Source organism: Cornus florida, unplaced genomic scaffold, assembly GCF_030987335.1.
Source record: "Cornus florida cultivar Cherokee Brave unplaced genomic scaffold, ASM3098733v1 CherokeeBrave_3.0.0_Hap2_Chr10, whole genome shotgun sequence".
In the NCBI taxonomy this organism is placed as follows: domain Eukaryota; kingdom Viridiplantae; phylum Streptophyta; class Magnoliopsida; order Cornales; family Cornaceae; genus Cornus; species Cornus florida.
The window spans coordinates 54719623-54791711 of record NW_026775580.1 but is presented as its reverse complement, the minus strand read 5'-3'; the positions used below and the strand labels follow the sequence as shown (position 1 = coordinate 54791711).

The following is a 72089-nucleotide window of genomic DNA, read 5'->3' as shown; positions in this document are numbered from 1 at the left end:
AAAATATGATAGAATAAACATGCAAGAAACAAATTTTCAGAATATGTTTGTTGCCAGAAAACCCAAATCTAAACACTAGGAGTCCATGTTTTTTCAACGCCATTGTTGTATTTCAACATAACATCATTCATTGATTGTGTTCAAACTCATCTATATAAGCCACCATTTTCTATCTTAGAACATCCGTCATTTTTTTTTCTTTCTCAAAAACTCCTAAATTCAATTGAGACCTACTATTCTAAATTTTACCACTTTACAAACCTACAACCATAAAACTACCAAAAAATATTCCATTCGAGTCTTTTACTGTGAAAAAAAATTTGTATAGAGAATACTTTTTGGAAAGAAAAAAACATAGGAGGTATACAGAGAGGGATTAAAAAACTGGAGGTAGTTGGGTTCAAAGTCTCATTGTAATGTCCTATGGTTTATGAAAACATTAACATGTAACTTTTAAATGAAAAACAACATACATTCAAATCTGTTAAAGAAAAAAAAAATCCTTTAGAATTTTATTACCGTTAAATTGAAAACACTGAAAGAAATATATTTGAAATTTTATTATTATCCTTTTTCAAACGTAATTTAGAAAGTTATATACTAATTTCTTGAAAAGTCGTATCATGTTTTTTTTATTTATTTCAGACACCATTTATTTAAAAATTTATTACAGTTGTATAGGCTCAGCCTTTTTAGATACATTATTAGTAAAAGTAAACCTACATATGTTGACATACTTTTTTTTTTTTTTTTCCCAAAATGGGTTGACATATGATCAAAGAAAACATTACTGTAACTTTTAGTATTTGTTTTAATTTAAAGTTATATTACTAAAACAATTTTTAGAAAGAAAAGTAGTATTTATAAATATATAAAATATTCACAATATATATATATATATATATATATATATATATATATATATATATATATGATAGTTTGAATAAGCAAAGTGTTAAAAAAATTAAGTAAATAACCCACAATAAACAATCCAGCCATTCACAGAAAACAAAAGGAAACACAAAAAATATATGTGGTTCACCCAAAATCAAGGTTATATCCACAGAGAACAAAAATTTCACTAGATTTTAAAACCATACAAAATAATACAAGAGTACACATAGATATATCACTCACCCATTTGTACCCCAATCACTCATAAAGAAAATCTAATCTCACATCTTTCTCCACACGTGCATGGGTGGAGCTTTTAATGGGCTAACCTGGGCTATAGTCGAGGTCCAATTTTTTTAAAAAAATTTGTACTACTATTCTTATCAGCTCAGTCCATATGTAATCAATTTTTAATACTAATTTTTCTCTTCCTATCAGCCCAATTCAGCCCAATCTATATTACTACTCTTCCTCTTCCTATCTGCCTAATCAATATGTGATATGTAATCAATTTTTACAACTCTTCAACCACTTCCTTTTAACACACAGTGGTATTTTCCCTCGTAGGGTTTGGCCTGTTTGGGGGTCTAATAAGGAAATTGCAGAGACTTGAGAGGGGGTCTAATTTCTCATCTTTTTGAACAAATATAGATAAAAAATCAGTGAAAATAATATATAGAAGAAGAAAAATCTCTCAGAGATCAGGAAACTTTATTTACAGGTGATTTTTAATTTTTTATCCCCTCAAAAACTTGATTTGATATATGATCGAGAACGTCGTTTTTTGGTCAATTTTTTAATATATATAACATATATTTATCATAAGAATTATTTAGTTCATCTTCAAATTTTCTTATTATCTTTAGCCGCCCTACTTTACAATCCTAGCTCCTCCTCTGCACACGTGTTCTTTTAAATATAATAAAAGTAGTCATCTCGTTTGACGGTTATTACCATTTCAAAATACAATGAAAGTTATCATTGTCCTCGTCGTTGATGTTACCAGACTATTTACTGCATTAGCGTTACATCTATTATAACGTGTATAACTTGAGTGGACCCAGCAATCTCCCCCCTCACCCATGAGGAAGAGCAATCACTGACCACACCCGCGGAGTCCAAACCCCTTCCAAGTCCTTGACTCCCCCTTGGCTAGAGTTCATAAGTCTTGACGCACGAGAGGCCTACTTGCAAATCTATAAGCAGACCATTGGCCTTCTGTATACCAGCTACAAATAACCCAAACCAAGTCCAAACTCCACCTTGATTTCCTGATCAATACATATGTACAGCTGAATTAAGTCAACATGATCAAGTGACTTTGAAAGGGGACATTGAAGAAACCCCTTTACAAGCGAGTCAAACATGGAGGAGAGGAGGATTCCTTAATAGTGGGTGGACCCCAACACAAAGTAATAAATTTGGATTTATGAATAAATTGATCCATTTCAAATGTAAACATTTTCAATATAAATTTAGCCAAAGCCTTGTAATAATTATATTGCAAAATATTTGAGTCTTGTGTTAATAAAATTTTGTAGAATTGAACCTAATCTATGTTTCCATATAGATGAAGAAATATTTTTTTAATCACGATTATTACTTTTAGCCTCATGTTAAGAAAATTTTGTAAGAATCTTGATCTGTATTGTGATACAAATTAGATACAATATAGTTTTTAATCTCTAGAGTTGAGTAGGAAAATTTCGGTAAAATAGGAATTTGTTTTTGGTGCTAATTTTAGCAAAATATCTAAGATGATTTAAAAAGTAGTAACCCCCAAGTCATATAGAGCGAGAGCGCAAAAGCGTTTAAGTCTAAATTTTTTGAAAACGAGAACGTCTTGAGATTATTTGTATATTAGGTTTAAATAAAATTATATAAGGTCATGACATTTTTTTTTTTTTGTATTTTATTTATTTATTTTAATCCATATGCAAATATACATTATTATTTATTCCATTAATGATATATGTAATATATAAGCTAACTTTTCTCACTAATAGATGCGTGGTTTATTTGTAATATTCTCCAATTGAGAAGTTTTTTAGTGGTGTATTTTCAAACATGTATTATATATATATATGGTAGTATAGCAATGCCATATAGCTGGGGCACACGTGCAGTTTAGGTAATTAATCTGTATATTGAGTAATAGTGTAAGTAATAAACGCATACATGATAATATAGGTGTTCTATATCACTGGGACTGTAAAAAATTTAGTTGTGTAAAGTGAATTCGTATGAAAATCGCGAATTAGGAAAACAAATTCGTGAATTGCAAAAATTGAATTCATGGAGTTTGTAAGAATTTGCTCTTAAATCGTAAATCCGTGTGCGAAGCTTGAGAGCAGGGCCATTGTGGATGAATTATGTGACTAAGAGCGACCCTAGAGCTATCACTAAAAAATTTGAGAAGTCCAAACATGTGTTGAGTTGTGTTGGATTTTGAGAAATGCTATTGAGTTGGAGTTTTTTATCATTCAAACATTTCTTAAGTTGTTTTTACATTTTGCAATAAAGCATGTAGGATAGATGTGTGAGATTTCTTTTTTTTTTTTTTTTGTAAAATAGAGATTCATTTTTTATGCTAACTTTAGCAAAATATCTAATAAGAACGGTGCAAAAAGGATACTCAAAAGTTCAAAACCCATTAAGAATTAGAGATGGGCTATAACTACAGGCATGCAAATATGTGAACAACTTGAAGTCTCGTCTTTTTTTTTTTTTTTTTTATGAAATTCCTTTAATTACTAGCCCATTTTAAATTGACAATTATATCCTTTAGTTCTGTGGTAAAGTCCATCCAAAGACAGTTGGGACTTACTTCACATAACTTCAAAAAACTTCACATTTCACTCACTCTTGTAACTTGATGTTACACATGAAATTAACGTAAGCGAAAGCGATAAATTTGTTCACAAGGAATGAGTTACTTTGAATTCACAAAGTAGGGTGTCTTGAATTCACAAAACAAGAGATAAATTTAGAGAAATTTGATATTGCATTGAATAATTGAAGAATGATTTTGATCTCTACATTACATATATTTATAATGAAAGGAAACCCTAATTCATAAGGAAACTAATACTAAAAAATAAGCCTAAAAATAAATTTTCTATAAAAATTCTGAAAAAAAAAAAATAGAGAAATAAACCTAATCAAATAAAAATATTAAATATAAAATATGAGCGCAACACGAGTTCGTTTAGATAACAAACAAAAATTCTAAAATATTTGACAAGCTTCTTATAAGACAGAAAATCCCATTTTGAGACCCTAAGCGATTGTATTTTGTCGAAAAACGGGTTACGTCACGGTGTATTGGTGTGTCTTGCTCGTTAGGCCGTTTCTAGTAAAAAAAAACTCTCATGTCGGGTCAAAAATGGACACTTTGAGATCAGCTAAGGGTGACAATTTGTGTTGACATGTTGTGTTAGTTTCGTTAATGGCATATTGTAGACCATTCAAATATCGAGCAACTCACTGCATCTCAGTTTTCCTTATGTCGTTCTGAGACGTCAACTGATTGAATTCCTCTGTATAGGCCTGAACCATTCGACTTCCCTACTTCTGGAATAGAATCTGCTCATAATCTGGTGGCAGGAATCTGCCCCATATCAGACGCTGCATCCTGATACTTCTGGAATATAATCTGCTCATAATCTGGTGGCAGGAATCTGCCCCATATCAGACACTGCATCTTCTGCCAGGAGTGTACTGGTGTCTTCCCTTGCCAGGCGGGAGCAACCTAAAGTTGTTCCAACCACGCAGAAGCTCCTCCCTTAAGCATGTATGCCTCAAGTTTCACACTCTTATCTTCCTAGATATACATGTAATCAAATAATCTCTCAACTTCTGTCAACCAATCCAAGATATCTTCAATATTAAGATTACCGTTAAAACTAGGGAGATCCATCTTCATATGAAACTCCCTAAAATCATGATCTCCTTGATCCCAATATCTTCCAGCCCCTCTATTTCCCCCAACCACCTCTTCAGCATAGTCATCATCATTGAAGTCTTCCTCGTAGGCTGGCTGCTTATGCGATGGGATAGGGCAGCAATTCCAAAAAGGACTAACATGATCTTCATCAACGTTTCGCGCCCTGTTGTTATCGCGATTCTGATTTGGACCCAATGTGAGCCCAGCAAGGGTTGCTTGAATTTCTTGTAATGCCTGTTGGGCTGTATGTCGAAAGTCCTGGAATTCAACCTTCGAAAGAGTCTCTCTCTGTCGTTTATCGTCGCCAGAGAGGTTACCGTCACCACGTTCATTTGCCATTAGACCAGGAAAAGATAAGGTTCTGATATCAACTGACGTAAGCAGAATCGATAAATTTGTTCACAAGGAACGAATTACTTTGAATCCACAAAGTAGGGTATCTTGAATCCACAAAACAAGAGATAAATTCAGATGAATCTGATATTGTATTGAATAATTGAATGAATGATTTTGATATCTACATTACATATATTTATAATGAAAGAAAATCATAAGGAAACTAACTGCAACACGAATCCTTATAGCATAAGGAAACCTAATCACGGAAGGATACTAATACTCGAAAATAAGCCAAAAAATAAAGTTTTTCTAAAATTTCTAAAAAAAATATAGAAAGAAACCTAATCAAATAAAACTACTAAATATAAAATATGAGCACAATCCAAGTTCGTTTAGACAATGAATAAAAATCCCAAAATATTCAACAGGTTACCCAAAGGACAGAAAAATCCCGTTTTGAGGCCCTAGATGATGGTGTTTTGCCCAAAAATGAGTTACGTCATGGCACAGCCGTGGGTCTTGCTCGTTGGGCGATTTCTGGTCAAAAAACTCTCATGTCGGGTCAAAAACAGACACTTCAGGATTAGCTCGAAAAATCTGTTAGCGTGCTTGTTTGGCCCCCTAGTGGTCCAAACGGGCCATAAAAGCTTCGGCAATCAGTTCTACATCAGAAAGACTCTATTTTTCCTTTTATATAGCCAGAACTTTCCACGAAAAATCATGATATTTATAAAGGTAACTGTGATTGGCCTCCACAAATGTACCATATCCCTCCACTTCTTAGTCATATTATATGAAATGTCAAAAGAGCCCTTGTGTCCCTTTCTTAAAAAGACTAATAATCTCTCGATCTTTTCTTTGATTGTTCCTCTAGGTCCATTTAATCTCTCTCTAAAACAAAACTAATTAAACTTGATATCTTCCTATTCTATTTTATTTCCCTATTTAAGTGGAGGGCCCATTTTATATATATATATATATATATAAAATAAAAAAAAACAAGAAGAAGAAGAAGAAGAAGAAGAAAATTAAATGTCACTTAACATTTGATGATACCTATGTAACGGCCTGAACCGGGGGTCCAAATCGTTAACCGTGTCCTAAACCAAACCCGAGGACGCACTAAGGGTAAAATGGTCATTTTATAATATGAGAGGTCAAACCATCCTTAAACTAATCAAATGAGTTTTAAAACAAGTATTTTAGTCATTCCATGATACTCGGTAAGGTTCTTTGGTCATCGATTATGAATTCCCAAAAGTACCATTACTTGGTTCAAGAGAAATTCCGACACTGTCCCACTAAAATGACCATAACTCTGAACATGAATAGAATTTGAAGATGAGGTTGGTCTCATTGAAGAGCTAACTCAAAACCCTTGAAAATGGACTAAAAAATAACCGTATTTGGGTTTGAAATGAAGAAATTATGACCGTCTGAGGTTAAGTGATCAAAGTTGACAAAACTGTGAAGGGCAAAAAGTCCACTGGAGGACTTGAACCTGTTCCCAAAACTTGGACCCAGTTCCACATAGGCAGAATGCCCAAACACGAACCAAAGTACCCCTTGAACCTATTCCATTAAAGCTGAATAGGTTCCAGCAGTCTAGAACCTAAAAAAAAAAAAAGCCCAGACCTGTCCCAAATCATGCAATTAACAGTATGTACAACATAATTAAACTCCCATGCCTTCAATTAAACCAAATACGAGTCCAATACATCGTTTAAAGACTGAATTACACAAATCTCATTTTTATGCAATTTCTAAATAATTACATACAGAAAATGAGGCATCCATGGCCAAAATTACATAGCTTTAACAAAAATGAAATGAAATCCTAACTACATCAATATTTATGGATGTATATCATTCACCGGCTCACCTTCGAATCCCTGAAAAATGTTAATAATAATAGGGTAAGCTCAACAGTTCAGTAGAAAAAGCCTAAAGTACATTCCTAAAAATCCCGTGAGCCGTAACCAAAGAAAGGGAATCAAAGAAAAGGGATCACGGAATTATAAGTCATATCAATCATATATGAATTTTACAAATTCACAAACCATACCATCACACATCAAATACAAATGTTCCCTTCTTCCTTTCCAACCCAACCTCACTAAAACCATCATAACCACCACCTTAATTTATAACACCACCATCTCATTTCCTAACCTTCTCTCCCATACCAAACCTTCATCCTCTCAACTCACTCCATACCAAGAATATGCATATCATACTGTTGGGATTTATATGCCTTGGCATAACGAATTCCTATTTGGATTATAGTGCCATAAGTTCCTGATATATCTGAAATATTTATAATTTATATAATTATAACACCACCATCTCATTTCCTAACCTTCTCTCCCATACCAAACCTTCATCCTCTCAACTCACTCCATACCAAGAATATGCATATCATACTGTTGGGATTTATATGCCTTGGCATAACGAATTCCTATTTGGATTATAGTGCCATAAGTTCCTGATATATCTGAAATATTTATAATTTATATAATTGGTGAATTCAATGTATTATGTTTCGATTTATTATGGAATTGATAGTATCCACTTGATTATAAGAGATATTTATATATGTATGTGATGGTGATCGATACATGAATATAAATAGTAATCATAAATTGTTCATAGTCGGTAATTATGAAACTAAGACTTGAACCGAGTCCATAATAGATTGAGATATATTGCGAGAGCCGTCGTATGCAATTGCTGTCTATCACAGTCATGTCTTTTGACTCTCAAGTATAAGAGAAGTATAGACTCTTTTATTAATTAATAATTACTTTGATTTGTTCGGCGGATACTTCGGGATTTTTAGTCTAACACTTTGGGTAGTTATATAATTAATAGTTAGAGAGTTATATTCTCAATATTTACATCAATGCTACTTGTATTTATTTTGTATTGATTATGGTTGATCACAAATTAAATTCAAAAGCCTTCGTATGTTTTAGACAAAATGTTTTCTATATATTTATTTAGTAAATTATTTTTTTTGTCAAACAAACTTTTATTGTGATCAAGCCGAAAATAATCAAAGGTAACAAAATAATTATATTAATTATGTTGTCTGATTGATGGCTTTATAATCCGATAAATAATTATGCGTAAAGGGTTTAAAGTGCAACATTGACTTAGAAGTTATTTACTATTTAATTGGAGTGCAATTAATTTCTTTTCGTGGAGTAGAAATTAATTTATGAATTAATCGAATTGGGTCCATGGTTTAATGAACCAGACCAATTATTAATTTATAGTAGCCAAGAAAATAGTAAGCCCAAAAGATTCTCACCAATAGCCCAAGTTGATATTGGAGTCCTATTAGAATTGAGATATTTAAATTAGAGATTGAGAAGGATTTATTATTTTCTTTCCTTATCTTTATGTTGTTTATATATATATGGGTCCATGTATATTTTAAGGTATACTTTTGGAAAGACAAAAGGAATATATTTTCTCTCTTTAGTTTTTAGGGTTTACTTTCTTTTCTAAAGGAGGCTACCACAAGCCGTGTCTCCAAGGTCATTCATCGAGCTATATTGGAGATTCCTAAAAGGAATATTATGATCAAGAAGAAGGAAAAATGATCTTGCTAAGGGATTACAATAAGTGAGAACATTCACTTTAAAGGAAAGATTTAAAGGGTTACTCAAACTTTTGATGGAAGTATTCAATCTATTAATTGAATGATACATCGTATTTTATTTTTGCATAAAACTTGTCTATACACATGAATCAAGATCTTTATTTGAAATTCCTTCATAAAGTTTTTAAACTTGCACGTTTCCCAACACATACAACCATTTACCAATGTACAAATCATGATATACACCATAGTCATCTTATTAAGACATCCAAAACATGATGTCAATTACACAAATCATACTTTCACACTTCATCATAAAAAAATAGCATTCTTGGTACAAATAAAAGAAACCATCATATTCTCAACCCAAGTAATTAGATCAATACTATCTCATGTTTAACATCACAAGCAAAAATTTACAAACTAATCATGCTTCACAATATCAAGATTTTCATATAAGAAAATACATAGAAACTCACTAAAATCATAAGAATTCATAATTTAGACTTCCCCTACCTCAATGGAGCAAGCCAAACAAGGCCTTAGCAAGCCCCCCCAAATTTTGAAATTGTCCAAACCCTATTAATATGAGTGCCAAATGAAAGCCCCTTCCAAGCTCTCCAACTTCCCTACTTGCTCATGCTTAAAATCTCACCTTAACTCCCCAAATCAAAGCTTTTTCCATGGAAGACATATAAGTGTGCATATGTATGAATATAGAGAGAGAGATAGAAAAAGTGATGGAGAGAGAGGGGGTGTGTTCTGCCGAAATGAGAGGAAGAAGAAAGTGGTGGGTTTGTTTAGCTTTTGGATCCATGGCCATTAATGTGCCACTTATCACTAAATAGTTGATTTCTAATTTTGTGTAAAGTTACTATCTTACCCTCCTTCAAACCATACATTGCCTCATTTGCCCCATAAATATCTTCCTATATATATAGCCACACATACATGTATATGTATGTGAAATAACTATAATGCCCCTCACTTAAAATGAGAAAATTGGGAAAAGTTCCCAAGTCTGGAAATTGCCCTGACTTCCCAAAAATTCTAAAAATGATACCGTCACTTCTAATTGACTTAAATTTGATTAAAAATAAATAAATAAATTTCCAAAACCCTCGGCTCAATGAATAACCAAAAGGCCCCTTGGGGCCCACTTGGCACGCAAAACGAGGTCATGATTAAAATAATCCAGAAAAATTAAATAAATTCCCGAAAATATAAAATAGGAAAAATCAGTAACATTACAACCTAACTCACAATTATTTGACCAAATTTATCAAATTCTTTAAAGGTTAAGTATGAAGGACCTAATATGAACAAATTCAGAGCAAATGTGAGTTGGGACCAAGTTTGTATACCAAGACAGGCTGGTGCACTGGGCATTCAAGACATACAGTTATGGAACAAGGTAGCAACATTAAGACACTTGTGAAACTTTGTGCTCAAATGAATAAAAAAAGTTTGTGGAAGGGTTATATAGAGAGGTACCTAATCAAGCAGAGGATCATTTGGGAGATTAAAATACCAAATGAGTGCTCATGGTTTTGGAGGAAGTTGTTACATATCAGGCATTTGGCTCAACCCCTGATCAAGCACATAATTAACAATGGAACTTTTACCAATGTCTTTTATGATAACTGGTGTGATACCCCCGGATTTCTAAATGCGGGTTGGTCAGGCCCACACCCGAATATCCGAAGGTACAAAAAATAAACTGACAATAAATGAACACATAATACAAAAAGAATAAATAAAATGCGGAAATGAAAACTAGAATAATAATTAAATCTTCAAAAATAACATTCATTAAATAATGATCTCCTCTAATACCAATGATCCTCCAAAATACAACTTGGGAATCCATATTATGTGGACCCCTAGAAAATCCCAAACTGATATGAAGAATAGTGACAATTGTCTACATCTGAATACTGAAATATAAAGTAAAATCCTATGTAGATAATTCGGAAGAATGATAATGACTGGTCTTTGCTCTGTACACACAAAATCTACACCTCGTACTGACATAGACCTGCAAATAAATAGTGGGTCAGGCCCACAAATAAGTTCTTTCTACTACATCTAGCAAAGACCTAAAGAACGAATACATACTAGTCAACTCATGCAATAGTTACATAGTCTATATATATATATAGATACACACTAAAGACTCTCACTGGACTATAGAGCAAGTTCATCCTGATATTAGGCATCATGTAAGACACATAGGTAGTCATGAACACCGTCTACCAAGGCACACCACATCCTTTATATCCAACTATGCATCTAGGGCAATATAGCCTTCCTAACCATCGATCCTGAGAACTCAAGCTCATATCAAGGTACTTTCATATAGATATAAATTCATATCCTATCAAAATACAATAAAGTAAACAATCCGCTATAGTCTTTCAATGGTATGTCATCCACATGGTTCCATGACCTGACATGAAAAGATGAGACTTAACTTAATAGCTAGTCCATCTATAATATGCCCCCATATCCTGACAATGGTGCATTAATCCGAAACCATATCTTGACAATGGTTCCCACACAATCCAATAAATGATGCAAGTATATATGTATAATGACAATTGTGCAATAATCTAAAACCATGTAGAATGAGCACACTTATTCTCAAAGAAGTCGGCTCCTTCAACAACCGAGTGGACTCAATTGCGACTGAGTCAGCTCGTTCCTGCTACGGGTAGTCTTCTCCATTTTTCAGCCTCTGCAACTCCTTCGAACTCCATTGTTATGGGTCCTAAGCTTATGTTCTAAGTCCCAAACATCTCCAATAATTTATTTAAGACGATTATACATGTTTACAACAAGATTAATCAACAAATCATGCTTTCAATCACAAAATCATACAAAACACTAATACACACATATACATATATTTAGTTTCTATTTTGATCCGATTAAAACATGTAAACAGATTCATTAATCTTCTATAATCATCCTAAAGCTGTCCTAAACATATATTGAACCCGTAGATCAAAGAAGAGGAGTAGAACATAGAACTTGCCTTTAAGGATTTCGGATTGAAGCCCAACTCCTTTTTCTCCGGCCAACTCATCGACGCCGGCAGCCTTAGATGCCATCATCCTCCATTCTGCTACTCCGGTCTAAGCACACATGAACAGCTCTTTACTTTTTCTTAGGGTTTGACCTTCCTTCCTCCTCATGACCTCCATTTTCCTTCTCTCAACTCTCGGCTCTCTATTCCTTTCTAACCTCTGTTTACTCTTTCTCTCTCTCTAAATCTCACATAAAACAATCCCTCAAGTAAACACACACACACACGTATATAAGCTACACTATATAACCATAAACTAATCCTAATCCCAATCTAATTCATGTTCTGACTTAGAGGAAGAGAAAAAGAAATAAAAATAAATGTAGTATTAATAATTCTAACCAAACTTACTCTCTGATACGTAGCATATAAAAATAATAATATCATATATACCATATATATATATAACCAAAACTTTTATGTATTATTAATAAATAGTAATAATACATATCATAGTAATACACAAATATACACATTAATATAATAATAATAATAATAATAATGATAATAATAATATCCTATTATATATATATATATATATATATATATATATATATACGCAATCCATCTATATATACGCAACCAATATTCCATATATATATACGCAACCAATATAAATATATATATATATATATATATATAACCAATGCCCATGGATCGTAATCCTTACCTACCTAGGCTTTCTATTTAAGTAGTCATGAGACCCATTTAGTTGGTCCATTACTACTATCCAAATCCATTCCTTAATGATTAAAATAAAATAAAACGGACAATTAAACATTTGACTAACACATAAATATAAACAATTACACAATTAAGTCACATAGATCATATCACACAAGTACACACAAATAAAACACACAATACACATCAAACAATTAAATCATTTAAGCACATAACACATAAACACATAACCATATATGCACATAGCTACATAACCAAATAAAAATGAAATAAAATAAATAATTAAATCCCAATTATAGCTTTTTGAAAATTATGGGTATTAAACCTGGCTTCCATGTGGGCCTCTTTACTAGGTATGGAGCACTAACTCTTATCATAGGTAGAAATGACTCATCACAAATTTATGAAGGGATCACATCTCCTATCCTATGTAACGACCCGAACTTGTGGATTCCAAACACTGACCGGGTCTCTAAGCGGACCCATAAACACCAATGGTAAAATAGTTATTATGCACCTTACTATGTATTAAAAGTCATAATAAAGTTATACTGGTCGTTTATAACCATAATGGATCGTTAAATATTGGTAACTCTGACTTTGGTTCTGTCGGAGCTCTATGCTCACGAGGGGTAAAATAGTCATTTCAAGTTAAAACTATAAAATGAGATTGATACCAATGGATATGTGGCTCAAAATGCATCAATCTAGACTCAATAACGGCTTAATTTGGGTTAGAAATGACCAAGTTATGATTAATTAAAGTTTAGTCAATTTGAGTGATTTAGACGACCTCAAATTTTTCCAAGTCTGGGAAAATCGGATTGAAATCCGATTGATTGGACCAAGCGCAGATTTTGGAGGGCTTTCAAAATATTCTAAGTATGGAAAAATTCGATTGATCGGATTGAAATCCGATTGATCGGACTGAACCCAAAATGTGGACATGGGCTCCCAAGGGAGCTCTGGTTTGATACTACCTTGTAATTATAGTAATGTACATATTCATACAATTCAAAACTTGTCCTAAAACATCCACATACATAGATACATTGATAAACCAACCTCCATACATCATAATTAGTTCAAATTACATCATTAAACTTCATATCATCCCAAAACTTCAAGGTAGGAATATAGTTGTCATCCACATCACTTACATACCCAAATTATAAAAAATAACATCCCAAAAGAATAAATTTACAACTTTGAGACCCTTGAGTTTATATATACAATACTTTTTTACAAAAATACACGAATTATGGTTACTTTACAAAATAATCGTCATCGCTAAGCATTGATGATTTCGTCGAATACAACTACACTTGTGAGGGAACATCATCAACCACGTCCTTGCCATGACCTAAAAAATGTTAAAGGAATGGGTGAGCGCAAAAGCTCTGTATAAGATGCCTAAGTCACCCACTTTGGACTCCCTTGAGCTACACAACACACAATAGGGCTAAAAGAGAACCGGGATCATTCTTTAGGGAATCCATAGCATTTAAAACACAATCAATCACATCAACGGCCTTTTCACAACTTATCACAATTTTGCATGAAAATGTAATGTAATGTAATGCAATGCATAACCGTTCCCAAACTTGGTCTCTACCGACCTTAACTCACACCAAAAACCGCTAATTGACTTTACCGAGGCGAGATTGATTAGCTATCTCTGGGCTTTAAACCGACGACCATTCGAGGCCTAGTTATCAACGTTACGTGTCCTATAATCGACACGTGCTCCCTCTAGGTCAAAGTTAGTACCAAACTCGCCAAATCTGATCAATTTAACTTTATGATTGTGATGAAGTGAATTCACCTTTTCCCTTCCCGCCATGTCATGCATATGCTTTAATCTCATCAATTTAACTTTAATTTTATTTATATAGCAACAGTGGCATAAACATGGCATATTCTAGAAAACAAACACAGACATTGCATTTTCTATAATGTAATTACAAGCATGCTCATCATACAATTCACTTCATCACAATCATACTATCATTTTGATACAACTAAGCAATATTTCAAATAATCAATAACAAACATTTCATTAGCATAGGAAAGAACTCATCTATACATCATTTTCTAGCATGCTTTTTTAGCACATCATCATACTATCACCATTTTAACTCATAATTTCACATTAAAGAACGAAAATAAGAGAAATCATGGCATACTTGCTCAATAAAAGGCAAAGTTTGGACATTAGAAATACCTACCTCAATTATGCAAGTCAAACAAGCTTTAACGCAAGCCCTAATTCAAAATTCCTTAAACCCCTTTCAATATTGGAGTCAAATGATAGCCATTGCCAAGCTCTTTTACTTTCCCTTCTTGCCCTTCTTTAAATTCTCACCCTAACCCACTCAAATCTAAGCTTGAACAGTGGAGGACATATATGCATATAGATATAGAGAGATAAGGAGAAAGTTTAGAGAGAGAAAGGGGGTTAGCCAAATGGGGAAGAGAAGGGGGTTTGGCCCTTGTCTTCATTTTGTTTCCATGGCTCATATTGTGCAAAGTGTCAAGCTCCTAATGGTTATAACTCTAAGCCAAGTTACTAACATGCCTTACTTAACCCCTGCAATGCCATCGACGTCCTTATTTGTTTAAGTGCCATTGAGACAACGTTTGGATGCGGTCATTATATAAAGTACATTACTCTTTCACCACCACTTTCACCCTTAAAACAAGGTATTCACATAGTGCCGACTAAATAATGTCACACATAAATGTAACTCAATTCAACGTATTATTTATGTTATTATTTGATATTAAATGTATGCGGCAATTACACATAAATGTATTAACATGTTATTATTTGATTTTATGAAAGAACAAATACTTGGTAAAGTTTATATTAATTGCCACACTCGCCACCTTCACCATCAAAAGAAGGTATTGATCACATAGTGCTGAATAACTAATATCACACATAAATTTAACCCAAAAAAATTGGAGATACTAGTCGACACCTAAGGACCAGACGTCGACCGAAAACTCCCAATCAGTCGATGCGTAGACACTTCAAGTCAACTGAGTCCTGTATACATGAAAAAAAAAAAAAAAAAAAAAAAAATCACACTCGCCACCTTCACCATCGAAAGGAGATATTCACATAATGTTGGATAACTAATGTCGCACATAAATCTAGCCCAAAAAATTGAAAATACCGATCGACACCTAAGGACCATACGTCGACCGAAAGCCCCCAACTGATCGACGTGTAGCCACTTCATGTCGACCGAGTCATGTAAACATGGAAAAAAAAAAAAAAAAAGGTTATGACTCTTTTCATTATTTTGCTAAACATCAAGAATTTTTTATGCTGTCTAAAGTTAACAAAAACGACTTTAACCTTGGGATGGAACTCTTTAAATTAACTTATGACAATGATTTTTATAATGCTCTATTTTTCTGTGATAAAATTTAACTTTAAATAATAACATAAATAATATATTGAATTGAGTTATATTTATGTGTGACATTATTTAGCCGGCACTATGTGAATAACTTGTTTTGCGGGTGAAAATGGTGATGAGGGAATAAGCTACTTTGTGTAATTGAAGCATCCAAATGCGGTCTTGATGACACTTAAACAAATAAGGGCGTGGCCAAATATAGGCCAAATAATGTGCACCACATGGGACAGCAACAAAGTGACTCAAGAGGATTTGCTCCCGCCTATGAACCTTTACAACACTATCTCTATTCATTGTGATATCTCCAACTTACCATTGCCGAACCTGTTGTCTGAAGACCTTATCCAACGGACTCCATCACCCACAAAGACATACTCACTCAAGCACACCCTCCTTGCAATCTCTCAACCATTTCCAAATACCCATAAACTAGTATGGTTCAAACAGTTAATCCTAAAACATTCCTTCTTTTTGTGGCTAGCAATCCAAGGAAGACTATCAACACAAGACAAGCCTTCGATGGAGTTCACAATGCAACCTAATGTGTGCGCTCTACGTCTTAGTGCAGCAGATAGTCATGAACATATCTTCAATCAATGTTCATACTCGCAGGGGCGGAGCCAGTGTATGCCCGAGGGGCACGTACCCCCTGACTTGTCCCCACTTGCTATAATACATATACTAAATTTATATATTTTTACATGTGTATATGAAAAAAATCAAATAATGGCCCCCCTCCCCCCCCCCCCCCCCCCCCTAAAATTTTTATTTTCTAAAATTATCTTTTAAATTTTGTATTTCTTCTCTTTTTTACTCTTTAAGTTCATTTAATTTCCTTTTAAAAAAAAAGTCAAATTTTTCTTTTTGAATCAAACTCCAATTATTTTCCCTTTCAAATTCTCTCATTTTTCTTTCCTTTTTATTATTTATTTTTTTGGTTAACTATTTATCTATCTTAAATTACTCATTGATTAACATATTATTTTGAGTAATTTTTCTTCTTTGTCTCTTGATTTATAGAATCTATATTTATATCGTGATTATTGATTTTTTTTTTTTTTTTTTTTACACTATGCCCCCTAAATTTAATTTCTGGCTCTGCCCCTGCATACTGAAATTTATTTGGAATGCTCTGCTGCATAAATGTGGGTTTTACACAAACCCTAATTTATGGCAAGAGTTCCTGATTTGGGCTTCCTCAAATTGGAAGCAAAAATTCATTCAGCAGGATCCTCACTTGGAAGTTCATGCTGGCAAGTTACGCTTATCATGTTTGGAGAGAAAGAAACGACATGATTTTTAGGAATAAATGCTTACCCCCATTACAAACTCCATGCAATTGTCAATTCAGTGATATTGAAACTCTTCTCGATCATGAAGTGTAATTGTCCATACGCAGAATAAAGCAATCTTCCGAGCTCTTTTTACGAACCAGACAACACGAACCCCTTCTTCTCCATCCCCTCATAAACCTGACACCATAACCACCATAGATAAGCTCTCAACCACCTCCAACACCAGTGGCCTTCTTGAACTTCTTGATGTGTTCCCGCCCATGTATATGGGAAGATTGTGGAATTTACCTGGACTTCACCTTGGGCTTTTGATGATGTTGTCATCTGGGGCCTGTTTTCTTTTCTGGGCTTTGGACATTAGCTTGGCTGATTCGGATTTGTACCTTTTGGGCGGAAACACATCAACAAGTTCAATAAGGACCTCTTAGCATTTATTTATTTTTATAACGACTAAGTAAAAAAATTAGGATTAATTACACTGGCAACCTATATACAATTTGCTTTTAGGTAACACTCATAAAAATGTTAGTAACAAGGCTCTGAAACAAAAAAAATCACTGATCTAAATTATAATTATTATTATCAACAGAAGTAAGGAGCTTGATGTTCTATTGGGCTTGCTTGGGTTAGCTCCGAATTTGACAAGTACCATGGGCTGATCCTATAATGGCCCAATTTTAGAACCCCAAATTCTTCAACAAAATGAAAACAGTTCGTTCTCACGGTTTGGACTGATTCAAGAAAACCGGCCATACACTTTGGATCTTCTCCCTACCAATTCACTTGTCTGTTTTGCAATCATTGCCATTTGTTCTTATAGTTTGCATCGAGTCTTTGGCATCCAGACTGTCTTCTTCTTCCTCTACAGCTTTGTCTTTGTTTGACTTCTTAACGTATAGCTCACTCCCACCCCATACCCAAAACATTGGGTAAACTATCCCTTGCTTCTCTCTCTAAAACTCTGTTTCTCTCTCTAAAGCAATCCCCATGGAACTCAATGACAATAAAGATGATACCACTCTTGTTAATCTTGAAACTGCGTGTTTTGACCTCAAGAACCTCCTTCAAAACTCTGCTAGTATGGAGACAAGTCTGGGAAAGATGGACAAGAAATTTGATAGTTTGCAAGAAACACTAACCACAGCCTCAAGAAGCTTGGCTCCTCTGCAGTCCATGTCCATCGCCGCGAAAGCTATGGATGCAAAAATCAACCGTGCTGTTTTGCCTGCTCTTTCACTTCTGGACAGCTTCAGACTCTCGGAGTCTCTCCAACGCAAGCTTCTCGACATTTCCTCCAAGTTATCCAACGAGACAAAGCCTAAAAAGAGGCTCAAACGCCTCAAAAAGTATGTGGAATGTGTGGACAAACTGAAGACGGCGATTGATTCTATTAGTCAAGAATGTGAGCCGGCCATTCAGAAGCTTCAGGAGGTGGTGGAGTTCTTGAGTAGGACTAAGGCTACCGATCAGTATAGGAGGCATAGATTGAGAGAGACCTTGATGACTCTGAAAGCGCTGTATGAGTCAGAGGTTGATGCTATGAGGTTTGATGGGTTGCTTGATGAAGCTTTACTCAATCTGCAGGATGAGTATGAAAGTTTATTGCAGCGATTGAAGCATCAGAATATTGGGGAGGCGCAAGATGATGATACAGCTGAGATTATGGCTTCTGATTTGGGTACGGAATTGGAGGTTGAAGTTCTCAAACAAATATCGGAGACTCTTGCTGCCAATGATTGTTTGGATATATGTATCGATATCTTTGTGAAGGTGAGTGTAATCTTTCCTCCAATACCTGTTATCAGTAGATAATTACTTGTTTCCTGTGAGATCATGAAGTTTAAATTTGTGAATGAGCACATATTACAAGGATATTGCAGAATTAATGTACAATATAAGATTATGAATAGGAATACGCATCTTAGTACGCTTATTAGACATATACATAATAAACATATCTAATAACTTAATCAGTTTATAATTAACATGAAAATTCTTCAAAACATGTGATGAATTACTAATGATGCATATCATGCATGTTTGAAATTTTATGTTAAAACAAAAACACCGTTCATCCTAGAAATTAGATGCATGTATGTCAAATGAGTATTTAGTTGTTCAGATATGTCATTGAGCTTGAAGATTTTGACAAATTCAACTCTCATATATATTTTCATATTCAATTCAAATACACAAACCCAAATCCATGTTACACACATAACATCAAGCATTCTTGGAATTACACCATTAATCAAATGATCATCAACATATTGCTTTGGAACTACTAATTCAGATTAATCACTATATTGAATTGGAACTACTATTTCTAGCTTGTGCTTCCTTCTCTTGTTCAGCTCTAGTCTATATTTCACTCGGAGTCCACTGTAAAGAACCAACTGTTGTGTCCGGATATCCCATTATCAGAAGAGTGGAGAATCTGGTGGTAGAGACTACGAATTCAGACTCATGGGCATCACAGCCCCTTTGTGAGTGTTTGAAGAGACTGAATTCAGACTCCAAATCATTATGTATATACCCTTTTCTTCTTGTTGGCATTGAAATGCAGAGTTAAAGTTGGGGCTCATAACATACAGACAATGGGACATCCCAGTCAGAAATTAAAGTACTATATTAGACAGTAACCATGCTAACCAACAGAATATAGCTAGTATTTGATCAATTGAACAGTTGGTTGCAGTTACATACCTCGTGTCTTAGGAAACATATCTGATACCTTGCACTTGGGAAACATATCTGATAACTTGAATGAGTTTATAATGATCATGAAAATTCTTCAAACCAATTGATGTACTAATGATGCATGACATGCAAGTTTAAATCTTAATGCTAAACAAAAACACCGTTTATAGTTTCTTTTTTTTCCCAGCCATTTATCCTTGAAAGTAGATACATATATACATATATGAATATGTACAAATGTACAATGAATATTTAGTCGTGCATATGTGTTGTTGATCAAATTCAACGCTCACATATTTTTCATATTCGAACACATAAACCCGAATCCAATTATCCAGGTAACACATATTAAAACCAAGCATTCTTGGAATTACACCATCAATCAATTGAGCATATTGCTTTGGAACTACTAATTCGGATTCATCACTATATTGAATTGGAACTACTATCTATATAGTGTGTCTAGCTTGTGCTTCCTTCTCTCGTCCTCTCCTGCAATTTTCATCTCTTAGTCCAAATTTTTACTCACAATCCACTCTATAAATAGTGTCCGGATAAACCTTTTTTTTTTTTTTTTAAATATTGGCAAGAGACTCGCTCACACACCAACTATACCCTAAGGGGACTTAAACCCTCGACCTTGGAAGGTGAGAAACCACTAGTCTACTGTCCTTGGTGCAGAGAGTGTGAATGTGGACTCCAAATCATTTTCCTTATTAGAAATAGATCATAATGTATATACCCTTTTCTTCTTGTTGGCATTCAAACGCAGAATTAACTTAGCTAAGGTTAGGGGCTCATAACAGACAGACCATGGGACATTGTAATGCATGCATAATAAATTTCTTTGAAGTGAAATGCTGAAGTCAGAAAGTACTATATATAGACACAATCTAGCTAGTATTTGATCAATTGAACAGTTGGTTCTGTTACATACCTTGTGTTTTCCCAAACAGTCCCTGAAGTTGCAATCTTTTTTATTCATTCACAGGTGAGGTACAAAAGAGCAGCTAAAGCACTAATGAGACTAAACCCAGACTACCTCAGAACATACACTACAGAAGAGATCGACGAAATGGAATGGGAAACCTTAGAGACGGCAATAACCCTTTGGATTCAACACTTCGAACTGGCAATCAAAACCGTCTTCGTATCCGAAAAGAAGCTCTGCAACCAAGTTCTGGGTAACCTCATGGACGGAGTCGTATGGCCGGAATGCTTCGTCAAGATCGCCGACAAGATCATGGCCGTCTTCTTCAGGTTCGGAGAAGGCGTAGCCAGGAGCAACAAAGAGCCTCAAAAACTCTTCAAACTCCTCGACATGTTCGACTCGCTTGAAAAGCTCAAAACCCAATTCTCAGAAATCTTCCAAGGCGAAGCCGGAGCTGATATCTGTCAACGATTCAGAGAACTCGAGAAACTCCTCGTCCACGCTTCCACCAGAGTGTTCTGGGAGTTCGGTCTCCAGATAGAAGGCGACCAAGACGGCCTCCCTCCGCCGCCAGACGGCTCCGTCCCGAAACTCGTCCGGTACGCCATTAACTACCTGAAATACCTCACCGCCGACGCTTACAGCCTCCCAATGGCGGAAGTTCTCCGAACAGAGCAAATGTGGAAAGCTGGGATTCTTTCAAAACCCGAAACGGATGAGAATTTACTAAGAGACGCAATATCAAACACCTTGGAGGCACTCCAAAGGAACGTGGAATCGAAGAGGGTTCGTTACAAAGACAAAGTGGTTTCTCACATATTCACCATGAACACATACTGGTACATTTACATGAGAGCCAGAAACACAGAGCTTGGGAAGCTATTGGGTGAACAATACATGAAGAAGAGGTACAAAGTCGCAGCTGAACAGTCAGCCTACAATTACCAGAAACAAGCCTGGGTGTCACTGGTGCGAAACCTAGACAGAGAAGAGCTGCAGAGGGTTAACAAGGAAGCCATTGGAGCTCTGGTGAGAGTGAAAATGGAGGCGTTCAAGAAGGGTTTTGAAGAGATTTCGCAGAGGCATCGAAGCAGTTACAGTATACCAGATGGGGATTTGAGAAAGCAGATGAGAGAGGCTACATTGAATCTTGTTGTGCCTGTTTATACTGAGTTCGTGAGCTCGTACTCGTGGGTTTTACAGGGGAAGTCTTATTGGTCGCCGGAGACGATGAAGGGGTTGGTGGGCCAGATTTTCGGCGGTGGTGATCGGGTGGGGACCTTGCGGCGAATTGATTCGAATGATCGGACGGAGGGGAGGCACTCGGTGTCGGTGGAAGGGTCTCGTGAGATCAGAGATTTTCGACGGTCCAGATCAAATGCTAGTAATGCATCAAAGCAGTGAAGTTCGGTTTGGTAGTTACATTTTCAAATTGTGTGGGTCCAAATTTATCTTGACCATAAACCAGTTCGAGAAATGTGGAGTTGGATTTGTGAATCGATGTTAAAGAGTGCTGGAGTGAGAACTGTATAGACTTGTTTGGTGTTTGTTGAGAAATTATCAGATGCTCGGGATACATTTATTTATGTGTCACTTTATAACTAATCGGGATCAATCAATGATTTTGAATTCTATTGTAATAATTTTTCGTGTTGGGGGCATATGGCATTGAAAAAATCTAATATAATTTTAAATTATAGGTTAATGGTACACAAATTTTTTGAGTTTACAAAAGCATTGTGAAAATTATTTTAAAAAACAAAACACAAGAAAGAGAACTTTACTTGTTTGAGTTGACAATCAAATTTGATCTTGAGGTTTGGTAAAGTTGAAATTTGAGTATAAGCTTACATCAAATATTACGAACTAAGCTAATTTTAGGTTGCACTCTCAAACTCATTTTGCCATTTTGGAGTCTGAGCTAACTTGAATTTGAGGTTAAAATTAATTAAAAATATTTATAAAAAATAATAGTTTGTAAGGACTAAATGACGTCAATGACATATTTAAATTTGTGTAAAAATACAATTTTATCTCTAATTTTTTTAATGCATTTTATTGTAAAATATCAAAAAAAAATTAAATAAATAAAAATAAATAAATAAGGGCCACCAACATCAAGAACAGTAGTCAATACCATAATTAGAGCACTGGTCTTCATCTTAATGTTTCCGCTTATGGGGTCGTCCTCTTCATCTCAATTTGTACAGAGAATAGTGGGACATAAATAGAGGGAAGGGAAACAGAGTACCGGTTGTACTATTACTAGTTGATTCTTCTATTCGCATTTCTTTTGTTTTGTTGATCATGTTGTGGTAATGAATGCGAATCTTTGTAAATGGTGGATGGAAATGGAAGAGAGAATTACAATTCCTTTCTTCTAAAGATATCATATTTGTTAATTTTTTGTTGACTGGGTAACTAATCTTTTTGTTTGCTCTTCCAAAAAAAAAAAAAATTCCTTGAACATTTGATCTTCATTTCATATCTTTAATCAATTTACTTCTTGATTATATGTGTGTACATAATATATATACACATAAAAAATATAATAAATTTGTACTCACACATCCTGAGGTTTGGGTTAACACCATTTAGCGGACGGTCAACGTACTAGCTTATATTGACACTCTTTGAAATTTCAAAATCTTGTATGCACACCCTTCCCAACCTTAAAAAGACTTAAAAACCCTTTAATTAGTATCAACAATTCATTTTTAATTAAAAAATTACCTCAATACCCTTTACCCATTAATCACCCTCTCCTTCGTCCCCTATTCCCAAACGCAGATCCCCACCCCTTCTCTCTCTGCACCCACTGCTCTTCTCAGTGACGGAACCAGGATTTCAAGTGAGGGGGGGGGGCCCACTGCCAAAAAAAAAAAATAATACGGAGTATATATATATATATATATATATATATATATATATAACAACTATTAAATTCAAAAAGACAAAGAAGAAGAAAATTGTTAAAATATAAAAGGAAAGAAAAATGAAAGAACTTTAATAGAAAATAGTTAAAAAGTTTCAATTGAGGAAGAGAAATTTGACTTTTTCTACTAAAGAAATTTAAGGAATGTGAAAAATAAAAGAGAAAATAAAGAAAAAATACGAATATAATTTTAGGAACTACAAATTTAAGGGGGGCACAATATAAATTTTTTCATATATATGGAAATTTTTTTAAAAATTACCATATATAATATAGGTTGCTGGCAACTCAGGGGGGCACGTGCCCCCCCTAGGCCTTTATTGGCTTCGTCCCTGCCTCTCCTTAACCACATTTGCAGCCACCATCTCCACAACCACAACCGTCGCCATCATCTCCTCCTCAACCACAACCTTCGCCATCATCTCCCTCCTCAACCACAACCGCCGCCATCATCTCCCTCCTCTACCACAACCGCAACCACAACCTCTGCCATCATCTCCCTCCTCAACCACAACCGCCACCATCATCTCCCTCCTCAACCATAATTGCCGCCATCATCTCCCTCCTCAACCACATCCGCGACCACCATCGACCCCGATCTGAATCTTCAACGCATCGAGGATGTCTCGATCACCACCGTCGTCGAAGAGAAGAAGATGTTGCCCTTGTAATTGATGGCATTGAGCGATGATAGTTGGTGACTGGTGTGGCGGCGGCAGATTCGACGATCTTGGCCTGGTCGAAGTTGGTGACTTCGACAATTGCTCCACTGCGAAGTTGGGGTGGTGGTGTGGGTGTGACAGTGGTAGTGGCGTTGGTGGTATGGTTTTCTTGGTGGTGTGTGTGGCGGCAGTTATGGTAGTGTGTGAGGTCAGAGTCCGATTGGTGGTTGTGTGGGTTTGGAGGTGGTTGCGGTGTGTATGGGTATGACTGTGGTCGTGGCGTTGTATGTGTAGCTGCGGCCGTGGCGTTGTGTGTGTAACTGTGGTGGTGTGGGAGGCGGTGGTTGTGGCGGTGTGTGTTTGTGTGTGGGTGTGGCGGTGGTTGAGAGGGGATTATAGGGTTATTTTTGTCAATTATAATGTCTTATATGTTTTTAAGGATAAATATGACTTTTGAAACCTCACGGGATGTCAATGTAAACTAGTTCGTTGTTCGTTGAATGGCGTTAATCCAAACCTTAGGGGGTTTGCGTACAATTTACCCTAAAAAATAATTGTGAATTTACAAGGTCAAAAAGGTATTCAAGTCATTTTAATCATTTTTGTAAGTCAACATAAAATAAAAAAGGTAGCAATGTGTAATAGGTGTGCGCTTGCCCATTTACCCAAAAGCTTGAACTGTTGGGTAGTGCTGCATACCTACCCATTTATACCCATATTACTTCCCATCCGGATCCGATGTGGGACAAGTCTCCCCTTGTAACATTCTCCCCCACCCGAACTCGCAACGCCCTCGTTGCGGTCGGGCCACCCTGCCTACCCGGGGTGGCTCACCCGGAAGCCTTTCAGGTCGGGTGCTTAGCGTGACACCAGATCAAAGAACAGGTCTGGCTCTAATACCAACTGTAACGGGTAGGAACTTGCCCATTTACCCAAAAACTCGAACTGTTTAGTAATGCTGCATACCCACCCATTTATACCCATATTACTTCCCATCTGGATTCGATGTAGGACAAGTCTCCCCTTGTAACATAATGTTATTGTACATGCAAAAAGTGCTCTGACACCGCTGAGTAAGTGAAAAAGGCAATATTTGATCAAACTTAAAAAGGGTGAAATTAACCCTAAATATAATTGTAACTCTGGTCAAATGTGAGCCGCACTTGATTCAACTACTCATGTGCATTTGTTGCAACTATATTTCTAAATTTAATATTCTTCATTTAATGAGCTTTGAATTCCAACTAAAACTGGGACTAGTTTGTTTAGTAAACCAGTTCAAAATTCAAATTGAAGTAATTAAGCTGGCCTGAGTTGTTTGAGGACAACTGGACTCATTTTGCAACTTCCCTATATCAGTTAGGTAATTATAGTTAAAAGTCAAATTTCTTTAAAAGTTTAGTCACATTATTTCTTTAGCATAATATAGCTAATTGTATGGTTTAATAACAATCACCTTCTAATGCAAATTTTTTTTTTTTTTTTATTTCATATGTTTGATTACGAAGGGTAAATTACATTTAACCCTCCTTGATTTGTAACATTTTGCAGTAAACTCTTTTTAATTTTTAATTTTTATCAAAAAAACCTCTTCAACTAATCAGAGGGTTAGTTTTACTAAAATACCCTCACCAAAATTCAGGAGTGAGTTTATTGCAATTCGACCAATTGTGTGAATTTAGATAAAATATATTTTTTTCTATTTTAAATAATAATATTTGAACTTATATTTTTTCCCACTATACTTTTAATTAAAGAATATTATAAGAAATAAAAATAGAAATAGAAATTTATAATTTTGAATGCAATTAAATGTTATTTCTTTAGCATATGTCTAGCTTAGCTAAATCCTGCCTCCTTAATTCTTTTTGGTTTCTATCAACCAAACAAAATAAGAGAAAAGCCCATTAGTTTATGCCATTCAAATTTTTTTTGTAATTAAAATTTATTTTTGTCAATCTAATTTTTTTTTTTTTAATTAAATGTTCATCTCATAATCATATACTTATATATACGCATTGTATTAAAAAAAAAAAATAGTATATATAATATATAATATGAGTAAACATATAAGATTTGAAATTATATGTAGTTACACTCATAACTATGAATTTTATTTTATTTTATTTTATTTTATTGATATTTTTCTTTAATTAAAATATGGTGCTGCATGCAACATAAAATGTAAGTTCAAATATTATTCAAAAAAAAAAAATTTAAACTAAATTCACATAATTGAGCAAATTGCATAAAATTTCCCTTTGGTGGGAGTATTTTTGGCAATAAGTTAAAAATAAACCAATTTTTTGAAAAAATAATTTTGAAGGAAGGTTTATTACAAATGCTATGAACACATAATTGAGTGAATTGCATAAAATCCCCCTTTACTTGGTGGGGGTATTTTTGGCAATTAGTTAAAAAAAAATACAAATCTTTTGAAAAAATAAATTTTAAGGAGGGTTTATTACAAACACTACGAATTGAGGTAATAGGCCCCACTAATTCTTTTATTTTTTATTTTTTATTTTTTTAAAAGTATTGTATAATAGTAATTTTTCCTTTTTGTGAATTATATACCTATGAAAAATAATGTTAAAACCTAAGTTATATCTTAAAGGGAAAATTCTATTTAAAATAAGGTCAAAATTTTATAATATAAAATTAACTTATTGCAAACGTTGAATACTTCAAGTTAGTCTTTGAAAATTCACATATTTGAATTAGAATTAAAATAAAAGAAAAACTAATATGATGTTTGAACTAATATGATGTTGAATTCTAATTTAAGAACTCGATTTCATAATCCGAATGAACAATCCGAGTGATCCAATTAGTTCAAGAAGACCCGCTAAACATTCTAAATTGCAATTGGACTCCATTTGTAATGTCATTGCCGTTAGTAAACTTTGAAACTAAGGATAAATAATACGAACACCAACATTTGTTGTCACTTTTTTATATTTTAAAATAAAAAGTTAAGAGTTTAAATTCTCGTGATTGCGGTGTGTTAGTTACTTATCAATATAATTTATTAAAAATAATAATAATATAAATAATAGTATAATACATCACAACCCTTCTATGTTTATCAATATAGACATGCTCTCTTAAGGCATTTCTCATGCAACTGAATCGGTCTTCTACTTGCAGCCATATTACGTATTACATCTTAAGTGGCAATTCCCACGAAATCTCCATTAAGAAATTATAATGAATTATTTAATTTTTTTTATAATTATATAGTATTATTTTGCCAATGCCATATGATATGACCTATACAATAAATAAATTCAATTTTCATATTAAGACATTCGGTCCTGCACCCTCTCTGCTGCATTTCTATTCTGCAATTGGGAAGAAGGCATGGATCATTGTGTCAGGTAGTACACAGTCAGTTTAGAGTGCATTAATTATTTTAAAAATATACTTAAATTAGAATTAAAAATTCTATAGACAAAACACAATGGTCCAACGAATCAAATATAATATAATTATTTTAAATATATATTTGCACCGAAAAATTTAGCAGAATTGTTTTATAATATTTTATTCATCATTAATACATAAATGAGATAAAAAAGTAGAGGGTCCACTTTCTTATATTTGATATTCATTAACCAAGATTTAACAATTTTGTCTAACTCTTCAATGCAGAGATATTATTATTCTTATTTTTTATATACATGTATGTGTTTTTATTATCAGTGGTATTTCCACCTATTTTAAAGTAGACTATCAAATTTTCTTGAACAAGTCAATGTTGTCAAAAAAAAAAAAATATTGATATCTTTAGTTTTTTTTTTTTTTATAAGGGCAATGACATAAGTATAAATGAGTAAGTATATAATACTATCCAACAATTTGAAATTTTGAGTAAATGGGTAAATGCTCACTTATTACAATTGGTATCAAAATCAGACTCAGTTTCGGTTGAGTCCGACAACAATGATGGTGTTTCATGAGTTCAAGTGGGAGAGATAAAAAGTGACATGTATATAAATAGGTGAATAAATGAATAAGCGCTCAATCATTAATATTACTAATATTAATCCATTCAAAGAACCATTAGTCAACCCTATTCTAGATCCGCCCTTCCCAGTGACTGCATTACTTTTCAAATTTTCCCTCTTTTTTTTTTTTTTTTTGCTAAATATCTAGTTTCAATCTTCAAAACATATCAGCAATACTTGTCAAATCCACTTCCATGTGCAATCTTCAAAACATATCAGCAATACTTGTCAAATGCACTTCCATGTGCCATGTAGTCGCCATAGACTTTATTAGTTTCCGGATTGAGACCGACCATTCACGGTACTGTTGGAGTGGGTCCCATGTTTGGGTCGCACATCAAATATCTCTATTCAATCCGAATCTAAAAGAGTATTTCTTTTTTTTCTTTTTTTTTTAAAGTTACGAAATGTAATAGACTTATTTAGTGGTTTGATCTATCAGACAATTTGATGGATATATCGTATCAGTTATGAATTTTTTTTTATTTTTTATTTATTGTAATTTGATTTTGTAAAAAAATAAATTAATATTAAAAGAAAAGGAAATTTAGATCTTTATTCTTTGTAAAAGAATTTTAAAAAAAGTGTAAGAGAAAATAATTATGAAATATTTTGATGACATACATTATAAATATTATATATTATAACTTAATAATAAATATTTAAAATATTATATAATATGTTATGTTGAATAGAATTAACGATAATTCATATTTGATTTGTTTAATTAATTAATTATTAAATATAAATTATTAATAAATTATTAGACTAAGTTTTACCTAATTATGGATTGAATTCGGATAAACACGCAGAAACTTTTGTCAATGAGGAGCTTTTGGGGGCGCGAATCCTCTATAGTGTGGTTCCTATACAGTTTCTTACAGTAGCTTTTAAATGGTTCATATATGGCCACATCATTATGCGTGTTTATCCGAATGATGTGGCCATATATGAACCACTTAAATAATAAAGGTTGTTGACAACTAAATTAACAAAATAAACCTTTTTCACCTTTAAAATAAGGTATGCACATAATACAGATTAAGTAATATCACATATAAACGTAACTCAATTCAACATATCATTTATATTATTATCTGAAATTAAAGTATTTTAAAAACACTTAACATGTTAATTTAAAGAATTTAAACTAAAATTAAAGTCACTTGGATTAACTTTAGACAAGAAACAAAACACTTGATGTTTCTAAAAATAATGAAAAAAGTCACAACTTTTTTTTTTTTTTCCTTCCAAATATTAAAAAAGCATACAGTTAGGCATAAATTATTTAATATATTTAAAAAAAAAAATAGACAAATTTAATATTAATTGTCACACTCACCACCTTCACTATGAAAAGAAAAAATTTGATAAAATTTAATATTAATTGCCACACTCACCACTTTCACCATAAAAAAAATATATTTACATAATGTTAAAAAATTAATAGTTACACTTAAATCTAATTTAATTCAATATGATGATGTTATATTCTTTTATATATATATATATATATATATATATATTACCTAAGTGTTGATGCTCCTTTTTATAAATGATGATTTTACTTTGTAGTGTAATTGCTAAAGGCAGACTTAATATCTGTTTTATGAAAAAATATGTGGGCAAACCAAAGCCACTAGAAAGTGGACAGCACTGCAGGAATAATTACATCGATTGGAGTCCGGAGCTTTTGTCCCAAGCTAACAACGATAGAACATAGCAAAGGATAAAAATGCCACACTAACACGGCACTTGTCATGTGTCTCTCGCACTCTCACATCCAGTGCGGCATTTTCTTCAATTTCCCTATTTATAAATCCAACTCAATCCTACAACCCCCATGAATGTACGCACCACAGAAACCATACTTTCCGATCTCCCAAACACCATTTTTCTCTCAATTCCTTTCTCTCCCTCGAAACCCATGGCAGAATTCAGTGACCCAAACAGAGTGGTCCCATTTTCGTTCTCCGATTTACCGGAGGACGTTCAGCTCTGTATTCTCTCATTCCTCTCCCCTTCCGACATCTCCACCTTCGCTTGCACGTCGAAACGTTTCGTCCATCTTTGTGGAAACGACAACGACAAGCTCTGGTTCTCCATTTGCGACCGCAAGTGGGGCTCCAAGACCCAAATCAACAAATGGGTTAATACGTCCAAAATCACCTACAAACACGTCCACAAAATTCTGATCCACTACGAGAGCCTCATCGGGTTCTGGCGCCGTACCGGCCAGCCCAACAGCACCGGCAGCAATTCGGCGCCGCTCGTGTTCTTCGAATGGGGACCTTCTTTTGTCTCTGGCTCGACCGTTTCACCGTCGAAGACCGGCACTTATAGAGTAACAAAAGCTCCGTTTTTGTGGTTGAGTATTGGTCCTGAAGGTGAGCCACTGAATTTTCTCTACCCGGAGTGTAAGCTGGAATCATCCCACGATTTGATTCCGGTGAACGTTAGTTTTGTGGGGAATAATCACGTGGTTGTGGAGGACAGTCTGAGGCAGAGGAAGAGTGAGAAGGAGAGGCCGCCGGAGCATTTTGTGAAGGTGGTTGATTGTTCTCCGACGCTGTCTCGGCCATTGCAGGGCTTATGGAAGGTGGTGATGCTTTTGTTCTCTACTTATTCGTTTAATTCTTCTACATATGTTTCTTGGAAGTTTACATGTTAGTATTACTCTTTGTGATGCACTTGTATTTTTGAACATTTTTACCTGCTCCATACATTGCTCTACCAAGGGCATTTTCCCGTGGTCAAATTAGTACGGTGCTAACATTTTTAATTGGGTGTGCCCGTGTTTGAATCTCTTACTCCTAATTTGCTAGAAAAGAAAATACATTGTTTTTTAATATACAAACGGCGTCAACGTACCAGTCACAATTTCTTTTCTTGAGGTTTAAATGATATCTGTGTAGTAGTTGCAAGTATTCAAAGTTTATAGCCACTTATATCAAAAGCCACCAGACTAAAGGGGTTTCGATACATATAACCGAGTCCATATAATACCGAGAAAAATACATACCTTTACTTTTTAATTAGTTGCTAATGTTTTCAATGATTGTCCTTGTCTTTTCTTTTTTCATATGTAATCTAGTAATTGTATTGGTAAAAAAAAAAGTGCTTGGATTGGAAGATGTAGAAGTAAACGAGTCGTCATTTGACGCTCTCTGATCTGCAGGGTATTGGCAATGACATGAACTTGAATTTTTATGTTGTGGAATATGATGATATTGGGGGCATTTCATGCCGAAGGATTTGGGACGCCTCTAAACCTTTCTCAGATTCTTTTCCAGTGTTCTGGACACCAGAAACAGAATTCATGGAATTTCCAAATTCCCCCGAAGAAGAGTACTCATACTATAAACGCGTACATCTTCATCCTCTTGCTTCAGCAGATGGAGTTCGAAGCCAATCTTGGACCGGAAATGAAACAGTCTCTCGCATTCTTTACATCAATTCAAGTTTTGATATGATGATTCGAGACTTGGTGGGAATTTCCGGTAACACGCAGCATGTACAAGGAATGATATGGCTGTATGAGGATGGAACATTCGGGTATGGATTTCTCAGAGATAATTACATCATACACTTGAATCATGTTGCTCGAAATGGTTGTCTTCTTGATACAGTAGAGCTTAATGGTTGTCTTCTTGATACAGTAGAGCTTAATAGTGATTGAAACCCTTGCATAGCTAACATCATTTGCGTATGTTTTGGGAGTATCGAGGATGTAGTACTCGGGTCAATAATTAGTTATTATTTCTAATATCAAGAGAAATCGTGAATATTCATTGAACCACGAGAGTCGGTACTCCGAGTATTCAATGTTTTTCCAGTGTTTGTTGTTGATGACAGTAATGCCACCATGTACATATTTGTAATGGATGTAATAATAATGTAAAAATTTAAAATACAATCAGTTCATGTTGTTTCTACTTAAGAAAGTGCTGATCATGTTTGTTATACTGTCTTTAAGAACGTTATATTGACCCGCTATAAAGGGTATATTTGAAATTTCATTACCTACCATTATTATAAAAAAATATATTAAAAATTAAAATTCTCAAAAAGGGACATTTTTATTTTTTGGAAAAGAGGGAGTAAATAAAAATATTGGTCCATGATTCAATTTTTACATTAAGGCTCTGCTTTTTTTTATGTAAAATATTTTTTAAAATTTTTTATTTTTTGGTGCGTGGTTGTTATAAAATATTCACAAAAACAAATTATTAAAATTTAACAAAAATAACTTACTTATCAATTTTCGACAAGTTATTTTACATCTCCGGCCAAATGAACTCAATCTCAACCTCTACCTGCACCTTTACCAAATACAGAAAAATAAAAAAATATTTTATGTGAAAAAGAAAATCTTTCTTTAATAAAATATTTTACGTCGAAATAAACGGAACTTATCATTTGTTTGGACGTAAAATATTTTTCAGAAAATATATATATTTTTTTCTGGTGTTTGGTTATGTAAAATATTTACGAATAAAAAAATATTAAAATTTAACAAAAATAACTTATCTATCAATTTTCGGTAATTTATTTTACATGCCCCGCCCGATTGACTCGACCTCAATCTCAACGTAGACTTTTGTTAAATACCGACAAAGTAAAAATGAAAATATATATATTTTACCTGAAAAAAATATTTTATGTCAAAACTAATAGAGTAAAAAGTTTCTAGCTAGAAAATTGAGTTGAGAGATTAGCTAGATTAAGTGGAAAATAAGAACTTGGCATGGTATACTCAATGGTAAGATTTAAATTTATTGAAGCAGTAGTACAAAAATGTAAGTCTTTTTTATAAATATATATTATATAAAGCGAGAAACAACAAGCAAGGGCATTTGGTCTAGTGGTATGATTCTCGCTTTGGGTGCGAGAGGTCCCGAGTTCGATTCTCGGAATGCCCCTTTTTAAATTTAAAAAAACCATAACACGTTTTGCCTTCAACTACCCCACCGGTACACCATCTAGAAGTTGGAATAATTAATTATTTACCATTTTAATGAGTCTCCAAGTACCTTACAATAATTCATTTTCTTTTTGTCTTTATCCGGAATAAAACACCCTCATGATATGTATTATATATATGTTATATAATTCCCTTCCCAGGAAGTCAAGCAACCATTAATTTCCATACAGAAGCTTCCATTACCATATTTACTCAACTTTTTATTTTATTTTATTTTTATTTTGCTTAGATGTGGACTTCAACAGAGACCCTGCTTATAAGGGCTTTGTGGTTCACCAATCTTTCAACGAAGACTGAAAATCAATCCAAAAACATTAACATCCCAAACCAAACACCATTTCTGTATCACTCCATTTTCCGATGTTCAATCCCTTCATTTGTGGCACATTTCATCATCTAGAAGCAGAACACGATGATGACGACGAACCTCGGAGCTCAACTCCACCACCAAGAAAGTGCAGGAAAACCATGATCATGATGAGCATATGCAAAAGCAGAGCTAGCGAGAACCCGTACGCCAATCACGGGCTCGACAAGTTCTCTGCACTTCTAGCTGATCTCGACAATAAGAGGCGAGAGATATACGCGCAGGTGGGCTCACAACACATCTCTCTTGTTCGCTTCGCGTATTCGAGCTCAAATGACTGCAAGCCGATTGTTGTGAAGGTGAGAGACAAAAAACAAGACATAACAACCCATGTCAAAGATGAGCCTATAACACATGATGTGAATGAAGTGCAACAACCAGGAAGCATGTTGAGAGATCTGAAGGGTAAGGAGAGATTCTCATGGAGTTCAAAGTTCACAGTGATTGTAGTCTTGATCTTGTTGTTCTTGGCTGTGTTTGGGCGATCGTTTGTGATTTTGTGTATATCTATTGGGTGGTACTTGGTCCCTACCATAGAAGGAGTGAGCTACAGTTCAAAATGGCCATGGAAGAAGGAGGGGTATTTTGGTAAATTGAGAGGAAATAAGCTTAATTAGTGGGTAAACTCCTAGATATGTTGTTACTTAGACCTTATGCTTTGTTTTGAATTTCTTCTCTTACTAATTGTGTTTTTCTTGGCTGTATTGGGTTGGATTGAAAATTCAATCTCTCTTTTACATGTTCATCATCAGTGTAAATTACACAAGTAATGGAAAATGAATCATGATTTTGTAGCATTATAGTAAATCTTGCTATTTCTTGAGAGTTGAAGAGAATATGAGTGGTTAGTGACCCCTGCGTGGCATTAAACAAATGGTAGTTGACTTACATTGAAAATTTCTTAATTATTATTATTATTATTTTTATTCTGGCAAGAGAACCGCCATGCCATACGGCATCTACATGGCAAGAACATCAAACATAAAACAAAGAAACACATACACAGATAACAATCTAAAGCAAAACTAACACCCACTAATTTCAAGATCACAGCCTTGATAATAACCTAAAACTATAAGGTGTCAGCATAGCCAAGGACCGAGCCCACCAACAGACAGTAGTTACCGTAGCACCAAACAATGCAAACTGTCTGTGGCTGCCAAATTAAGAATATCCCCGGGAATATGAACAAGAGCAAGATCCCCAGGAATATGACGTCGGGAAAGCTTTGCAATAGCGTGAGCAACTTCATTGCAAGTTCTATAGACATAGCTAATGCGAGAAAAGTTAAATCGCCGAAGCGCCACTTGAACATCAAATACAATTGGATGAATTTCAATCGGCCCAGGAGCAACACCCGATACAGCCTGAATCACATTTAAACCAAACCTGTGAAAGTGAAGAAGAAATAACACAAAGAACTGCTTTTCAAAGGCAAATGGCCTCAACGAAGGTTGCACTAGCAGCGGGAAAGAGAGAAAACACCACTTTCTACATTTTAGTTCCCCTAGAGTCGCGAAAGACAGCAACACTGATGAGCGGTGAAAAGTGCGCATTTAAACCCCTTAAGCTTAAGTATTCTAGAACCTTTATCTATCTTACTTTCCCGTTTTAGACTAATTTCGTGTTATTGCCCTTTTTAGGTGCTTATCCCCAAAATAAGCTAATTCAGCCAAATAAGAGCTTAAAGAAAGCTAACTCAAGCTGGATGGAAGAAAGGAGCAAAGTGGAAGCAGATTGAAGCAAAGTATGGAATTCAGCAGGTTCGATCGATCACAAGTATATTTCGATCGATTGAAAGTTCTTCAATCTAGACATTTCAAGATGGATCCAAGCTCTTTTGTCGTTATCCAAAGATCCCATAAAGTTCGATCGATCCAACAATTCTCAGATCGATCGAAAAGATTTCATCTTATCCTGTTGTACCACCTCACCTACCACTTTTGTCTCATTCCCCAAAATATCTCAGATTTGTCCTTATCCAAAAAGGTGCTGCCATGGGAGGATCGATCCAGCCAAAGTTTGATAGATCTCAGCCATGTTCGATCGATCTTACCACAAGTTCAATCGATCGAACCCTCTCAAATCCAAAAAAAGACAAAATCCAGCTCATTAAAGGTTGGCTTATAGTGCAATCATTGGAGGAATATTGATGTGCGAGCCCAGACTATTGGGTGTGACATTTTAACCTACCTATATAAGGAATAGGAGCCACTTTTACACATATGCTCACATATGCTTAGAGACAATTCTTAGAGAGGAAGAAAAGAGAAAAGGAGGATAGAGACATTCTTGAGAAGTTTTCCATCTACTTCAAGAAGAGGAGCATTTCTACCATGGAGATAGCCCTTGAGGGTTAGAGGACACCATCCATGAGTGGCTAGACATTCTCTTGGGGCTAGAGTTAGCCCTAAGCATACTTTCTTTATCTTGATTCATGTATTTTTGAGGGGATTTGTGTTGTGATACATGTTTTGACATCTTTATATACATAGATCTTGTTTATTTAATGATTTGTGTGGTTTAATTCTTCCAAATGACCATTTCATTCTATCTATATGTCTATGTATGCTAGAATAGATGTTCATGTGTTTATCTCTATTTCTTGTGTTGTTGATGCATGTCTATGTGTATTAATGCTATAGATCTAGAGATTGTCAAGACATGGTGCCTAATATAATGCTCTTGTGGTTTATTTGATGGTTCATACTCATTTCATGATGGATTATGCCTCTCCCTTAGTCTAATTAGTTTAATTTTTATGTCATTAGCTTAGATGTAGTGTAGTTACTTTAGTTGTTAAATGGAAGGACAATCCATGTTTGTTGTTTGATGTTCCATACTTATGAATGCAAGTAGTATATTTATTTAATTTTGTGATGTGTTTGGATTGTGAGCTTAAAGAAGGATTAATGGTTTACTTTGATATATTGCGCTATTCATTGTGTTGCCTAGACAATAAACACTTAATTGGTCATCCATGTTTGTTGAAACAACCACACACACTCACTCTTGTTGCAACATATGCCTTCCCTCATTAATTGTGAATTGAGTATAGAGAAAAGTGATGCTTAGTGGTGATCTCTAAGTTCCAAGACCTCTCTCTCTTGTTTTCTCTATCAACCAAACAACCTACCTTTGATCACTCGACCTATTAACCCTAAGCCTTGTTTCCACTACTAGTGCACCCTAAATCCCTTGGGACGATCCCTACTCACCCTTGCTATATTTTTAGTTAGTGGTAGTAGTGGCATTTATAAATGTAGAACTTGGCCACACTATTTTGCACAAATTTGGTTGCACACGCGACGGTCACACCAAGTTTTTGACGTCGTTGCCGGGGATTTAATTGGCAACGCCGTGTTTTGGAAACATTCAGGGATTAGTACTCTTTTGATCGTGTCTTTACTTTAATTTTATTTTTGGTTACTTATTGTGTTTGTTCTTATTTGACTAGGTGAAATTGAGTAAGGAGGTTAAGCAAAGGAGACTTCAAAGTAAGGAGCTAAGCTAAGCACAAAAAGGACTAAAAATCTGAAAAATGCAAAGCATTGCAAAGTTTGGAAGTTAAAAATTAATTGAAGTTACTTAAGGAGCCTTTGTGAGATCTTTCTAACTCAAGCTCTAATTAGGTGAAAAATATTGTGCAAGGGTAGTTTGGTTTATTCCAAACAATGTATAAGCCATATCTAGAAGAACATGCAACCAATGACTTGTTGAGATTTTCATCATCTGGTGGTCACCAAGTAAATATATCTCAGGACCATTCAAATCCTTGAGTTCTCAATTCCTAGAGTAGATTTAATCTTGTATCTTTTCTTTTTCTATTGTTATGAAAGGGTCCAATATTTCCTTATCAATTATTCAAACATTCACTTTTATTTAGGGACTCCAGTGAGGCCACGGATATATTTGTAATTTCAGTGTTGAAACATGATACTCTACCTACTTTTATCTAGTAGAATCATATAAAAGCAGTGTAGCTGGCATGAAAAGTTCATTATTGCACTCTTGTCTTGATATGTTCCTATTGGTCAACACCAAGATTCTAGTTTATTTGCAGTTTCCTCCCTTGTTTCTATTCTTCTGGCGACGGTCAGAAGCCGAATGAGGATGAGAGTAGGAGAAGAGAAAAAAGTTGGTAAATCTGGTATGAACAACAACTCTGATGGTGTAGATTGATAGGAAAATGAAACCCAAATATTCCCCGATTTAAGAGTTCTAGCCTCCCATATGCTTCAAATTATCTTTGTGGGGAAAAAAAAAAAAAAAAAAAATTTCTTAAATTCATATGCAGATTTCCAAATGGGTATCTGATGCAACAATTTTGTTTGGATTGCATTAACATCACATTGTCTTTGTAGGTCAAGTTATACGCGAAGTTATGATTAATTCAAGGGAAGAGGTTGCTGATTGCATGCAAAAAGTTGTGAGGCGTAGGGTTATGATTTCAAGTGCAAGGCAGGCTGTTTCTAGAATACTGACTGTTGGTGCTGTTCATGGAGTTAGATATCTTGCAAATAAGATGCACAAGGCTTGGAATTCATGGACACGAACTTGAAATACTGACTGTTGGTGCTGTTCAAGTGCAAGGCATGCTGTCTCTCTTATTTTGGATTTTTTCCTCCTTCCAAGTGGGTTAATTTCTTGTGGACGAAAACCTTGACAAGAGAAGTACAACATCAGCTTGATCTAAAACTAAGGCTAAATGGGCTTTGTCTAGAAGTGCACTGTATTTTTGTCAAACTTTTGAGAGGAAATGAATGATTCCTGTAGGAGTTTTGTATCTTTAATATAAGGATCATTTTCTCTATTTGTATCTTTAATATATGAATCGTTTTTTTCTTTTGGGGGTAAGAAGAATCAAAATTTTTTTTTCTTTAATTTTGTAAATTATATAAGCTTTTTTTTATTTTTTATTTTTATTTTTTTATTTTTAACCTGGCAATTTATTGAGAAAATATTAGCATATTCGGGTTATAATGATTTTTTTAATACCGAGAGTGCTTATCATCTTAGTATCTTAGTCTGAATATTTATTTGGCAAAAAAACATAAAATCCCCCTCAACTATCAAAAATCAGTATTTTACCCCTAGACTACAAAATCGAGCAAGTCAGGGCTACAACGGTCATATTGCAGGGTAATTATGGAATTATTAACTAACACGCTCCATCTGTTAGCCAGAAATGACTGCCAGGGGCAAATTGCACATTTTTTATAGTTGTGGTACTGACTTGTTCGATTTTATAGTGCAAGGTAGTATAAAATATCGTATAAGCAAGGACTATCATTTCAAAAATTAGAATCACCTCTTGACACATTATTTGTACAAATATTCTTCAAACTCAAACTTGTTTTTGAACTCAAATTTTAGCAATGCTTCAAAGTTGGGTAATTTTTTTTTTTTTGGTCGTCTAAAAGCCCGACACGTATTAATAAATACTTAGATATGCTTCTATACTCTTATCCATTGCCCAATCAGTTTATCATTTTGTCCGAAGACATTGTATATTATTATATTTCTAAGAAAAGTTTCAATTGCAACCAACTGTAATAACTACCAATGTCCTAGGGTCGGCCCTGGCCCAAGGCGGTCGCCTTGGGCCTCAAATTTTAGAGGGCCTCAAATTTTGAGTTTGAGGATGGGGGATGGAAAATATAAAAAAATAAAAATAAGTTAGGGCAAGTTTCAGACGACACAATCGGCTTCGAAGTAGAAAGAAGCATATGACGATTCTATGTGATGTTAGTGGAACCATCAAGCCTTGCAGGTGAGTCTGTGCTATGGCCGGCCCTGGCCCAAGGCGACCAAGGCCGTCGCCTTGGGCCTCAGATTTTAGACGGCCTCAAATTTTATGGCCCATAGGGGATGGAAAAAATAAAAAATAAAAATAAGTTAGGGCAAGTTTCAGACGATACAATCTGCTTCGACTCTCCGCAGCCTCCGCTATCGCCTCAGGTGACAAGGTATGTTCATCCTCTCTCTCTCTCTCTTCTCTCTCCTTTTGCGTGAATCGATCTTTTATATATGTTTCTTTCTTTCGTTCATCTCATCATTTGATTTGTTCTAACGGTTTGTTTGATTCGGGCCTTTACCTTTGTTCCAATAGTGAAAAGTAGCTAGGGTTTTGTGTGTCACTGTGTGTGATGGCTATCAAAGGCTGAATGAATGTATTATGGTTCTCTTAGTATTTTAATAAATTTGAGCCTTTCTACATGTGTCTTTCATGGCGATCGAGTCCATAATCTATGGCAGGTACTTTTTTTTTTCCTCTCCCCAAGTCCACTCCAATCTCACAACAGCAGCAACCATACCCCTTTTCCTCATAATTTTTTGTTTTTTCACATTCAATCCCACGAAAATTAAGGATCCCTTCTAGTGGGTTGAGGTAATAATTAACTTTTTCGATCTCTAAATTATGCTCATACTTAAAAGTGCAAAATTTAGGTTTTTATTTTTTATTTTTTATTTTTATATGAAGATACATACCACCATTATTGATGTTATTTGAAGTTGGCTCAGCTAGAATTTCAGTTAATAATACTGTCAAAGCACTTGCCATCAGAATGTACAAACACATGGAAATCAAGAGCAGGCTTTAACAAAACAAAAGTTAATGGTTTTTTCTATTAATTTGCACAGGTCTTCTGTAGCAATGATCAATCAATCACTGCGGGTAATTGGCTCCCAAAAAAAACACACACAAAGTGTAGTGCAGTTAATATAAAGAGTGAAAGGCAAAACTATATATGATAGTGGATGCCACATATAACCTAAAAGTTCCACTACTTCTTCAGTACTACAAGTTCAGCCTCCTATATATATATATTTAGTCACCTCATCTCCACATATTTTTGTCATCTGTTATCATCAAATTTTAGTAGCTATATAAACAATGAATGTAAAAGAAGCTGCAATTTTCTGTTCTCTTCATTTTTTATTTTGTGCCTGTGAAAATTTTGCACTCTTTAATTGATAAATTTATTGTTATTAGTTAGTTGTCTTATGCATACTGCACATGCGCACAATTATTTATTGGTGGTGATAAAAATTTATAGTTATTAGTTAGTTGTCTTGAACACACTGCACAGACGCATAATTATTTATTGGTGGTGATAAATTTATACTTATTAGTTAGTTGTCTTAGGCACACTGTACAAGTGCACAATTATTTGTTGGTGGTGATAAATTTATAGTTATTGGTTAGTTGTCTTATGCACAATACACAGGGGCACAATTATATTAGCTATAGAATTTGAAAACATCGTGTTTTCGCACTCTTATAATTCTTTTTTGCGCTTGTGAAACCCAGGGGCCTCACATTTGGAAGTTCGCCTAGGGCCTCTCAAAATATTTGGAATCTCAGGGCCGGCCCTGCAATGTCCTCCTTGACACAGCCTCTCTCCCCTCTCTCTTTATCCCTGCAACCTTCACATTCCCTCTCTTCCCTCCAAACCCAGCAACCGACTTCTCGAAAACACACTCCTCAACCCACCACCACCAGTTCCATCTCCGCCAAAACCTCTCCAAAACCCAGATCGGAATGGATCGAAGCCCTTCGTTCCCACACCCGATTGAATCAATTCCGAGAAGCTGTTTCCACGTATAACGAAATGACCATGGCCGGTGTCCAACCCGACAATTTTGCTTTTCCGGCAGTATTAAAGGCTGTCACTGGCCTTCAGGACTTGAATTACGGCAAGCAGATCCACGCCGCCATTGCCAAACTTGATTACTGTTCGTCTTCGGTGACTGTGGGCAATACTCTTCTCCATATGTATGCAAAATGTGGAGATATTGGTGATGTGCTCAAAGTGTTTGATAGAATTCCTCAGAAAGACCAAGTGTCTTGGAATTCGATGATTTCTGCTTTGTGTCGGTTTGAGGAGTGGGAGCTTGCATTGGATGCATTTCAGTTAATGCAATTGGAGGGAATGGAGCCCAGTTCGTTTACTTTGGTGAGTATGGCACTTGCGTGTTCTAATTTGAGTAAGAATGATGGGTTGCGGCTCGGGAAGCAAGTGCATGGGTATAGTTTGAGAGTAGGTGATTGGAAAACATTTACGAACAATGCATTAATGGCTATGTATGCCAAACAAGGGAAATTTGATTACTCGAAAGCTATTTTTGAGTTGTTTGAGCATCGGGATATGGTTTCCTGGAACACAATGATAAGCTCATTCTCTCAAAACAACTGCTTTTATGAGGCATTGAATTTGTTGCAGCTTATGGTTCTTGAAGGAATTAGGCCTGATGGGGTCACAATGGCGAGTGTTCTCCCTGCATGCTCCAATTTGGAGTTGTTAGATGTTGGGAAGGAAATTCATGCTTATGCCTTGAGAAATGATGATTTGATAGGGAATTCGTTTGTCGGTAGTGCTTTAGTCGACATGTACTGCAATTGCCGACAGATTGAAAGTGGTCGTAAAGTTTTTGATGGTATCTTAGATAGAAAACTTGGGCTTTGGAATGCTATGATTGCTGGTTACACAAAAAATGGCTTTTATGAGAAGGCCTTAATGTTGTTCTTGCAAATGGTGGAGGTCTCAGGACTTTTTCCTAACCCCACAACAATGGCAAGTGTCTTACCAGCTTGTGTGCACTGTGAAGCATTCTCTGACAAAGAAGTTATGCATGGGTATGTAATGAAGTTGGGTTTCGGAAGGAACCCGTATGTACAAAATGCACTTATAGACGTGTATTCTAGGATGGGAAAGATACTAACTTCAGAAAATATATTTAATAGCATGAAGATTAGAGATATAGTTTCTTGGAATTCAATGATAACAGGTTATGTTATTTGTGGACGCCATGAAGATGCACTTATTCTGTTGCATGCGATGCAAAGAGTTGAAGAAGCAAAGAATGAGGAGAAGGATGAGTATGAGGATGAAAAAGGAGTTCCTTGTAAACCAAATTCAATAACACTCATGTCAATCCTTCCTGGCTGTGCCACCCTTGCAGCATTAGCTAAGGGGAAAGAAATTCATGCTTACGCCATTAGAAATGCTTTGGCATCAGATGTTGCTGTGGGCAGTGCACTGGTTGACATGTATGCAAAATGTGGTTGCTTGAACTTATCTATGAGAATTTTTGATGGAATGCCCAACAGAAATGTGATCACATGGAACGTGATCATCATGGCTTACGGGATGCATGGGAAAGGAGAAGAAGCCTTAGAACTTTTTAGGAGTATGGTGGCAGACGGAGCTAGGGGTGGGGAAGTCAGGCCTAATGAGGTTACATTTATTGCAATTTTCGCTGGATGTAGTCACTCTGGGATGGTAAAAGAAGGCCGTAACTTGTTTCATAAAATGAAAGATGACTATGGAGTTGAGCCTACAGCAGATCACTATGCTTGCGTTGTTGACTTGCTTGGTCGAGCAGGTCAGCTGGACGAAGCTTATCAACTCATTAAGTCGATGCCTCCTGAAGTTGACAAAATAAGCACTTGGAGTAGCATGCTTGGTGCTTGTCGAATCCATCAAAATGTAGAACTTGGGGAAATTGCAGCGAAGAATCTCCTTGAATTGGAGCCAAATGTGGCTAGCCATTATGTTCTACTCTCTAATATCTACTCATCTGCCGGACTCTGGGAGAAAGCAACAGAGATTCGAAAGAACATGAAGGAAATGGGAGTACGAAAAGAACCCGGGTGCAGTTGGATTGAGTTTGGCGATGAGGTTCATAAGTTCATGGCTGGGGATGCATCACATCCACAAACCGAGCAGCTTTATAGCTTCGTCGAAACGTTGTCAGAGCGAATGAGAAAAGAGGGTTATGTTCCTGACACTTCTTGTGTTCTACACAATGTTGGTGAGGTGGAAAAGGAGAATCTACTATGTGGGCATAGTGAGAAACTAGCAATAGCATTTGGTATCCTCAACACGCCTCCCGGCACCACCATTAGAGTTGCCAAGAACCTTAGAGTCTGCAATGATTGCCATGCTGCTACCAAGTTTATTTCAAAGATTGTAGAGAGGGAGATTATTGTGAGGGATGTGAGGAGGTTCCATCATTTCAAGGATGGAACCTGCTCCTGTGGGGATTATTGGTGAGGACGCGTCCAAACCAATGTTTTCCAACATTAAGGGAAAAGTTTTCAGGAGATTCAAATACCAACAAGCTGTAACATAACACTGATCACTTCATTTGTATTATCAAGATTAGTATGTGCAAATTTATTTATTGGCAAGCAGTTTTTGTAGCTTTAAGTTGTGAAATATAAGGAATATCACATATTGGGAGGGCTATTGGAGTAAATGCTTTGCTGTAGCTCTTTGTTTCCTGCAATCTGTGAAATGTGGATGATCAATAATGCTTTTCTCAAAATTTGGATGTCTCAGGCTCAGTTCTTTTTTATTTTTGAATAAATTGAAAGGTAGCAATGGTCAACTGTTCAATAAGTTACTATACAGTAAGTAATAGTCCTTCGAATATTTTGTTTGGACAAATTGAAACCCTTGTTGTTGCACGACCACAATACCTACAAAAAATTAAAATTTAGAGTAAAAATATAACTAGTTTTTGTTAGATTATTCCTATAAAATCCTTTGATAACATTTTAAATAATATTCGATGGTCGAAATCATGATTCGCAGTATCGGTCATGGTTGCGATATAACGGACGCGGACAAAGGCAGTGTAAACTGGCCGATACAAATCACGTATCAGACTTGAAAAAGAGTCGCGGCGAACCATGGTCCAAATAATTGGTTAATTCAGTTATTACATTTTATAGTTCATTGATACATTCTTTTTATGAAGCACATTCTCTCAAATTCTTAAATAATGAGCATCAGATGTGTGTCGAGATGACGAGTGCCACATTGTCAGGAATCTCGGATACCCAATAATTTCTCTTATATCAATTAGTGAATAGTGACTAAAAGTGAAGCACATAATATGCGCGCGCGCGCGCACACACACACACACATATATATATATATTAAAAAAAAGAACCCCTTTGATTAAATTTTCAAATAACTATCACTTCCAGCTTCTCCTTTTTCAAGTTGTTCCCTAATGTGGCATTGAAATACGAACTCTTTTTTTTTTTTTTTTTTTTTTTTTCTAGTTAAGGAATTTCTGAGAATATATTATGAAAAAATAATAAAATTATTACTCCGTCTTTCTTTCGTCTTTCTTTCTACAAGCTTCAAAAACAAAAATAAATAAATTAAAATAAAATAAAAAACAAGCAGAGGCACTTGTTTTCATCAATCTTATAATTTTTACTTGCGCGAGATGCGAAAAAAATCTCCACGACTATCAATCCCTCTTGTGATATCAATTTTGGCTTTTGACAACTTTTCCATATAAAAATAAAAAAATTGGCTTTTGGCCCCCTCAACTTACATAAATACGCGGAGTGGGCTATAAAAATATAATTCCCTTGGAACATAAGTGAGTATGAGTGGGAAAATAAAAGAGCCGAATGTTTGTCTAACAGTTCAAACTTAGTTCGATAAAAGTTCGGGTAGTGTTAGTTTGATTAGTAAACGAACTAATCTCAAACAAAATTTTCAAACTCGTTTCGTAAACGAATTAATCTCAAACAACCATCAGATCGGCTCAAATACGTTCACAAACAAACTCGTTTAAAAACTCGTTGGACAGGGGCGGAGGGAGGGGTGGGCCAGCAGGGACCTGGCCCCCCCAAAAATATATATATATATATATATATATATATATATATATATATATATATATATATATATATATATATTTTATTAGTATACATATATATATATATAGATATATATATGATTTACTACACCTGGCCCCCCCACCCCCAAAACATTCAGCTGAATCAGCCCTCAAATTAGGGCACCGCGCACAACCAAAATTTCCCTCCTCCCTTCCCTCTTGCCCTAACCCTCTGTTCTTCACCTTCTCCTGAATCTGCATTCTCCTCCACCTTCAGGCTTCACACAAACTGACAATCTGTTGGACCACCACTTTGCTGAGGATGCAAATTGCAATCTAGGACATGGTCTGGGACTCTGGAAGACTATCGAAAAGGTCTTTTTTTATTTTTATTTTTTATTTTTTTTTTCCGATTTGCCATTCTCTCTGTTTTTTGTTCTTGCTATTTGCCTTGCGATTTGCCATTGTTGCTATATTTCTTCATGATGAATGAAGTTGATTATTTGAAATTTTGCTTTATTTCTCCTTTTGATGGAATTCTTTTCCAATTTTTATTCTGAAATTCAACATCTGAGCTTTAAATGTGAGCTATGTCTAGTCTGATTTTTATTTTTTGCTGTGGTTTTCCAGTGAGAGAGAGTTATACATTTGAGGGGAATTGAACTACAAATCAAAAACATGATGATCTCTTTTATATGAACAGAGAAGTATGGTCTTTTTGTCAACAACAAATTCTTGCCTGGAACTATTTAATAGATTATATATATATCTTGATTCCATTCCATGTCTTTGATGCACAAATTAGAAACAGCTTTTTATGTTAAAGGACTTGAAGTTTACATTTTTCATGAATGCACGCTACCCTGTTTCAGGCCTTGCTTCAGGCTCTTTTTTTTCTTTTTTTTTTTTTTTTTCCCGGAAAGTGCTTCAGGCTGTTTTTGTTTATATATCAATTATGCATATCATATGTTTAACCCTCAGGATTTAGAACTGATGCAATATATAGTTATATACTTGCACCATGTCATATACCAGTATTAGTTATAAACACAGATAAAACTCAAAATCTTTTGAAGTCATTATTTATTAAATAAAAACCAACATGGTGTAAATACCATGTCTTTTTACAATCTTCCAAAATTTTTTTAGGAATAATTTGTTGTTCTTGTTGGTTTTGATTAGTGAAGTTAATGAGGATATAGCATTTTTACTTGATAAATGCGAGCTATGTCTTTGTTCCACAATGTTGCACACTCCGGCCCCACCTTACATTAAATCTTGGCTCCGCCCCTGTCGTTGGAACTCTGAGGAATGATACTATATATTTCATGTAGTTAAAAAATATATATATTTCAGCCCAAACCAGTCCAATCCAACTGTTAATTTATACCTTTTAAGTTTAAAACAGCCTGTGTGCATCCCATAATAGGCCCGTCTAACTAAAATGCCCATAGCCCATTTTGCAACTAGTTACAAAATGCCCATTGCCCTATTCCTAAATCAGTCTCATAACCACGACCTAACTTGAACATTCCCAACCGGCAAAATCGGCGACGACGAGGCAATTCCCACGACGCGCAACACGAACCAGTGACCACTGGTCGGCGACCAAAAATCCAACAACACTCAAACAATTGATTTCCTTGTACGTTTCTCTATATCTCTTTCTTTTCTTCTCTGTTTTTTCAAATTTAATTATTCATGAATTCCAATATAATTTACAAAACTTTTTACGGAGGAGTTCAATAAATTTATTTTTTCTTTCAAGGTTAAAATAATAAATAAAACATAAAAATAGATGACAGTTGAAAATTTTAACACATAGTTGGGCTTAGGCTTGCATTCAATCAGTCACACGTAACTAATGTGCTCAACCTACGGTTCTAAGTACGAGCCCACATGATTTTCCTAAATCCTAACCTAATGGATTTGATTTGGGCTTGGATTGAATAATACTCCACTTTTAAGTTCAGCCCAACTTTGAAGCCCTAGTCCAACCAAATTGAAGGTCGGCTCAACCGACCCAAGTCCAGGTATCCTTCAAACCCTCTCTCCAACTCCCCAATTCTCAGCGTCGCAACGTCTCTCTCCCACAAAAACACACACACAGACACACAATCAATTTGTAGTGATTGAAGAGCGTTTGAACGATGTGAGTGCTTGCTTCTTCACCAACTATTTTTCCTTTCTTGAATACTCAAAAGCTACTTTAGAATCACAAAACATTACTATTTGTTTTCTCTCTCTAAAACTGAATATAAAAATTTTCTCTGTGAAGGTCTCAAATCTGTGTGAAGAATTTGCCCAAGTACGCTGCCGAAGATCGCCTCAGAGAATTCTTTTCTCAGAAAGGAGAAGTCACTGACGCCAAGCTCATGCGCACCAAGTATATATTCTCCAATTGCTGTTCTGATTTTTCATTTTATATATATATATACACACACACATATATGTATATATTATGTATATATGTGCGGTGTGTTATAGAACTTGTTTGGGTAATAATAAATGTTTGATTTTTGAATTGTGTAGAGATGGAAAGAGTCGGCAATTCGGATTTATAGGGTATCGAACTGAGCATGAAGCTGAGGAAGCTTTGAAATACTTTAACAATTCCTACTTTGATACTTTTAGAATTACTTGTGAGGTGTGAGTCTCAATTCTCGTTGTTATTAATGTAGTTTTGATAAATTTCTTCTATTGTTATTAATGTAGTTTTGATATATTGTTACTGTGAATTTTTTGCTACCCCGGTTCCCACTTTTCTACCTTTTTTAACATTGGAGAAACGAGAATGAATATAGTAAATTGGATGCGTATAGGTACAAACACACACACAAACATATACTTAAAAGACTGTATTTTTCTAATTAGAAGTCTATTAGCGTGATATGGCAATTCTTGAAGCTCAAAAAGATGCACACATGATAGTTGTTTCGTAATGGGTTTAAGTATATAGTGAATATTTGGAAGCACATCAAGTCGGACAAAAAATAGTGACACTCAGCAATCTGTTTGAGTGTTTGTAGCATGCCATGTGAGAACTATTAAAGTCTTTTGTTTGTTGTGATATATTGAGTGCGCAAATACACAAAGATGCTGACCCATAAGAGAATGGCTTTGGCTTGAACTACGAGGCTAGTAAAACCCATAAGCTTTCTTTCAAGATAATTTTAATGTACTGAATGTTGAAAAGAACATATATTACACATTCAATATGTATTTTCCTTAACATTTTAGAAGTAAATGTTGTTTGCATATTGCCAGATTGCTCGTAAAGTGGGGGATCCAAATGTTCCACGGCCATGGAGTCGGCATTCTTTGAAGAAACAAGAGAAATCAACGGAAGAGGGAAAAAAGGTTACTGGCCCTAAAAGTCTGGGCCTTCCAAATTCTAAAGGAGAAAAAAAAGATAGTAAAAATATAAATGATAATAATGACCCTCAGCTTCAAGAGTTCCTTCAGGTAATGCAGCCCCGAATTAAGTCAAAATTGTGGGCAAATGATTCGTTGACGGCTCCCCCTCTTGAGCAAAAGGGAAAATTAGAAAGAGGGGATGGCAAAGAGGAATCAACTCTTGTGCAGGCTGAGTTAAATGAAAGAGATGATGGGTCTTCAGACGGTGAAGCAGCTGAGAGACCACACAATTTGTCTCATGCTGAAGTTATCTCGGATATGGATTACTTCAAAAGTAGGGTAAGGAAAGAATGGTCAGATTCAGAAAGCGGTGATGATGAGAATGACAATGATGAGGATGATGATGACAACGATCATGGTGGCAACAATTCTTTCCAGAAAAGCCATGGGGGCCATGATGTTCATAAAATAGATCCTAAGGGACAACATGATTCCCTTGAAGGAGATGCTTCTGAAGAGGAGGTTGAAAAGGGATCTTCTCAAGAATTTGATGATGAAATGATTGAATTGGATAATCCATCAAGTTCAAAAGATGGGAAAGGAAATGTTTTAGAGACTGCCCGTCTTTTCGTCCGTAATCTGCCATATACTGCCACGTAGGCTCCTTGTCTTATGTTACATATTTTCCATACAATGTGAGATGAATTCATTTTTTATTCTGGCGACCAGTGCTGATTGATTATTCTAAAAACTTTGATGGTTTTTTATGTATTTCAGTGAGGACGAGCTTGAAGAGCATTTTAGCAAGTACGGTCGTGTCTCACAGGTACATCTTGTTATTGATAGAGACACCAAACGGTCCAAGGGAATTGCTTATGTTCTTTATGCGCTTCCAGAATCTGCAGCTAGGTATTGCTTCTAGGTTAAAGCTTCAAGATTTGTAATATCCTCATGTTTAGGTTGACATTTGTGCTTTGATTTGCAACCTTTATGAGCTTATTTCCCTGATTTTCATGCCTCAAATTGTGAGGATTTGGATGCTGCACTCTGAGGATCAACTTATTTCAGTATTGAGACTTGGTCCCCAACTCCCTGTAAACCAACCAGAATTTATATTGCCAAAATGCTGTGTTAATAATACGCAGCTTATGTGCTATGTATTGGTAAAATACACGAGCCAAGCTGCTTCTTTCCTCATATACTTCTTGATTGATGAGGTCATAGACTTGGTATCTTTCCTCATAATCTTATCTTGTGTTGAGGAATATGAATACAAATGTCTTAAGTTCTTACGTGCTTCCTAACATGCTGGACAAGCATGTCTAGATCTTGGCCATTTTCTGATGTGATCTATGTTGTCTGTGCTTTTACAATAATCATCATTGTTTTTTATTTTTTATTTCAGGGCATTAGAAGAGCTGGACAATTCAATTTTTCAAGGCAGGTTATTGCATATTATGCCAGCAAAGCAAAAAAGTGCTCCTGAGAAACAAGAGTAAGTGGGAAATATGTTAACCACTTTTTGCCTTCCAAGGTTGCATTTTTATTTAACCTTTTTTCGCCTTCCAAGGTTGCAATTTTGCTATGTTTGTGTGTGCGTGTGGTTTAAGTCAAGCAGGAGCTTATATATTTTTTTTTGATAAGTAATAATGAATTAAAAAAAAGGCCTTCAAAAGGGGAACGCGTCCCTTAAACAAGCAGGAGCTTATATTTAATCCTCAACCACTTTATAGGATCAATTTTTCTGTGAACCAATCTTCGAAGAAGTTAAAGCAGCAGAGGGAGGAGGAGAAGAAGAAATCTGAAGCCAGTGGAAATACACAAGCATGGAACAGTTTGTTCATGCGCCCTGATACGGTATCTTTCAAGTCAATTATAGTATTGGGAAGATTAATTTCAGTGTATTTCAGATTTTCTTTTACATTTCCTAGTAATGTCATGTGGAATTGAAACAAAACATAAAATTTGACGGTATTATTTATGGACCAGAACCTCTGTTAGCAATTATCCTTTCAGTTATGGATTTGCCGGTTGTTCTTTATCACTGTTATGTGGAGTTGAAACAAAACATAAAATTTGACTGTATTATTTATGGACCAGAGCCTTGTTAGCAATTATTCTTTCAGTTATGCATTTGCTTCGTGGCCTGCTCTGAGATTTCAATCATATTTTCATATTATTTTTGGGCATTATTAGGTTGTTGAAAACATTGCTAGGAAATTTGGTGCAAGTAAAAGTGATTTACTTGACCGAGAAGCTGATGATCTTGCTGTACATATTGCTTTGGGAGAAACTCAAGTTATTGCAGAAACAAAAAAGGCTCTTGTAAATGCTGGAGTTAATATATCATCTTTAGAGGAATACACCGCTGGGAAAACTGAAGGTGTGAAAAGAAGCAACCATGTTATTTTGGTGAAGAACTTGCCTTACGGTTCTTCTGAAGGCGAGCTGGCTAAGATGTTTGGGAAATTTGGGAGCTTGGACAAAATTATTCTCCCTCCAACAAAAACATTGGCCTTGGTATGCAAAACTATATTTTTACTTTTCTTCAGATTTATATGACTTGATGTGCATATGCAACATTAAATGTGTTATACTGCTACTGAACGGATCCAACGACATATATTAAGCTCTCAACCATCTACTATATGTGAGGCTTCTCTTGCATGTGGAGGGACATACAAGTAGAATACAGTGCAAACAAATACACACTAAAGGAAAGATCTCCTGCTGGAGAGACTTGAACCTAAGACCTTCCAAAACCAGAGCATCGTGATATCATGCTAAACAATAAACCCAATAGCTGAAGCAGCCCAACATATATAATAGAGCTCTGAACAGTAACAATTTGTTTGAAATGGCCTTCAATTAATAGAGATACTAGTGGACTAGTTGTTTTATTTGAATAATGAACTATTTATTTAGATTTGGATTCACAAGAGTTCTAATCTAGGAAATCCATACCACTGAATTCATTTGGAACGGATAATAATTTTGCAAAGTGATTTGTGGTGTTTGACACTGAGTGGATGTGCTTTGCAGGCCTTTACAATTGACATACTAGAGTTGTTTTCTTTGTTTATTTTTTGTGAGCTGGCACTAAAGTATTAAACAGAGTAAGGGCTTGGAATAATTCAAGGCACGATATGTGAATGACCTATGAAGCATGAGGATGGATAGATGACACAACATAATATGTACATTCAGACATGGCAAATATTTAAAAAGGACATAGACATGGCATGGGCACGATGGCAAAGGAATGCATTTATTTTAAATAGAATTATATTATAGAGAACAAAACATTAGTTTATGAGTAGTAAATCTAACACTTCCTCCATTCCCAAAATAAATACCACTTTTGATGACTCCAACTTAAAGGGGACATGAGATTTATGCATTTCTCCATTTGAAATTCTAAATCTAACCCTCTAAAAATTTTAGGATATAAATTGTTAATTTAGACAACTGTTCAAATTTGAAAAAATTAGGAGATCCATTTTGTCACATTGACCTTTCAAAAGAAACACTTCTTTTTGGACACTTCGGGACAGGAGGGGATATTTCCATTAGTTGCATAGCTTGAATTGTTTCTTTTGCCATCCCAAAAGGGAGGCATGCCTGTGTTAACTTACTAAAAATGATAAATGAATCTAACATTCTGATATGAAAATGCCATTTGAATCCTGTGAGCAGTCACTAGCAAATAATAATTAAGGTAAGGTTTGTATCCAGTCTATCCCTCCCAACTCTCCCAATTGATGAAGACCACACTAGGTAATAATGATACTCTTAAAAGTTAAAACCTAATGGTACTTATCAAAAAAAAAAAAAAAAAAAAAAAGAAGTTAAAACCTAATAGTATATGATTTTAACATGAAATTTGTAACTCACAAATCTCAAAAATTAATTATCTCTATGCTGTATGGATTAGAACACTTTGAGGACATGACATGTTGAATGTGTTTATGAATGTATTGTTTTTAAAATATGGTCCAATTTCCTAAAAAATCTATATAAACCTTTGGTTTGATTTTTCCATACAATTATATTTTCTATGCTCAAGAAAATCATACGTAAAGATTCATCATTTACATGTTGACTATGATTATTGATATATGGTAGGCATGGTGGTTGTCTAGGGATGATGTTTAGCTTTGGGCAAAGAACCTTGCTTACCCAACAACCTTACTTACCTAACAACCTTAGTTGACTGATAGTTGATATGTGAGACGTACTTGACAATTGCCTAGGAATGTTCAGCTATAGCCTAGGTTTGGTCTAGCAAGCTATGTTTTGGGCCTCTAATTACCAGAAAATAGTAACACCTAGCAATTCATGCTCTATATGCGTGTTCCAAAAATATCGAACACTTTCGTATCACAACACAGAGTTTAGCTGTCTGAATTATTTCTTCTTATCTCTTCTATTTGTTTCTCTTTAAGATTAGCATCAAAAGAGCATATAAATCAGGAACTCAACGTAATTAGGATAAACCAACACAATGCTTTTTACATGTCTGAACGTACAATATGTGGACTTTCAACAGTTTTGTTTTACATTCCTCATAACTGGGTAGGAAAAGCTGTAGCTTTTGCAGTAGAACTTTCTCCATTACATTCTGACTTTATATTTGAATAGGCTACCCTATCTAACCACATTCCCATTTCCAAAGCATTCCGTATACAATAATGATCCGTGTTCCAAGTAACATTGGTTGGCCTTGTAGATCATTTGGGTTTGGACATACTTGGCCTTTGTCCATCTTGCCATTTAAAAAATCAGTGTTGATGTATTGATAATCTGGAAGCTGATTGTAAGAATTCCTTCTATCCTTGTTTCATTTGGCTAAGATTAGGGGAAGGATTTCTTCTTTTTTTTCGTCTAAAAAGTTGATGTCTGTTTGATGAGTATTTTAATTAATCAACATTTTTATTGCTGCAAAGTAAAAGCAAGTGTCATAACTGGTGGAAATAATAATAATAATAAAAATAAAAAATAAAAAAAAATTTGGTATTGATTGTTAAATTGTATGTTTCTATATCGTATGGTATTTTTAAACATGATATATCAGGTTGTATTTCTTGAACCCGCTGAAGCACGTGCAGCTTTCAGAGGTTTAGCTTACAAGCGTTGCAAGTTTGTCTTTATTCTGATCACTAGTAATGACCACAAATTGTGGTATATATGATGATTCAGATTTTATGATCTTACAATACAAAAACACTTAATTGATCTTGATTCCATTTAAAGAGTAAAACAAGTTTTAAAAAAATAGGAGTACAGAAATCTTGTGGATTCTCTAAGAGATTACATGAATTGTGGGATCCCAAGTCAAGTCCTGATTCTACAGTTAACTACTAAATAGCCTTAACGTTATATTGATGTTGTGGCTCTTTTTTTGCTTGCGGGTCATGGACACTTTTAATACTCTCTTGTAGCCCGATGTATAAGGGCGTTTAGGGTTTGGAGGGGGATAACGAGTGACACTGAAATCCGCAGAAAAGAGTGAGAGTGAGAATTATGGTTTGGGGGTTGAAACTTGTAATCTCCTGATTTTTGCATAGTGAACCACGTAGACTTTGTGTTCTTTGTGTGTCGTGTTTACTTTTTCGTCGTGATTCGTGATTTGTCCTTGGTTCGCTGTATTTGTTGTAAAAGTTATTCTTATATTGGCCGAGTCTTGAAGACTCTCCTAGATGTATCAAGTTAGACACTTTTGTCAAAATTTTCTACCCATTTTGACTTTCAGCAACTCTTATATACGTTACTTTATAAACCAATTTGGCCAATCAATATCTCAGTCTGACTAGTATGGGTACAGTGTTGTTTCCTTTTCCTTTTTTTTATTTTTATTTTATTTTTATTTTATCTTATAAGTAGTGTTGATGTTTGTGTGTGTGCGCTCATATAAAGAGCATACGTTTTTGTGCTCCAAATATTTGTTTTAATGTTACTATATTCATGACTTTTAGTTATTGTTAGTGTATTCTTCACTCTTCAGAATCTTAATATGCAGAAATATTATTAGAGCTTATCCTTGTTGTATTGTAGAATTTTTAGGACCCCATTAGGAGTGATGATGATATGAAATGTAGATTTGTAATACTCCTAATTTAAAAGGATAGTCTCGGCATTTTAATTTTTTATTTTATTGTTTGTTTATTTGGTTAATTGCTAATTTTTGGTTGTTTAATTATTTATTTGCGTTTATTAATTGATATTTGACTTAAATTGATATTTAATGGTTTTCTGTGCATTGTTTCGTTTATTTAAATTATTAATTGTTGTGTGTTATTTTCGTAAATTATTAATTGTATTATTCTATTTGTATTTCACTGTTTTAAGATTACGTTATTAAATTAGTGTAATTATTGTAATTAGGTTACGTGAGTTTTTTTTAAATACATTAATTTACTTACGGTTCTTTTGGACGTCACCTAAGTGTAGCCGACATAGATTTTAAACGTAGGTTTTGTTGTATGGGCTGACTAGGATTAAGATTAGGGCTCTGTCTCTAATATTACAAGGATTAGGGTTTTATAGTTAAGCCTATAAATCCACCATTATACTTTTAAGTTTAGGGTTTACAATCATAACATTTAGCTTATAGACGTAAACTAGTTCTGTAAAAACAGAGGGTTGAGAAAATAGCACTGTAAGGTCTGTCAAGGAGAAGAATAGAGAGGACCAAGGGGGTGTGGTGGTGGACTATCTAGAACCAGAGGAGGCTTGACAGTGGTTCAGTGTTGCCGGAACAGTGGACACGACGCCGAGATTTCATAACTAAGATCACAGGCAAGTTCTTTTCTTCCTTCTTCCCGTTGGCTTGTGTTTTGTGCACCTAGATAGTCTCTAGGAGATTAATTGGACATTAATTGAACTATACATGATCATTATATGTTATATTTGATTATCTATTATTGGTGAAATTTATCTGAAATCATTCTGTCATGTATGGTTTTGTATCGTCTATGTTTTGGCATAAAATGGGCCACTGTTTTAATTTTGTTCTGAATCTTACTACATCAAACCAAGGTCTGAATTAATACTAGATGTAATTTAAGATCTGTAAGTTCAATATAGAGGAAGAATAGTAAGGTTGGAGTGGTCGGAGACGAAGAGGATGAGCTGAAACGGAGCAGAAGGAGACCGGAAGCTCTCAGAAGAAGTGAGAGCCGGCTCCATAGAAGTGGGAGCAGGCTCCCACCCATGTAGAGCCGGCTCCAGGCTAAAAGAGCCTGCTCCCAAGAATTAGAGCAGGCTCTCTCTTCAATTTTAGTATTATGATGTTTTTTAATTTTTTTTTTTTTTTTTACGAGCTGTTGTTACTGTTGGAGCATGGAAACTATTCTGATTATTCTGGGACTTTACAGAGTGATTAGGAAGATGGTTTTGGGTATCATTAAGACCTTAAATTAATTAAAATTCAGTTCTAAGTACTTGGAACAAACAGTATCAAATTAGCGTAATTGTGTTAGACTGTTACCGGATAGAAGAGATTAATTGCTTAAACTAAATTTTAGCAATTTAATGGGAAACAGCATGATTATAAAAGTTGTTCTAAATGCATTATAGGGTCATTGATGTATTGAATTTGATCTATGCATGCTTTGGGGGCTAATTGTTGAAATCTTAATATTTTTCTGCAATTACATGGATTATGGTTTGGATTTTAGTTGCGAGAATATTAAATATTTTTCTGCAAATATGTGGATTATAGTTTGGACTGTAAATTACTAGATTATTATTTATGTATTGTAATTTACATGGATATGGAGGATTGTATGCACCGGTATGGGACGGTGGCATACTAGGGGACGGTTTAGCTCAAAACGCTAAGATTTAACCTACCAGATTAAAGGAATGGATTGTAAAATATTGAATCCTATTTGTGTTTAAGTCAGATCAACTGGCTAAGTTGAATGACTTCCTGGATTAACTGGTTATACTTAAGTCATATCAGCGGAATAAGTTGAGTGATTATCTGGACTGTGTTTTGTATGTCTCCTCAATGAATAATTGAATGACATACTCTGGTTTCGGACGGACTTTAGATATATAATTATGGTACCACGAGATGAGCTTGAGTCTCAGGCTCGTTGGTTAGGGTGCGTATATGCAGTGGATGCGTAGCTGGATATAGTAGGTAGGTGTACCCTGTTAGGTCTAGGTACTCATGCCCACCTTTGGGTGCGTTTTCGCATGTTGCCTTCTATTCAGGTTGAGACCCCTATTATAGTCTAGTGAATGTCCCTTAGTGTGGATATATATATGTATGAACTAAATAGATATTGTTTTAGGGTGTATCTGCGTATCAGGTCACTGTATGGATTGCAGTTAGATTAGAACTTATTCGTGGGCTTGACCCACTCCTTTATTCTTTTCAGGTACAGGACGGTTCCAGCCTTGGAGCTTGATCGTGCTGTTCGAGGACAGTTTCCCATTCATCCGATTACGTAGGACTTCTCTCGATGTTTCAGTTTTATTTACTTTCAGTTATTTCAGTTTAGTTGGGATTTTATTTAGGGGTCCACTAGATAGATTCCCGAGTTGTACACTTGGAGGTTTTGGATTCATTTTATTAATTACCGTCTGGAGGATTTGATAATGGATATTTCTGTTAGCTTTATTCTATTTCTTATTTCATTTAATATTCTGTGTTCGCTTTAAAATACTTTAATTGTTTGATATTCCCTCGGGTTTGGGCCTGGGCCTGATCAACCCGTGTCTCGGATCCGAGGGGTATCACAAGATTCCCATTTATTTTGTCATTTGGAAAAGAACAACGCATTCATGTAATTGAAATGAGAATGTTAAGATGAATGGTAAGTATAACTACAATAGGGAAGGGTTACTAATCAAAGTGTGAGGAAGATATTAGGAGGGACTCCTATCAGTGATAAGATTGACTTAGGTAATATGAACATTTATAACAAAGTCGGGGCAAGTCTCCTCTCAAAACATTCCTCCACCATATCCCATATTGCCTTTGATCGGTATTTAGCGCCCTATGGGAGACCAAGATAGGGAGATCGGAGGCAGGCCACCTTGCACCCCAAATCTTCTGCGAGTTCCTCTTTGTTGATCACCGCTCCCACTAAAAAAACTTTTTCTAAGTTCATCCCAAGTCTTGAAACCGCCTAAAAGCAACCCAAGATACATTTAAGGATTCTGAGCTGCAAATGATTGGCTGCACATAGGAAAAAAGTGTCATCAGCAACTGAAGGTGAGATTAATTTGCATAGAAGATAAGAGACAAAAAGTTAACATGGGATAAATTTATGAGAAATGATTTTTTAAAAGTAAATATAATAAGAGAAAAGACTTTGTAGTAGTGTTTACACCCCAATTTTCAGCTGCCGCCATCCAATAGGAAACTGACACGTGGTGAGTTCCATTGGAACTTGCTACAGCGAATTCTTGCATTGATAACCACCAGAAACTCGACACTTGGCTATACAAGAGTGAATAAATCACCTGCAGCTAGAGTCTCTGGAAAAATTAAAGTCCTAAAGCCAAGAACGACTCAGATGTTGTGACATGGTTTTAAGGATTAATTAGATAAGGAAAGGTTTCTGTAAAACACGGACTACCAAAGGCGAGGCATGTGACATGACCCAAAGGAATCTTAGTGTTCAAGTGCCACGTCGCAAACAAGGGAGTTCATATAAGAGGAAGACTTGAGTCAAAGATCGACTCTGGCAACTTTCATAGATTATGTGTCAACCCCAGAAGGCGGCCACTTTCCTTATTCAGTTGTTTAGCTCCTAATATCAAGCAAACATCCCACCAGAGAAGTAAACATGCATAAATTTTAGGAACCAACCAAGGAAGTTACTCCAAACGGGTCACTAATGGAGAAAATATAGGGAATCAACTGAAGGCTTGCTTAATATCAGCTAGTGGTGAAGAACTGCCATAAACGTGCGACACCCATTAAGGACTTCAAACCACTAGGGCCACTCCTCAGAAGCTTGTAATCATGAGAGAACATGATCTCACACGAGTAAACACTATGAAAAGACTAAGGAGTTCATGGGACAAATGGCACGATCTGGATGTTCCACATTGAAGCTTCCAACTGCCGAGGATAACTGATGCTGGAACTGCTACCTCCAGAGCTCTATAAATAGGATACCTTGATGTATATTGCAAACCCTGTTCAACACACACAACTCAACAATACTTTACTTCAATTATCTTTCAATTCCAGCAATTGTCTTTCAAGTATCTTTACATTCTTTCAATGTACTTCAATTATTTCCATTAATGTATTTTACTTTCCAAGCCCTGTACTTTCATTCCTTTACTTTCAGTTCTGCACTTCAATTCCTTTGCTTTCCAGTCATAGAAAAATTCTTGAAGTCCTTTGTTCCAATGGCAAAAAAGAACCTCGAAAGTGGTCACTCCAAACCTTCATTCAATCGCTTGATCCATTCCATCTTCCATTTCGAAAATAGTCTGGATTTTCACTTGTAACTTTCAGAGTTCCTGGCACGCCCGCAGTTCCTCTAGAACTGAAGAGTTTTTTTAGCCCAAACAAATAGGAAAGAATTAAAAAGATAATTCATGTGGCCAATCCAATTTATATATGATTAAGGCAAGGAAGATGATGATGAAGAATTGTAGACCCCCCATTGATCAAACGTAGGTTCCGATTTCAACAACCTTGCCCCTATTAATTTTTTTTTTTTTTTGATAAGTAAGAAATGCATTGAAAGCGTTCAAAAGGGGAACGCATCCCAAGATCACAAACACAGGGCCAAAACAGCCCTTTAAGCCTTCAAAGAGGCCAAGAAAACAACAATATCCTCATAAGATCTAAAATCTCTACCCAAAACCCAGCAAAAAATAGTGGAAAGAATAGAGAACTTAAGAAAAGAAATAGGCCTCTCCTTGCCCTCAAAATATCTTTTATTCCTCTCTAGCCAGATGCACCACCACACACAAAGAGGCGTAGCCCTCCAAGCATCACGAATATGGGCCCCCACAGAGCACCCTCTCCAAGCCTCAACCATCTGTCTAGAGGAGCGAGGCATAACCCAATGGAACCCAAACAAACAAAGCATCAAGTCCCAACATTCCTTAGCCACGGGGCAATAAAAAAGAAGATGGTCCACTGTCTCTTCATCCTGATGACACATGTAGCACCAATTGACAACCACCTGATTTCTCCTTCTCAAATTGTCTTGGGTCAAAATCTTACCCAAAATAGAGGTCCAAGCAAAAAAAGCCACATTGAGAGGAGCCTTAGAGCGCCAAACAGACTTCCACAGGAAGGATCCTCCAGGCTCAACTGTAAGACGCCTGAAGAAGGAACAAACATCAAAGCGACCTTGCGAATTTGGCTTCCAAATCCAACAATCAGAATCACCAGCCATGACGCCCTGTCGATACTGCGCCTCCAACAAAAGAGTGACATCCTCAACCTCCCAATCCTGAAAAGGACGTCTGAATCGAATATCCCAAACCAGTCTCCCATTATCAAGACAATAGTAATCAACCACCTTGGCCTGTTTATCCGAAGCCATCTTGAACAGCCGAGGGAAAGCGAGGGCAAGAGAAACCACCCCACACCAAACATCCTCCCAAAAACTGATCCTCCTGCCATCTAAGTCTGAAACGGACATGAGTGGAAAAGACAGCCCACCCCTTCCGAATGCACTTCCAAACTCCCACACCCCTTGGGCTACGCACCTCAAGAGAGCATAACCCTCCTCTACCTTCCCCATATCTACTCGCAACAACCTTCCGCTAGAGCCAGTGCCTCTCCACCCCAAACCTCCACAACCATTTCCCAAGGAGAGCTTTATTGAAAGGCACCAATTTACGAAGACCCAAACCACCATTATGAATCGGCCTGCACACTTGCTCCCACCGAACCAAATGAAACTTAAACTCCTCCCCTCTTCCCCCCCACAGAAAGTTACGTTGCAACTGTTCAATTCTCTTGGCAACAGAGAGGGGAATCTGAAAAAGTGAGATGAAATAAGTAGGAAGGCAAGAAAGGTTACTCTTAATCAGAGTAACCCGCCCCCTTTAGAGAGATATTGCTTCTTCCAACCCGCCAATCTCCTCTCAAACCTGTCCACAACAGGATCCCCTCTTCCCCCCACTGATTTTGTTTAATTATTTAAAAGATAAAACAAAATTAAGATTGCATTACCATATATAATCTTAAACTTCTGAATATTAAAATGGTATGGAGTGAGCACAGTGAGACTTCAACTGTGAGTGGTAGGAGGAACCTCTACAATTTAAGCGGAAAATAAAAACGATAAAGAAATATAGTTTTGGGGTTGGCTGTGTGCTCAGTCAAGTGCCTTCTATTTAATTACAGGATGGGCTTGCATATCTGGTGTCAGATTTTGCCAACTGTAATGATGACTTTGTGCTTGTGGAAGTAAATCAATAGTTACTTTGCTCGCTTGATGTGGAGTGCTAGTTAGCTTACTCAATGTTCGAGGAACTTTAGGTTAGTATCTTTCTGAATATATAGATCTCGGTTTAAAGAATTTTATGGCATTCAATATTATTGTGTGAGATATGGACTTATTGTTCCTTATCTAGTAAAATTTGCCTCCTTCAGGGGGTGATGGATGAACGCTTTAAGAGAGCCCAAATCGGACTGTCTGGAACTTTCTTGCCTTTCACTCTCCTGCGGGTGTGCCAACTTGATTCTCTATCTTTCTGAATAGTTAGATCTTGGTTTAAAGAATTTTAGGGCATTCAATATTATTGTGTGAGATACGGACCGTGTATTCTGCTTTGCCTTTGGAAGCCTCATCCTGTGGTTAGGATTGATTCAAGGGTAGAAAAGAGGTTTGAGTGATGATATCTGGTCATAGAAATTAAAGGCTTATGAAGTTCAGAAAGTTAAAAGGAAGTGGAGTAGAAGATCCTGAGACTCACTATTGCAGTCCCGTGGACATGACACCTAGAGTTCGATGCATCGCACAATCCTTGAAAGAGAATTATTTCTGAAAATTTTATCTGATCCTGTTTGCTATTGATTTGGAAAAAATTACCTAATTAGATATAAGCTTTTAGGTAACCCTAACTCTACTGAGACTTGCTCAGTAATTACGATCTAGAAATTGATCTGTAAAACCCATAGAAACCTAAACATTAAGATCCAAAAACTTGAGCTTGACTCAAAACTTCACCTATGGACCACCACTATGAACCATGTTCGATAACTCTTGATAATACCAAGATATCCTCAAACTTCAAATTTGAAGTTTAACATATATAAACTGAACCATATATGTATTAACTTATAGTTGATATTAAATAAGACTAGGTTCAAACTATATAAGATCTCAAGTGGCTTTTGCTTTTAAACTATCCCGATTGGCCATAACCTGCATTCTCTAATAGAATGCATCAATTCCATTGTCTTGTACTTCAAATTATTTATTTTTTAAAATTTGTTTGCATTTAAAAATCTTTTATCCAATATCTTACTTATCAAAAAAATACGTTTGCTTCGAGTCTCTCTCCGTCCCTCTTTGTAACCTTCCTTTCCTTGTTTATATTTTTACATTATTATCTTACTTCTACATACTTTTATGTCTGCTACTTATCGCATCAACGGTATTTGCTAGTTTAGGAGTTGTGGATATGCGTTATATTTTGTTTTTAATTTTGAATTAGGGATGCTCCACTGTATTTGGAATGGGCACCTGGCAATATTCTGAGTCAAAATTCAACATCTGTGGGTGATGCAAATAATTCTATCGTTGTTGGTGAAAATGATGCCAAGAGGGTATTATTAGAGCAACATGTGGAAGGAATAGCAGATGCTGACATTGATACTGACAGAGTTGAGGTTAGACATTATATATCAATTCCATCCATGCATTTCATACTCTGTATCTTTTTACTCCATAAATTTTCTTGAGCAGATTCCTTTATTTATTTATTGTCTTTTATATCTTCATTTCGTTAGGAGTCCCCTCTTAATGGGCATTCTTATGATCTAATTGTTACTAAATAGTGGTATAGTTGGACTGTATAAACAGTCACAGTTATGCTTGTATGTTCTTGCACAGATATGGACACTTCTTTCTAATTCTGAAAGATCAGCAACTGTAATTCTTGGGCTTCATTCCTTAGTTATCATTATAAACCATTGATTGCTCAAAAATACAGTCTTTTCATATTGTTGTTTATGTACTTGCTAACTAGTAATATTTAATGCTTTTAGCTTCTTGAGGTGTTACCGCTATAAACCTTATTGCAGCCTTTATGCTGTCTTCTTTAGTTTGTTTCAATATGATATCTGCAAGATGACTGGTAACCTAACTAGTAATATTTAATGCTATTAGCTTCTTGAGGTCTCACCACTATAAACCTTATTGCAGCCTCTACACTGTCTTCTTTAGTTTGTTTCAATATGATATCTGCAAGATGAATGGTAAATTTACTTTTCAAATATCTTTATTCAAATTATTCGTTAGTTTATTTATTTTAGGAAGAACTACCTCTTAACTTTATGGTGAAATTTCCTATGACATAAATCTCCACCATGATGTAGCATGATAGATAATTTGACAACTATAATCAAATATGGACCCAATAACACTCGGATCAATGCCCAAACTTGCAATAATCTGATTTTCGTCAGAAATCTGTGTTTCCTAAGAAATAGGCTCAGTTTTCCTGAGCCATGGGGCTTAATAACAAACCTTAAGAAAGGGTAGATGAATAAAGCAATATATATATCTGATCTTTTAATTCCCAAAAATGAATTCGTCGATGTCCTCATTACATCACATGCATATATAAATAATTCTAGTAAATTTGGTTATCAAGTTGTGGGCTTTGAAGTTATTTCATTACAAATAGTTCAAATTATAGTTTTTTTAGATCTAACTGAAAGTATAAAGTGGGGCTGTGCATTGGGAGGACTTGAGTGGTTTTGGCCCCAGAGAACTCTTTGGTATTTATTGACACAAACTAGCCTAAGCGTAGCCTGGCCTGTCCTGAACTCGGGCCTCAAACAACCAATCCAAGCTCAGGCAAAGGAGAGTATGTGAGACCAGGCCTGACTTTACAGTCTTTACATTGAGTATTGCAAGGGTGGGCTGGTCAGAGTTGGGATTTTACATTTTAGAACCCAAGGCAGCCCTAAAAATCTGAACAGGACACAATTCTTTGCTCAGACCGGCCTCATGGGCTTGTATCACAACTCCAAGCCCTCCCAAGATTGGGCTGGGTTTGTAGATCGGCCCATAATTGCATCTAATTGAAGCCTAGTGATAATTAAATAAGATGAAAAAGAACCGTCAGAATAAGACTCATAAAACTTAATCCTGTCATTGAATTTTCAAACCTAAAATACCCCTAATAACTGAATTAACTAAATTGAACAAATCAGCCCTTACTTTTTTTTTTTTTTTTTTTTAACTAAAAAACTATTACTCTCTTTGCACCTAAAATAACCTTGGATCTTGATCGCCATAAGTTTCCACCTGGGAGAAACTTGATCTTAAATTTTGTAAATGAAGCAGAACATTCCGGATGTTCTACTTACAAATTGGATTAGAGTACTTGTTAGAATTCATCTTTTCTGTTGGAATCAACTAGGGTGACATCAGGGATTTTCTTCTCCCTTGCATTACCGAATCTTTCAGAAATAATAAATAGATATTTTAATTAAAAAGATCAAAAGAATGGGTATGCCAAGGCAGCCTTTTTAAATCAAATAAGCCCTTCTGGAATAAAATTTTATTGATTTTTTCTGGAACATGATGGCCAATCAAGTCTATTATCTTGATTGGTTGATTTTATTTGGTTTAGCATCATGTTCATGTTTCTTTTTACTTCTCTAAATTATATGAATGACTGTTGTTTCCTCTACATCATTTTGTTGTTTAGCATGATTTTCACAAACTCAATTATTTAACGAGTGGTAATCATATCTTTGCTATGTTGCAAGCAATCATTATGGCTTTCTAAAGAAATACCATATCTGTGGTGGCACATTCGAAGCATTTGATCTTCTCATCGTGATCTTTAACCTTTTGATCTTGTTAATTGAGATAATTGTGCAACTGAATCGTGGTAGTGTTTTCTTATATGCCAAAATTATGTATAGCCTGGTAGGGATCTGACGATTAAAACAAAAGATGGGAGTCTACAACATATTGAAGATACTATCAACACCCTTTTGAAGAATGAATGTGGTGGACGATGTTGATATTGTAATAAGAAGCTTCTCCAGCTAATTTGGAATATATATATAATTGTAATGAAAATGCTTCTTGATACCTGTGACTGTTATTTGCTTCTAATAAGCATTTTAGTAACTCATTGTTTACTACATTTTCTCTTCTACAACGGTCACAATCACTTTTTGTCAAAAACCTCAACTTCAAAACTTCTGATGAGAGTCTGAGAAAGCATTTTGGTGAACACGTGAAGGAAGGAAGAATCTTAAGTGTCAGGGTAATTATTTTGGTCCTTGCTCAGTAGTATTTTTTTAATGTATTATTTAATCACATTCTTCTCTCAAGTTACTGTTCTGCTTCATCCATGTGCAGGTGAAGAAGCACTTGAAAAATGGAAAACATGTCTCCATGGGTTTTGGTTTTATAGAGCTTGATTCTGTTGAAACGGCAACAAATGTTTGTAGGGACTTACAGGTAATATTTCATCCCAAATGCCAAATTCAGCAAATATCCTTTGCTTTTGATTTGGAATTCTTAGCATTCCCACCGTTTCAGGGAACTGTTCTGGATGGACATGCTCTTATATTGCAACTTTGTCATGCTAAGAAGGATGAACAAGTACAGAAAAAAGTTGATAGGGATCAGAGTTCAACAAAATTAATTGTGAGAAACGTAGCTTTTGAGGCAACAGAGAAAGATCTCAGGCAGTTGTTTAGTCCATTTGGCCAGGTAAAATTATTGTTTATTGTGACATAGTGCTGTTAAAGGCGCGCCCAGGCTCCATGCTCATATAGGCGCAACACTTGCGCCTGATGTGTGCCCAGGTGCACCTTTAATATGGAATATGAACATGCTTTAATAATAATTTAATTTTTCAATTGTGCGCCTTGCTTAACTTGGGCGCGCCCCTCGCCCTGCGCCTCGCGCCTAGGCTCCAAAGGACCTCTAGCGCCTTAGTGCGCCTTGGGCCTTTGATAACACTGATTGTGCTTCCTGCATGGCACAGTTGATGGTATTTTTCGTACCCAACTATTGCAATTTTGAAATAGAGTACTGCGCGTTGGAAAAATTACCTTTGTTTTATTGTCTACAAATATTTTTTTGTAAAAATTGCTAATGAATATTTCCAGAGGCTATTCAATCAGGAAGTCGTAATTATGTGAAGTAAGAAGCTACTTCCTTGTATGATACAAACTAGTGGTGGATAAGAATGCTCTTTTTTCGAATTTTGCATTCCCAAATGTTTGCTATTATGTTAAAAAGGGGAATTTTTCTGTTGGATTATGGACTACAAAGTCAGCAACTAAATTTTGTTGTATATGATGCGAAACAACTGGTTGAGCAAAACTATTTTATTCTTGTGTCCATATAAAATATACTTACGTAGAAAATAACCTTGATCTAAATCTCAGGTCGTTGGAGTAATTAGGCCATATTTGGGAACAAAATAAGAAGGGTAAATTACTGTAACCTCTGATGAGATTTGCAATTTGCACCCTCAATTTAAATTATGGTCAACTTCCCTTGAGGTTAGGGTAAAACTATTTTTAGCCTTAGCCCCAAGCTGTTAGGGATCAATTAAAGTCTAAATTTTTTTCTAAATACCAAAAATGCCTTTCTATATGATGAAATGATAAGTTACCGTGCACATCATTTAATGCCCATTATGTCCATTTTTAGATGGACAAATACTACCCTTTAACTTCCTCTAAATACTTTCATCAATTACATGATGTAAGCAATTTAGATGTTTATGGATATAATAATAATGAGAGTAAATTTGTCACTTTACCATTAATAGTGGGGCGTTAGGGTCTGAGAATCTGACACGGAGTGATTTTTGCCAAAGTTTAAACCGAAGGTTCAGATTACAAATCTTGGGGAGGCCAGTTAAATTTATCCAATTAAAAAATGCAAAGGTTTAGAGTGGTTGAGATGTGTAACTCTAATATATGTCAACAAACCTACGATTACTTAGCACTACCTAATCCATAATACATTATAGTTGGTGCCTTGAAGTTAACTTGTACAGAATACAAAATTTACCATTAATTTCTTTATTAAAAAAAAAAAAAGTTGCCATTCACCGGAAAGATATATATATATATATATACAGTGTTGTTGGAAATGCAAATGTCAGGCTAATTTATTTTTTTGTAACTTGAATATTGAAATGATTTTTGAATCATGAAGTTTGGTTCCAAAATAATTGAGCTATAAAAAGCTGGCATAAGTGGCAGATGCATCAGCAAGTATAGTTGAAGTTGCTAATTAGGTGCATTAGGGTTTCTTGGGAGAGTTTGGAGGGATCTAGGGAACATGCTACCCTGCATAGAAGGGGAAAGAAAAATTAGAAAAGAAGGTTCACAGTGGCCTCCAATTAAACTTACTACTTCTGTATATAATGTTGCGAGAGATCTGCTGAAGATGGCCTTTGATTCCTTGATGAAAAATGTTGTACAAACACATTTTTTATTGAGAACCTATACTTAGAATGATGTGACAGAGTCATATTTGCAATTAAATTGGTCTTTCATAGTCCTTTATTTTAATGTGACAAGAGTAAAATGATTCGGTTTCTCTCTGTTATACTAATTTCCTCAACTTCCTCAATGGAATTTAGATTTGGCACTTAATTTTTCTAGGAACAAGATACAATGTTACCATTTTGTTACGTGCTTATATGTTATCTCGGTGGCTATAGAGTTAGTTCAGTTTCTTTCTCTAGTTGGCTACTAAGCTTCCTGTTATCATGCAGATTAAGAGCTTAAGGTTGCCAGTGAGGTTTGGGAACCATAGAGGCTTTGGTTTTGTGGAGTATGTTACAAAGCAGGAGGCCCAGAATGCACTTCAAACTCTTTCAAATACCCATTTGTATGGTCGGCATTTGGTATGTCTTCTACAAATTCTCTTAAACATTTACATGTGCCTACAAACCATAGAAAGGCAGCCATAACTGACGACTTGAATTTCTGGTTCTGGAGAGAGCCAAGGAAGGTGAAAGCTTGGAAGAATTAAGAGCTCGAACGGCTGCTCAGTTTACTGATGAGCAAAATGGATTTCAAAATTCAGGCAAGTTATCCAAGAAAAGGAAACCCATGACCATCTTGGATGAAGGCAGTGTTAAGTTTGGAAGAATTGCAGATTAGTGTTTTGCAATCTGTGGAGTTGTATATTTCGTGTGTTCTTTTAATATCTATATATCTTCCTAAATTATTTTAAGGGGGTCCCATTTTTCCATGTTGGGAGCTCCGAAGATGTTCACAAGCCTTCCTTCCGTGCGAAATGTAAGTTAATATAGTGTAATGAGTTGAAAAGCTTTCACGATGTCCATATTTTCTTGATGTAAAAGTTTTCATTTACATTTCGTTAGTTCATTTTCCTCTTGATGATTCTTCTCCATTTGGTTGGGGAGAAAAGTGAGGAAGATAAGAACAGGAAAATGAAGTAAGCAAACAGATACATGAAGGGTAAATCTATCTGAGGTGAGCTAAAGTGATGCTGGTTGGGTGGTAGTGGGGGCTTTACTGAGTGTCGCAATGTCTCTCAGTTTTCACCTCAAATTTGACCCAACGGTAATGAATTTGTGTGGTTAGTGTGTTCATTGTTGCTTTTTCTTCAGGTTAGAGGTCATTTTGAACAAATTTTTCTTTCCGGTAGAATGGAAGAGAATTTTCAGTTCTCTTTTGTTTCTTCTGCGTATTGTAGGATGAAGTTGTGTTTGAGTTATAACAATGCTATGAGTCTTACATGCTGTGCCTAAAATGAAATTGGAGATTTATTGTTAGCTTGCTTATAATGCGTATGACATGAAATACAGGTTGTTACCATTAATTGAATTGGCTCCGTTTTTGAGCTTCATTTCGTGAGCTGGTTGGCTGTCTATTTGTTATATTATTCTTGAATTTAGCTCTGAATAGTGGCATCCGTGTTTCAGTTTAGCACATTTGTATTTCATATTAAATTGTGGAATATTGAAATTTGATCAGAATCAAGTGCTGCGGTCAAGAATTAATATTTGTATTTCCTTGAAATCTGGGTGAGGATTAGTACCAAAACATGGTCTAAAGAAAAGAGCGAAATTGATCCAATCTCACGCTTCTTGGCGATTCAGTTCATTTTTAGATGCAATGTGATTTCTATTTGTTGATATACTCAATTTGACATGCCCGTAACTACTAGTCCCTGCAAGAATTAATGTCCCTGATGGCTACATTTGCTCAATTGTTTTCTACACAACATTTGGACATGGAAGTCCATCTGCTATATGTATGAAGACATTATTTGCCGATATCAATTTTAACAAACCCAAGTTTCTGTAGCTTGTAACCCACTTGCAATGGCTAATTCTCTTGTATTTTCATGTTGTTGACTTGTTTACAGTGATTTGTTTCTCATAACTGCTAGTATTTGTAGTCTCTTCATGTTTAAAATGATTTAACTCAGAATATTTTTTCGTAATTCACGTGGATTGATATAAAATGGGTACGGGTACGATCCTAACTTTCAATATTAGTTTACACAAATTAGCTGTCCACAATGATGGGATCACCGGGTGCAAGCTTAACTTTTTGACATTATTTGCACATGTATTTGCCCTAGATGTGCTGTTTGAACTTTGTTGTGAAACCCAATTGCTCTGACTACTCTAGGGGCTTAGTGTAGTCGGGGAGTCGGGTTTCACACCGTAAAGAATTATTCTTGTACCAAATAATGAGGATAGCTCCAACCATATATCCTAAACTTGGTAATGATTTAGCTAATATACAAGAAAAATGACACTAAAAGAGGTTCTTGGTTAGATCTCCCACCAATACAAAAGCATCATGCAAATGCATAAGAATTCCCAAGATTTAGCAAAAACTTCATCATTTATTATCTGTCAAATTGACAGAATGAATTAACAACCATGTACTTGGGGATAGTAGCATTTTAATTTAACACATTCCCTCTTCTTCTCTAATGTATGTGTATTCATCAAATATATGAATCCTCGTAATCACATCCTTACATTAACTAGGCCTCCATTTACATCTCAATATCTTTATTTACATAGAGCAAGAGGATTCCATGAAGAAACGTCTTGTATATGGATAATTCACATTCTCGAAAAAATACCCAAAATGGAAAAAAAATTCGTTCAAAACGGACCACCGATGCCAAAGTTATGGCCGTTTGAAGTGCATTCTAAAAAAAAAAAATTGGAAAGATGGATCAATCCAGCAGCAAACTGGGCGAATGATCGCCCGACCCATGGGGCGACCATCGCCCGACCAAGAGTTTTCGTAGGCATAAGTTGCGGCTGCCGGGCGACAATCGCCCGGCTCGACGGGGACCTTCGCTCACATGGCGATGCGGCAGCACAAGGAGCAGTGCAGGGCGACCATCGCCCGGCCATTTATTTTCCGACGCCGCAGTAACTTCAACAGCTTCAACAAATTTTTTCCGGCCAGTTTCTTCAGCTCCAGGCGATCAATCGCTCGGCCATTTAATTACCATCGGCGGCACACCAGCAATTTCGGCTTCACGGCGACCGTCGCCTGGTAATTTTTTCGGCGACAACCAACCTTGCCCACGGCGATCCCCATAGTAGAGCCGGCCAATCTCTTTTCCGGCAATAGACCATATGGCACAATGGCGTTTCAGCTCTTTGCTTACTTGGTGGGTGAGCTGACCCAACCCCAAGCTGAATTTCAAGAAATCCATCCGAATCAAAGATTAATGATGGAGATGCTGTGTATGCTTATGATTCCTAACAAGCTTCATCCCGATGCTCCGCTACCTCAATTCCAGATATCCTGCCAGGTTCTTTTGTTCTTTATTTATTTATTTATTTTTATTATTATTTTTCTTGCTTTTGATTTTTGCCCAGTGAGGACACTGTCTAATTCAAGTTTGGGGGCATAGAGTCTAACTCTAGTTGTTAAAAAAAAAAAATTAATCAAAAAAAAAAATAATAATAATTCGTTTTTCTTTGGCATATTGACTTTAATTCCAGTATTTGAGACTTGTTGGGGGGATTAAGACACTTAAGTACTTATTAAAATTCTTTTCTGAGATCATCTTGAATCTCTAATTTTCGTGCTTTATTTTATGTGGGTTCTATTATCTAGTATGATAAGAATTTTAGTAATTGCCGGTCCCTGATGGATTTCACATGCACACTAGAATTTTATCTATGAGTATATATATTGTTGGTTGAATTCTGATGACTATGGATGGATATGAATTGGTGAACTTTGAAGGTTATTACTATGGCAAAGTTAAAGGAAATATATATATATATATATTTCGTAACCCTTTCATGGAGTAATCGGGGCTCATGTCTCATATGCATAGAGTGTTTGCATGAAGAAGTGGGGGTAATGATAAGAAAAAAAAAAAAAAAAAAAAAAGGAAGGAGAAAAAAATAAATAATATTTTGCCATAGAAAATAATTTGAGAAGGGATCTGAGGAATTGAAGTTATAGAAGTTGGGTTCAACTAAAAAGACATTACTACATAGGTGATTCGATAGTTCACAAAGTTCACAACATTGGGGATTGATTTTGCAATTGTTCTTGTTATATAAGTGTGTGGGAAACATTGGAATGAAGTACGAAAATGGGGACAAAGGAGTATAGTTAAATGATAATTTTTTAAGTACTTTGGTGTAGTCTTCCCCTTGATTATTGTGATGATATAAGAATAAGTTGATTGCCAGATGATTGAATTGTGTTGTATATTTATGGGTATCATCTCTGGGAACCATCACGAGACTTCACTCGTCTACTAGGGGTAACCTAGGCGTTTAAAAGGTTTGTTGCATATACTAAATGTAATCGTGATTCCCACGAAAGTGGCATATATGTTTTCTTTAGTTTTATTGCTATGGGACTAGCAATATGCAAGTTTGGGGGTGTGTTAGGCGTTGAATGTTATACATTTTATACATTTTAGCCCCTTAACTTGCATGTTTTATTCACTTTGTAGTAATTTATTTGCGATTTTACATTGTTTTATTGTTTTTATTTATTTCAGGACTTTAAT

At 35.4% G+C, this 72089-nt stretch overlaps 4 protein-coding genes and 1 non-coding gene across 13 annotated transcripts; all 5 read left to right on the top strand.

The window, feature by feature from the left end:
* The first annotated feature begins 18097 nt into the window (after positions 1-18097).
* On the top strand, positions 18098-22565 carry LOC132279254 (exocyst complex component EXO70I-like). The gene is made up of 2 exons (XM_059781186.1): positions 18098-19054; positions 20976-22565. Exons 1-2 carry the CDS (start codon positions 18272-18274, stop codon positions 22317-22319), a joined length of 2127 nt encoding a protein of 708 aa, XP_059637169.1. The 5' UTR covers positions 18098-18271; the 3' UTR covers positions 22320-22565.
* A 7677-nt stretch (positions 22566-30242) lies between these two features.
* Positions 30243-32466, top strand: LOC132278603 (F-box protein At3g12350-like). The gene is made up of 2 exons (XM_059780431.1): positions 30243-31121; positions 31701-32466. The coding sequence occupies exons 1-2, from the start codon at positions 30366-30368 to the stop codon at positions 32199-32201; spliced, it is 1257 nt and encodes a 418-aa protein (XP_059636414.1). The 5' UTR covers positions 30243-30365; the 3' UTR covers positions 32202-32466.
* Positions 32467-33372: 906 nt separating this feature from the next.
* TRNAP-UGG (transfer RNA proline (anticodon UGG)) lies at positions 33373-33444 on the top strand. The gene has a single exon. It is a non-coding gene; the product is annotated as a tRNA-Pro (tRNA).
* A 361-nt stretch (positions 33445-33805) lies between these two features.
* On the top strand, positions 33806-34618 carry LOC132279013 (uncharacterized). The gene has a single exon (XM_059780930.1). The coding sequence runs from the start codon at positions 33867-33869 to the stop codon at positions 34488-34490; it is 624 nt and encodes a 207-aa protein (XP_059636913.1). The 5' UTR covers positions 33806-33866; the 3' UTR covers positions 34491-34618.
* Positions 34619-39582: 4964 nt separating this feature from the next.
* LOC132276287 (pentatricopeptide repeat-containing protein At3g57430, chloroplastic-like) lies at positions 39583-68847 on the top strand. Of its 9 annotated transcripts, none has more exons than XM_059777650.1 (17): positions 39825-39842; positions 46156-46232; positions 47804-47911; positions 48058-48172; positions 48793-49538; positions 49660-49791; positions 50288-50377; positions 50616-50739; positions 51079-51402; positions 53957-54021; positions 57273-57341; positions 62542-62716; positions 65314-65337; positions 65433-65534; positions 65616-65789; positions 67819-67950; positions 68045-68847. In XM_059777650.1, the coding sequence occupies exons 3-17, from the start codon at positions 47901-47903 to the stop codon at positions 68207-68209; spliced, it is 2448 nt and encodes an 815-aa protein (XP_059633633.1). In that variant the 5' UTR covers positions 39825-39842; positions 46156-46232; positions 47804-47900; the 3' UTR covers positions 68210-68847. The 9 variants fall into 9 exon arrangements, with proteins under 9 accessions (XP_059633625.1, XP_059633634.1, XP_059633627.1 ...); XM_059777648.1 differs by lacking the exon at positions 39825-39842 and adding an exon at positions 45676-45900; XM_059777644.1 differs by lacking the exon at positions 46156-46232 and having other exon boundaries at positions 39639-39842; positions 68054-68847.
* The last annotated feature ends 3242 nt before the right edge of the window (positions 68848-72089 follow it).

Excerpts from the sequence above, each read along its gene's own strand:
- LOC132279254 (XM_059781186.1), top strand. The coding sequence starts at position 18,272 with ATGGAACTCAATGACAATAAAGATGATACCACTCTTGTTAATCTTGAA. Across the intron at positions 19,055-20,975 it reads GTATCGATATCTTTGTGAAG|GTGAGGTACAAAAGAGCAGC; the intron begins GTGAGTGTAATC and ends ATTCATTCACAG.
- LOC132278603 (XM_059780431.1), top strand. The coding sequence starts at position 30,366 with ATGAATGTACGCACCACAGAAACCATACTTTCCGATCTCCCAAACACC. Across the intron at positions 31,122-31,700 it reads CATTGCAGGGCTTATGGAAG|GGTATTGGCAATGACATGAA; the intron begins GTGGTGATGCTT and ends TCTGATCTGCAG.
- LOC132279013 (XM_059780930.1), top strand. The coding sequence starts at position 33,867 with ATGTTCAATCCCTTCATTTGTGGCACATTTCATCATCTAGAAGCAGAA.
- LOC132276287 (XM_059777642.1), top strand. The coding sequence starts at position 39,745 with ATGGAAAAAATAAAAAATAAAAATAAGTTAGGGCAAGTTTCAGACGAT. Across the intron at positions 39,843-41,188 it reads CTATCGCCTCAGGTGACAAG|GGGCCTCACATTTGGAAGTT; the intron begins GTATGTTCATCC and ends TGTGAAACCCAG.